We start from the raw sequence: 66,864 nt of genomic DNA, 5'->3' as shown, positions 1-66,864 counted from the left end.
TCTTGACCTATGGTTGATTTTCTTTAATCCTGTTTACAATATTCAAGCAGCAAAACACTTGGATTAAAGGTGTATGCTAGGGTTGAGTCACACCACAGCTAGAAGCATGTTTTTCCAGCAAATAATGCAATCTCGGGGTTCACAGTGTTATCCAATATCCTACAACAACTCTTAGCTTCTTTTAACCTCTGTAAACTGAGACAGAGTTGTATGTGCACATGTATGAGTACATGTGAGGGTCAGCCATAATAATCTAAGTCTGGGCAGAAAAGAAGTTCTTTACTTCCTCCAACCATTATCACTTGGGTCTCCGGCCATTGATAAATTTAAATGGAGCCTAGAGTCTCAACAGTTTACCCTGAGACAATGCCTGGCAGGCCGACCCCCAGCCAAGAGCAGATCATTCAAAGAAAATTCCTGGCATTCCAAGCACTGTAGATAGAAACACTTGCCAGCACTAAACCAGGACACCCCTAGACAAATGTCAGCCAATCAGGGTTCCTGAACTTCAGAGATCCCTTACCCCCACTTTTACTACTATAAAAACCCAATTCTAATTGAGCTCCGAGCTCTTTAGATATTCCAATACATTGGACATGCAGAGACCGAGTTTGCAAATTTGATTAAAATAAAGCCTCTTTGCTTTTACATATGGGTCTCCTTTGTTGACTTTTGTGGGGATCTATGGAATTGGGCACAACACATCATTGTGTGGGTATGGTTATGATGGTATACCTACACACATGTATACATTTTATTTGTATGTGCATGCGTGAGTATGTTTATTTGGGTCTGCCAATCAGGGAAACAGTGCAATCACTCCATTCCTCTAGAGTAATCCTAGAGTCTCATGTGTGTTTGTATGTGTGTGTATGTGTAGATAAATAGAGAGGTAGATAAATGTTAGAAGATAGATAGATTAGATATGAAATGGAGGAGAAAGAGCTCAATCCCAGCACTCGGGAGGCAGAGGCAGGCAGATCTCTGTGAGTTCGAGACCAGCCTGGTCTACAGAGCTAGTTCCAGGACAGGCTCCAAAGCCACAGAGAAACCCTGTCTCGAAAAACCAAAAAAAAAAAAAAAAAAAAAAGAAAAGAAAAGAAAGAGCTCAAGGTGAATAAATGCCTGGATGACCTAAAAAAGACAAATATAAGGCTGATGACTATGATGAAGACAATCCAAGACTTGAGAATGAAATTCAAATAGGAGAAAGAAAAACTGAAGAGGAATCAAGATGAAATGAAGGTGGGATTGAAAATCCCAATTGCCCAACTAGAAAATTCAAAGGAAAGCTTTTCAAGTAGAGAGAATCAAGTAGAAGACAGAAAGAATATCATGTCTCAGAGATTAAACAGAGTCTAGATCAAATAAAAGGAGAATGAAAAAAATTAGAAATACAGGAAAGAAATACACAGAAAATGTGGGACACTATAGAAAACTAAACCTTTGAATTCTAGGCATAGACAAGGGAGAAGAATCCCAAGTCAACGGCATAGGCCATATCTTCAACAAGATCATAGAAGAAATACGTGGAAGCTTTTCGAAAGTAGGCACATCTTGGGATATAAAACAAATCTTTAAAAATTCAAAAATATTGAATTTATTCCTGGTGCCTGATCTAATCACAATGTAATGAAACAAAACTTATAAATAAATAAATAAGTAAATATGAAAACTTGTGAAGATTAAACAGCCCATTACTGAATGATGAATGGGTCGAATGGGTCAAGGAAGAAATCAAGAAAAATTAAAAACTCCCTGGAACTGAATTAACAAGAAAGCACAACACGACAAAACTTCTGGGACACAATGAAAGCATTCCTATGAGAGAAATTCATAGCTCTAAGTACCTACATGGAAAAAATCAGAAAGAGCACAAATAAATGGTTTATGATGCAACTCAAAAAGTTTGAAAAAGCCGGGCAATGGTGGCTCATGCCTTTAATCCCAGCACTCGGGAGGCAGAGGCAGGCGGATCTCTGTGAGTTCGAGACCAGCCTGGTCTACAGAGCTAGTTCCAGGACAGGCTCCAAAGCCACAGAGAAACCCTGTCTCGAAAAAAAAAAAAGTTTGAAAAACAAAAACAAAACAAATCTAAAGCCAGTCAATGGCAAGAAATAATTACAATAAGAGCAGAAAGCAATGAAATAGAAACAAAGAAAACAATACCAAGATTCAGCAAATCTAAGAGCTGGTTCTGTGAGAAGATAAATAAAACTGGCAGGATGTTGGCCCAATTAACTAAAATAAAGAATATTCTTTACTTATACTACTAGAAATACCACAGGGAATGGCACTATGCCTGAGGAAGACAGATAGCACAGACATGAAGTCCTGTACCCTCTGTCCCTCACCTTGTGTCTCATGTCCCCAGTTTGACAAACTGAAGTGCTATGGCCCATCTTTAAACATTACTAAGAGTTCTTCCTCCCATGTTCATCATTTGCAACAAGAATTAAAAGCTTCTACATGGATAATGGAAGGACTGTGACCCTAATGGGCATCATGATACAACAGTTACAAGAACAACTAACCACCATTCAGTCCCAGGACTGAAACTTCATAAACAGCAAGTCCCAGTGTGGTATGTCATGACCACACATGACACCTCTTGACCACAGAGCTGCAGAATGATAATCTCTGACTGCATTGTCCCAGGAGTTGTAACTGAACATAGTGTGCTCACAATCTGAGTTTGCTGAATGCAAAGCCAAAGATCATAGCCAGTACACAAAAGAGCGAAGATCTGCACTGCCTCCAGGCAGGACCACACAGCTCTCAAAGATGATGTGCTCTCCCTGAACAAAGATAAGGAATTTAGTTGGGAGGTCTATACACATTCATATAGGGAAGGCGTTTGGGGTAAGTACATAGCTGAGTATGTTCAATTTAAGATACACACTTCTGAGCTGGACGGTGGTGTTGTGCACCTTTATTCCCAGCACTTGGGAGGCAGATACTGTCAGATCACTGGGAGCTCAAGGCCAGCCTGGTCTACAGAGGAGTTCCAGGACAGGTGCCAAAGCTACAAAGAAACCCTGTTTCAATAAACAAACCAACAACAGCAAACACCCCCCCCCCAAAAAAAAATACACACTTCTGGGCATGCTCAGGTACAGTCACAATTCAAGAAGAAAATGTGGCAGAGGTGAGTGTTCATACACCTTGTGGCAAAGTTGTAAAAATAAGGAAAGATAAGTACTCTGGGGGTAATCAGCCTGTACCCCAGATGTTTAACAGGAACAGGAACTAGCTGATTGCCTTCACTATGAGTCTCTGCAGCTAGAAAATCATAATAAAAGGCCATCGGAGACTAACCCCATTTCTCTAGACCCCTCCTATAGCCTCACAGTTTCCTAGAAACTGGAGGCTCCTTGATCTTCCCGTAAGCAAACAGTCCTTAAACTTAGATGTGATCAAAGAGAGAGCACTTTGAAGAAGAGTTAAAATCTGATTCACCCCCAGACCTTTTGTAGCTGCTAACAGCACAGTGGTCGGTAGCTTGCTTCCTTGGAGAGCCAAAACTAGCCCAGAATTCCCTGCTGAGGGGCTAGGGGGCTTAAGTGGCTGCTCTTCAGGAGGGCCTGAGTTCAATTCCCAGCAATCACACGGTGGCTCACAACCATCTGTAATGAGACGTGGTGCCCTCTTCTGACCTGCAGGGATACATGCAAGCAGAACACTATATACGTAATAAATAAATAAATAAATATGAAAAAAGAATTCCCTGCTAAGTCTAGCCCAACATCCAACCCTGAAAAATCACAAACTAGTAAACCATGTTTCTGTTATACTACTAGTCAGGTAAAAACCAGGAGTGAGGGTGCATGTATTCAATCTTAGCACACAGAAGGCAGAGACAGGATGATCTCTATGAGTTCAGGGCCAGCCTGGACTATATTGAGAGTTGCACACCAGCAAGAGCTACAAAGTAAGACCCTATTTCTAAAACTTGGTGGGGAGAGGGTTCAATTTCCTGTTTGCTGCCAAAATGTAGTGTTTCATTAAATAATCTTATAGGAAAGGTCACCATGCTTGGGATTGGACCTTCAAATGCTATAGAAAATATAAAGGCCAAGACTATGAATAAGAAAGGTGTTCTTCCTGCTCACCAAGGTTGATCTTTGCTGCTAAGTGTTGAGTCCGCAGGGGTTATACAGGATGGGGACATACCACCAAGTCTAATAAAACAGAAGCAAAATTTATTCCAGGAAAAAAATTAAAATGAAAAAAAGAAATATAATACCATGGGGCACAAAAAGCTTATCAGCTAGCTGAAACCACAGCCAGAGATGGATTTTGTAAGGCTTTTACAAAGGTCAGATTCTGAACCCACCTTCTTATAGCAAGGTGTACCAAGCATTAGGTCTGAACAAAGAACTTTTTACAATCCTGAGGTAAAACTCAGATACAGATTGCCTTACTTTACAATCTTCATTAACAGAGTTTTTCAGTTAAACTAGTGTTTGTACTTAATCTACTGTTTCCCTGGTATTTCCGAGTTGTGTTTACTGAAGCTCTGAGCTCTCCCCTTTGATTTTGCCAGTTTCATGTAGCAGGAACAATGCATAACCCAGTGTTGACTGAGGTTCCTGTCCCACCTGGTCCTTCAGTCATTCAGTCCCATAGAAACACACAGAGGTCTACTACATTAATTATAAACGGATTGGCCTATTAGCTCAGGCTTCTTATTAACTCTTATAACTTATATTAGCCCATAATTCCTGTCTGTGTTAGCCACGTAGCTTGGTACCTTTTTTGGTGAGGCAGTCACATCTTGCTTCTTCCTTGTCTGGATGACAACTGCAGACTGAAACTCCCCTCTTCCCAGAATTCTCATTGTCCTGCCTCTACTTCCTGCCTTGTTGCCCTGCCTCTACTTCATGCCTGAATACTGACCAATCAGCATTTTATTAAAATACAAGTGACAGGTCACAAACCGTTGCCCCATAGCACTCCCTCACTTTATTTTTTTTTTAAAAAAAGAACTCTGAATTGAATCTCCTTTGTTTAGCTTTTCTACTGACCATTATCCATAACAACTTTTAACCAACATTCTGAACAAAGGCAAGCATCCATAGTCCATTTTTGGGGAATGTGGGTGTAGTTTTCCAGACTACTTCCTGCTGGTTGGGAACACTGATAATCTTATGTAGACCTAAAGAAAATTTAGAATTCTGATCAAGTCTCGACTGGAGTATCCTATGAGGCTTGATCATCTCTGGCAGCAGGCTTTGAACTGTTCTGGATGTAGAACTCAGACATCTGGGCCATTCCTCCTATCAGAGATTTCTCAGGGGTCTTCCTTGGTCAAACCTGATTTTTCTTAACACAGAATGAGTCCATAGTCCCTCATTTCCTGTGGAAACAAAAGCAAAACCTCTTCTCCAAAGTAACATACCATTTGACTTAAATTTTTAAAGTCAAAGCATTTTCAATATATATATATATTTCAATAAATATATATATATGTTTAATCCAGCAGCATTTATAATCAAATGTCTTTTATCAGCTTTTGCTCCTTCCTCAGCCATCAAACAATTTAAAGACAACACAATAACATACAGTATCCAGACTCTCTGTGTATTTTTCATCTTTACGTGGCTTTATTTTAAACCCTATTTTATTTTAATTTTTATTTTTGGCTTTTTGAGACAGGGTTTTGATGTGGGAGTGTCATATAACAATCTGTTGATTTCATTGGTTAAGCAATAAAGAAACTGCTTGGCCCTGATAGGTTAAAACATAGGTGGGAGGAGTAAACAGAACAGAATGCTGGGAGGAAGAGGAAGTGAGCTCAGAGAGGCCATCCTCCCCTCTCCCGGGCAGATGCACACGATGAAGCAAGCCACCAGGTCAGACATGCTAAATCTTTCCCAGTAAAACTGATGCTACACAGATTATTAGAGATGGGTTGATCGGGATATGAGAATTAGCCTGTAAGGGCTAGAGCTAATGGGCCAAGCAGTGTTTAAAAGAATACAGTGTCCCTGTAATTATTTTGAGGCATAAGCTAGCAGGCGGCCGGGGTGCTGGGGACGCAGCCCCGCCGCTCGTATTACAACAGGGTTTCTCTGTGTATCTTTGGTTGTCCTGGAATTCACTCTGTAGACCAGGTTATCCTTGAACTCACAGACATCTGCCTGCCAAGTGTTGAAATTAAAGGTGTGTGCCACCACACCCAACTACTCTCTTTTTTTTATTTTAAGGACTTTATAATTTTTCTTTTTTTCTTTTGTTTTTTCAAGACATGGTTTCTCTGTAGCTTTGAAGCATGGCCTACAACTAGCTCTTGTAGTCCAGGCTGGCCTTGAACTCACAGAGATTTGCCTGCCTCTGCCTCCCGAGTACTGGGATAAAAGGCATGCACCACTGCCGCCCAGCTATCCTTTTTCTTTTCTACATATATTTTTTAAACACACTGTAAACTTGGTTTAGAGGAAACTGGGAACACCATGGTACCTCATGAATCAGGTATTTGCACCTGGTGCTGTATTGTTAGAAGCTTCTATCAGTTTGTTTTGAGATATGGAAATCTACTAGCTAAAGTATAAGTATGTAAGACTTTAAGACAATTCTGAAGCCATTTCTGACAATTCTGAATCCTCTCAGCCTCCGTGCCATAGTGCTTCCCCTCCTCCTCTGGGAACCAAGGACCTAACAGCTACACATGCATGTACTCAGTTCCTGAATATTTACCCATATACATATGTTTTAATTCAGTCCCCTGGGAAATGGGGTCAAAATGACCTCTTACCTCATCTGATCTGGCAACAGCTCTCCAGCCAATTATTCGTAATAGCCCTTTTGAATAAGTCAATCAGAATAGTCAAAGAACAACCTCCCTTGCTTCTATGGCCTTCTCCTTTAAAAGTAGCCTGTGTCAGCTATTTGAGGTCTCTCGGCTTCCCGAATGCTGAGGGACCCTGTCGTGACAGAATTAATTAAATCCTCATGCTTTTGCATCAGCTGTGGTGTGAGAGATGGTCTCTGGGGGCGACTCCTCCTCGGTGTTTGGATGCTAGAGTCCAACAAGTATAGGAAGAAATAAAGATGCAGAGAGGGACAGCACTTCAGTTCACTGGGATTGAGCTCCTTGCATCCTCAGAGGCTAAGGTCATTCTCTATGTGTCTCTGAGTCTTCATTTCACGAACTCCCGTGAAGTCACATACCTGCGCTGAAATATTTCTGACAAGGACAAGCTAGAAAAAATGAAAATCTTTTTTCTTCTATGTCCTTTCATGTGGGCAGCTAACAGAAGGTATGGTACAGATATGAAATTTATCTTCTGCAAGGCAGTGTTGGCACATGCTGTTGAAATAAGGGCGGCGGGGCTGCGTCCCCAGCACCCCGGCTGCCTGGCTAGCTTATGCCCGAAATAACAACACACAAACTGTATTCATTTAATCACTGCTTGGCCCATTTCTATCTAGCCTCTTCTAGGCTAATTCTCACATATTAATTTAGCCCATTTCTAATCATCTGTGTGTAGCACCCCAAGGTGCGCTTACCGGGGAGATTCTAGCCTATGTCCATCCTGGGTTGGAGCTTCATTGTGTGCGTCTGCCTGGGAGCTGGGAGCATGGCGTCTCTCTCTGACTCATCTGCTCCCGAGAGGAGAGCTGTGGAGTCTGAGCTCACTTCCTCTTCCTCCCAGCGTTCTGTTCTGTTTACTCCTCCCACCTATCTTCTAACCAATGAGGGACAAGCAGTTTCTTTTTATTTAACCAAAGACCTTCCTCCATCATTTCCCCTTTTTCGGTTTAAACAAAAAAAAAAAGGCTTTAACTTTAACATAGCAAAATTACATATAACAAAAGTTATCAAGTAAAAGTTACAATAATCTTTATCATAACTAAGGAAAACTATAACTAAAACTAACTATTCTTAACTCCATCAAAGACTCCAGAAAGATACAATACTACCTAAGCAAACAAGAAAAAAGCAACTTTAAAAACTCTAGAAATGACAGAGACATCTCGCTGCCTGGACAGTCACCCAAAGTTCCTCTGTACCATTGGGGCATCCATCTTCAGCCTTCAGGCCCATGGTATCCAGCAGACATTTCCATAAAGCAGGAAAATTCAAAGTCAGTTCAGTCACTATCTGTTGTGTCCTGCAGAATGTCTCGCAGACTCTTTCATGAATCAGGAACCCTGAAAGATCATCTCACCTTAGGCAAGTTCAGTAGTCCTCTCTCTGTGGGTTCTCTGTGTCCAGTTTATGCAATAGTCCAGGCAAGAGCAGTTTCTTGCCCAAATGGCTATCAAACTCCATAAGGATCCTCTTCGATGCCCATCTTCCTCTTGAAGTAGATTGGTGTTGTCAGGAGCAGAGTGTCTCATTGTCATGAAAAGTCCTAAGTTATTAAAACATTTAAAATGCCATATTCTATAATCTTTGAAAAATATGAAGAATGCCTATCTAAAATATATCTACACACATCTAGAAAATATTAACTAACATGACTACAAACTTGACTATTATTTATGATTATCCATCAACAACCTATATTTCCTAATTATACATTACATTTTAATAATGAACTACACAATCACAATACCTTAATCAATATCAGAAATACATATACATATAACAAAATTGACCGTAAATCTCTATCAATAAAGCAAAATCTATACTAATGCAAATTATTCATATCTATATCCTATCCCCCTTTAAATGTAAAAGAACATTTATAAACATTTTTTGGGAATATGGGCGCAGTTATTTCTTTCCAAACTGCTTCCTGCGGAATGGGGGCGTCGTTAATTAGGTCTTTCATGGTATAACCTGTATGCTAGTTTCATCTCAGTTGGCAGTTGAGCGAATCAATTTTCTGAAGGTGTTCACACCAACCCTTCAGGAGGGCGTGGTCCATCATACCAAATCGGAATAGAAGAAATGAACAGGGTCTCATCCTCTGTGAAAACAAAATAAGATTTTCCTTTCCAAAGCATCATGTCCTTAGATCCAAATTTCAAAGTCAAGGCATCAAAATATCTATGTTGGATTAGTTCAGCAGTATTTATAAATAAATATCTTTTAGCATCTGTTGCTCCTTCCTCAGCATTTAAATAATTTAAAGAGAGCATAATAGCATACAGTATCAACATTCTCTGTGTATTTTCCATCTTTGTGCGCTTTATTTTAACCTCTATTTCGTTTATTTTTACTTTTAACTTTTTGCTTTTTGAGACAGGTTCTCTGTATCTTTGACCTGAAGTAACTCTGCAGACCAGGCTGTCCTTGAACTCTTAGAGATCCGCCTGTCTCTGCCTCCCAGGCATTGGGATTAAAGGTGTACGCTACTACACCTTGAACTCACAGAGAACTGTCTGTCTCTGCCTTCTAGGCACTGGGATTAAAGGCATGTGCTACCACACCTTGAAGTCACAGAGGTCAATCTCCCTCTGCCTCCCAAGTGTTGGGATTAAAGGTGTGTACTACCACACACAACAACTCTCTTCCTTTTTTTGTTTTTTACTTTAAGAACTTCAACTTTTAGTCTGCATATATTTTTAACACGCTGTAAATCATTTAAAATGTTTCTTTGTCTTTGACCTCTTTTTACTGTATCTCTCTCTGTTTTTCTGACCACATGAGTCTTTAATTTACCAAGCAATCTCAGTAGGACTAAAGCCGTGGCTTTGATGGCTGGATCCAGCCCATTCCTTAGCTTTCCAGCCTCATGGCTGAGGTACTGGCTGTAGCCATGTTTACTGCCACAACTCTATGGCATTTCAAGGTCTCTGCCAGCAAGCGAGCTTCAGCAGCCTGTGCTTGCAAACCACACAAACCGCCTGCGTAAAAGAGTCAGAGTTTGCCCTGGCAGGACAGCCCAGAAAGCCGGCATTTTTAAACGGCGCAGCTTTTTTCCTGCCACTGCTGAAAACCGAAAAGCATGCGTTCAGCTTTTTGTCAACACCATTTAATTGTTTCGTGGCAGGACCTCTTAATGAGCTGCAGGGTTTGGCAGCTAAAGCTGAGTCAGGAAGCTTCTCTTAGACGAGAGCGCTTGCTTGCCTCTAGCAAGCAGAGTGCCACAAATGCTTTAAAGCCAGAGTTCACGCTGGCAGTACAGCCCCAAGAAGCTGCGCTTTAAAATGACACAGCGTTTTTTCTCCTGCTGTTGCCGAATCAGGAAATCTCTCTACAGCACGCCACCAACAAACAGCAAAAATCTGTGTTAAACTCTCTCTCCCTTATTTTTAAGCCTTCTCAGGTTTTTTAAGTGGGTTCAGTCCATCACGTCGGGCGCCATTTGTAGTAATAAGGGCGGCGGGGCTGCGTCCCCAGCACCCCAGCTGCCTGGCTAGCTTATGCCCGAAATAACAACACACAAACTGTATTCATTTAATCACTGCTTCGCCCATCTCTATCTAGCCTCTTCTAGGCTAATTCTCACATATTAATTTAGCCCATTTCTAATCATCTGTGTAGCACCCCTAGGTGCGCTTACCGGGAAGATTCTAGCCTATGTCCATCCTGGGTTGGAGCTTCATTGCGTGCGTCTGCCTGGGAGCTGGGAGCATGGCGTCTCTCTCTGACTCATCTGCTCCCGAGAGGAGAGCTGTGGAGTCTGAGCTCACTTCCTCTTCCTCCCAGCATTCTGTTCTGTTTACTCCTCCCACCTATCTTCTAACCAATGAGGGACAAGCAGTTTCTTTTTATTTAACCAATGACCTTCCTCCATCAACATGCCTTTAATCCCAGCACTCAGGAGGCAGAGGCAGGAGGATTGCTGAGTTGGAGGAGAGCCTGGTCTATGGAGCTAGTTCCAGGACAGCCAGTACTGTTACACAGGAAAACCCGTGTCGAGAAAAAAAAAAAAGACATAATTTATCTTACCCTAGTAACCACAGATGTACCATAAACCGACCCCCAGAGCTATCTGCTCTTAGAAATGTTCTTTTTCCATTGTTCCAGGACCCATTTTCCTTAACCGCCTGGTCCCGTTTTTGTAAACATGTTTACATGCAAAAGCCGCTCCCTATGATTTTGTCCTACAAAAAGGGCTTGAGAAATTGGCTCGGGGCTGGTCTCAGGAACCCTGCCTTAGGGGGAGACAGCAGCTGAACTGATTACAGAAGCAAGATCAGGTGGTTAAGGAAAGTGGGTACATAGAGAAAAAGACTCTCCAAGCGGGGCAGGGGAAGAAATGGGTCAGGACGGGGTCAGACACACCTTGGGAAGCCAAAAAATCCAGACTCCCCCACCCCCACCCCCACCCCCACCACAAAGAGTTTCCTCCCCTAATTTGGAGAAGGCTGACTGGAAGAAAGGCAAGGTTGGTTAGTCCACAGTTGTCTGATCCGGCATACTTGCCGAGCCAGCCCATCAGGGAGCCACAAGCAGGAGAAAAAAAAGCCAACAAGGCCTTTGGTAGAAGCTGCCAGACTTTTGTCTCAGGTAAGGAGGGTCAAGCTGACTATCTTGGAAGTTTGATCCCTTTATGGTCTACCTGTGGTCTCTTTCCCTTTCTATCTGTCTGTCTACCAGGGAGTCCATCTACCCTGTAGCCCCTCAGCATTCTAAGATACCACCTTTTTGAGACAGGGGCTCACTGTATAGCTCTGGCTGCCCTGGAACTCACTCTGCTGACTAGGCTGGCCTTGAACTCAGATATCCACCTGCCTCTGCCCTGCCTCCTGAGTGCAGCCCATCCAGCTTTAATCTTTACACACAAACTTTATGACTCTGAGCCGAGCATGCCTCCACTCCTCAACCCTGACCAAATGTATCTACCTTTTCTTTTTAAATTTTATTTTGTGTGGATGGGTGTTTTGTCTGCCTGCATGTCTGTATATTACCTGTGTGCCTGGTGCTCAAGAAGGCCAGAAGAGGGTGCTGAATCTTCTGGAACAAGAGTCCGAGGTTGTGAGCCACCATTTAGGTTCTGGGAAATAAACCTGGATTCTCTGAAGAACAACCAGCCAGGCAGTGGTGGTGGTGCACACCTTTAATCCCAGCATTTGAGAAGCAGAGGCAGGCGGATGTCTAAGTTCAATGCCAGTCTGGTCTACAGAGTGAGGTCTAGGACAGCCAGGGCTACACAGAAACCCTGTCTCAAAAGCAAAACAAAAAGCAACAACAAAAACAAACAATAGGCAGTGTTAACTGCTGAACCATCTCTTCAGCCCCTAGCCTTTTTTTTTTTTAAATAAAGAAAACAACCTTAGGGCAGGGTATGATGGACCATGCCTTTAATCTTGACATTCAGGAGGAAGAGTTAGTGAGTCTGGGGCCTATAATCCCCTACAGTTCCAGACCAGCCGTGGCTAATAAAAATATTTAAAATTTCTTTCTGTAGTTGTAGCTATGAGTAATATGTCCTGTGTTTAGCTTCTATAACCTCACATGAGCTGAATACCCTCTCTTGGTAAAAAAAAAACAGACCATTACAAAATAATTGTAATGTCATAGTTTCTGCTTGTGTATCATGTTCATTCATGGGCTTAGTCATGTAGGCTAAAATTCAAACCCCTTGATCTCATCCATTGTCTGTAGTCACAGGTTAAACCCACCAGTAACAGAAAAGGTAGGAAATGATGCTGGGCAAACTATAAACGTGAACGTGCAATCTGGGTGAGACGCTCAGGGCAGATCCGTTGTATCTATCAGGAGGCCTGCAGGCGTAATAAAGATGAATTCTCCACAGCGTGAAAGACCCATGCAACAGGGCTCACGTGGAGGGGCAGAATTTAGGGGAAAGGAAATGGGAAAAGGGGAAGGGGGAGACAGGCTTCTGATGACAGGAGTGGCAGAATGGGGGGGGGGGGAGTCAGACACTCTGGGAGTGGGGGAGAAAGGGAGGGAGAGAGATGAGAGGTGGGAAAGGCCCACCTCTTAAAAGGGAACTAGTGAATGTGCACAGCAGGTGTTCTTAGCAGCTGCAGCTGAGGATGCAGCCTGTCAGGACCCCAAGGGCAGACCAGTACAGATGCCTGAATACTAACACTCACCCTGTGGTTTGGTTTCAAAGGTCTGATAAGCAACAAATGGAAATGCTGTCTCTGAAAGAAAAAGGAGTATGAAGGAGGAGGAGAAGAAATAAAATTACCTTAAATTGAGCAAGACCAGGAGTGTACTTTTTTTAAAATTTTATTTTATATGCATTAGTTGTTTTGACCTTGGTGTTGGGTTCCCTGCAACTGGTGGTACGGACAGTTGTGAGCTGCTGGGAAATGAACCCGGGTGCTCTGGAAGAACAACCAGTGCTCTTAACCACTGAGCCATCTCTCCAGCCCCCCAGGAGTATACTCTTAACAGCATGTTTAGAAACGAGCTGACCCCTCTATGAACATATTTGTCACTCCAGTGCTCTCGCTGTCTGCTGAAATTAATCTTTCTCCACTCTTCTTGGCTGAGCTTAATTTGGCTCTGCATATACCAAGATGGGAACCCACCGCATTCGGTCACATTACTAATGTTGACACGAAACTACAGCTTTCACCTCAAATGGGGTTAAAATTGGTTCTGGACGCTGGGTGGTGGTAGCACACCCCTTTAATCCCAGCACCCAAGAGACAGAGATAAGAGATAGGCGGAGCTCTGTCAGTTCGAGGCCAGCCTGGTCTACAGAGCGAGTTCCAAGACAGACTCTAACGCTACAAGCAAATGAAATGAAAATGAAAAACAAAAAGTTTATTCTGCAGCTAAATTTGAGTGATCATAGCTCGGGAACAAACATTCAGGTCTTCTCAAGTACAATGTTCCAAGGTAGAAGCAGTTTCGTGGAGCTTTTACAGTAACAGAATAAAGAAAATTTAAAATCAAGGTATTCTAAAAATATACTGGTGGAGACATTAGTCAGTCACAGGCAGAGAAGTCTCACCTACAGGCCCAGAGCTATCCGAACGCATTCTTAGCCTTTTGATTGGTGGAGAATAGCATTTTGTTAATCGTCTTTACCTATTTTTCAGGATGTTAGGTCTGACACAAAGGTTGGGCAATAAGGACTCTTTAAGGGGCAAAAGATAACCTAAAAGAAATAGTATCAGCAACATTCTAAACTTAATCTTTAAAGGCAAAAAAACCATTTTGTTAGTTGACCAGGCTATGAAAGCAGCTTACTTCTAGGAATTCTGGTTTACACCAGCTAATATCACACTTTTTTTTTTGTCTTTCCATTTCCCAGGGATCCTGTCTAAATCCAAGACACAGGACAGTGCGTATGGGAGCACCCAACGGTGTGAAGCATTTCCATAAATTTGTTTCTAATGCTTATTCTCAACTGCATCCGTTAATCTTTCTCTTCCACAGAGTTCTGAACATCCTTTAACCGCGAGAGGGCAAGTTTCAAGGCTCTGTGTTTGTTTGCCCCAATGTCAATTCTCCCGCAGGACAGCGGAACATCCCTTGGGAAGAAAGGAGGAAAGCAGCAAACTCTAACATTAATTATGATTAACAACCTTACTTAGGATGTATACGTTACATGAAAATAAGAAAACGATAAGAAACTGTCTCGGACATGATACAACAGAATAGAACCAAACTACTGATCCCTGCCTTGGGAAGCCTGCTTGCCCCTCGCTCCTCTGAGGAGGAAATACACATCTGTTCTCCTCCGGGAAACGACACCACCAATATCCACTTAGACAAGTTTTGTTTGCTAAAGACAAAACCGTCCTAAGAGAAACCTGCAAATTTTCAACGTAAAAACTACAGTATCTCCTTTATATTCAAGCGCTGAGAATCCCACCCGTCTCAACAGCCTTAGTATCTCGAATTAACACCTTAAACTCAGAGGTCCCAAAAACCCTGAAAAAGCGTCCGATCTCCGCGCCCCCGGAAGTAGAGACCTGCACCGGAAGGCTGCGGTTGGCCCCGCCCTCCAGCCTCCTGCGTTCATTTCCGCCTCCTGTCGCTCTTCCGGTGCGGAGACCACACACCCCGACCCCTCCGGGACCCCATGGCTGCTCCCGGGCCGGTGGAGCTGGGCTTCGCCGAGGAGGCAGCGGCCTGGAGACTGCGCAGCGAGCAGTTCCCGAGCAAAGTGGGCGGGCGGCCCGCCTGGCTCGGCCTGACGGGGCTGCCGGGGCCCGGGGCGCTGGCGTGCGCGCGCTGTGGCCGCCCGCTCGCCTTCCTACTGCAGGTGTACGCGCCGCTGCCCGGCCGGGACGACGCCTTCCACCGCAGCCTCTTCCTCTTCTGCTGTCGCGAGCCGCCGTGCTGCGCCGGGCTGCGAGGTGAGCGGCCCGCCCGGGGGCAGGGCCGAAGCTGTGGGTGCCTCGGGTCAGACCTCGGAGTGGGATGAGCCGGTTGATGTGGGCAGTTGGAGTCGGGTAATAGAAACTGTCTCTTAGAAACGTGCTCCTACCTACAGATTTTCATAACTCTAATTGTTAGGCACGAATTCTTCCCGGTTTTATCCCTCTCCTGTAAGAATTCCTCCCTGAAAGAAAAGACTCTACTTTTCCTTTTTATGCGGAAGTGAAGAAGAAGGTTCAAATGTTTGGATTTTGTTTCACTGAAAACCTTTATACTTTCCATAACTCTTCGTTTCAGTTTTTCGTAATCAGCTACCGAGGAAAAATGTGTTTTACTCATACGAGCCACCTTCTGAGACGGGAGGTTCAGACAGTGGAGAATGTGCGTGCCTCCAGCTTAAGACAGGAGCCCGTCTCTGTAGGGTTTGTGGCTGCCTGGGCCCTAAAGCCTGCTCTAGGTGCAAGCAGGCACATTACTGCAGTAAGGAGCATCAGACACTGGACTGGCGGCTGGGACACAAGCAGGCTTGTGAACAGTCAGGTAAGATATCCGTTTCTAGCAGTTTCGGTGCCTCAGTCAACCCAGACACTTTAGTTTCTGATTAAAGTTTAAATTAGAAAACAAAATACTTTAGAAAGTTTTAGAACTGGTAACATGAATACTTTAATAATGAAAGTGGTGTTGAAATCATATGGACATCTTGAGTATTGGCTTTTAGACTCCCTAGTCAAAAATAGAACCAGCTAAACACAGTAGTTAACAGCAGTCATGTATAGTGTCACTGTCTTTTGGTCGATGGCACATGCACCCCTGATCTGATAAGATAATGAATTCTTTAGTGACTTGGTAGACTGTGATCTCATCACTGTTTATGCTTGGGCTAGTCTCATGAGTTGTGTATAACATCCAGTACATTGGTAACAAGTGACTGTATTAACAGTTGGTATATTTATTGTACCATTTAATCTTACTTTAGCCTAATATGTATTTTAAAAATAATGAGCCAGTGGTGGTGACACCTGTCTGTAATCCTAGCTCTCAAGATGCAGGAGGAGTTTGAGGCCCATCTGGGCTACACAGTGAGATCCTGACTCAGAACTGAGCTTGCTGTGTTATACAGGCAGCAGCTTTATACGTTTAATGCCCAATACTTCACCGGATGCCTGGCGTCCGGCTCCACAGTGATTGTCCTATGCCATAGTGACTGATGTTCAGACTGATGAAATGCTTTAGAAATGGGAAAATTTTAGATCATCTTAAAACTAAATGTTTATTAATGATGCTAATAACTTTCTTGTAGATCCTTTAAACCAGACAATTCCAGATCACAACTTCCTGTTTCCAGAATTTGAAATTGTAACAGAAGCAGAAAATGAGATTATACCTGAGGCTGTAGAAATGGAAGATTATTCTGATGTCACAGAAAGCATGGGTAAGGACATGGCATATAAGTTTTACAGTACTATGACCAAATACACTTTAGGAAAAACACTTCAGGGAGGAGAGCCTCCATCAGTATGTCAGTGGTGAAACAGAAGATCGTGGTGGGAGATTGGAGATGAGAACAGTAACTGCAGAATGGATGACAAGGGCCCTTTGTGACAGTCTTTTAATTCTGCTTTTAGATCCATACTTTGGTTACTGTCTCTAGAGTTCATGTGCTAGGGCTGTGTCGAGGCAGAAGTAGTGACCAACACACTTGTGATCATGATGAGTCCAGCTTTCACACTCTAAGGTCGCTCATGGGGGGGCTCACTGAACACACTTGGCCTGTGCTTCCAGGGTGGAAACCAAGTTCTGGGTATCATGTGTTTGAACAAAGAACTTAAGTTTTATAGTTTGATTCTAGATCTTGCTGACAGTAGGATTTCAATTTCTAAACCGCAAGGTCAGGCTTATAGAAACCAAATTAGGCTCTCAGTTATTGGTTCATGCTCGGGAACAGGAACACACAGTGGGAAGAAGGCACCCAGGAGTCAGGAACCCAAAGAAGTGAATGTCTTGTGACTGATAGAAAGGTGAGATGCGGAGCTGGAGAGATGGCTCGGAGCTTAAGAACCTAGGAGTGGATGCACATAAACTACCTGATGTAAGTAGGATGTGTGAGTGAGCCTTAGATAAGAAGCAATCATAAAAGTAAACAGTTGAATTATATATCTACATAATTCTACTTGACTTCAAACCAGTGATTTGACAGATGTGTATCTAGTAAAATATATTTCAAGAGTGGGAAAAAAGCGATGGGCATGTTTTTCTTTGGAAGTAGGTCCTCATATAAGGCCAGGTTGGCCTTGAACTCTGCCTCCTAATTGCAAATATTACAGGTGTTACACATTTTATATCTAACCGCTGTTATTTTTATTAAGTAAATTGATATATTAGGTCTGAGGAAATAGTACAGATTTGCAGAAAGTAGGTCTGAATTTTTTTATTGGAAGATGGTAGCAACTCATAAGTACTTTATCTATAACAAAGATTTAAAAATCTTTAGATTTTTAAAAATTGTTAGATTGTGAAATTTTAGAAATTGTTAGATCATCTCATTTATAGTTGGTACTCCAGATCTATAAAATGATCTATTTAGAGAGATAGCTGATTCCAGAACTACTGAGAAAATAATGAAAGAAAGTGGTTATCATCGGAAATTGAAGAAGTTAATAGTTAAGAATCCAGTTATTACACCTTTAATCCCAGCACTTTGGAGGCAGAAGCAGGTGGATCTCTGTGAGTTCAAGGACAGCAAAGGCTTTTATACAGAGAAACCCCATCTCAAACACAACACACACACACCCCACCCCTCAGTTATCAGTGGATCCTAGTGGTACAGACCTACAATCTCAGCTACTCAGTATGCTTAAGATGAGATGATTTTAAGTCCAAGGCCTTCTAGGGCTACCAATTGGGGTCAAGGCAAGCCTGAACAAATTCATGAGGCCCTAACCAGACCAATAAAAACAGGATGGGCTTTGGAACTCATTTTGCCTAGCATGTATCAGGCTCTAGATTCAATTCCTGATTCAGAAAAGCAGGAATTTCATTAATCATGAGTTATTATCTGGAAGTGACTGGGGGAATCTTGAAATTTGATTTGAAGCTGGTTCGTCATAACAACTTCAGCACTTCTACTTTTGTGGACGTTCAACATTCACAAGATAAACATTTTCAGAATGCTTCCCTGAAGTGACTGTCCTAGCTGCAAGGAGAAAGAGATTGGGAGGGAGGGTAGGGACAGGGACACCTGTGGAGTAGCTTAAGGCTTTGCTTCTTCCCTTGAGAATATCAGTGTGAGGGAGTGTACATTCTCCATGCATCCTGGCTATTTATGGCAGGAAGTGCCATTAATTAACGCCTCCCCCAATTTATCAAAATGGTGATATTGAATTTCAGCATATCCGACTCAAGATATTAAGGTTGTATTTTGATACATGTTACCACACTTTGTGTTGGCAGCCACTGGTCTGCTGGAAAACTGGCTGTGGAACAGGAAATGGCACTGATGGGTGAGATGGAAGGAAGCTTGAAGGAAGAATCCAGATGGTTAGAGCACGGCAGTGATGAGGACCCCATCGCAGGGAGCCCCAAGACGCACTGCTAGAGTTTTTAATTTGAAGCCTTAAAGACTAGATCTATAATGATTACCTGTTACCTACAAATAGGTACTAAAATTACTTGAACAGAGAATCTAATTATGTTAACTAGGTTCTCCATACATTTGAATGGCTAAATTGTGGGGATTATCCCAGTATTCCATAATTATTGTGTTTGTTTTCCCCCCAGGGAGAATACCTGAGGAAGAACTAGAGTCCATGGCAAAGCATGAATCCAAGGAAGATCACATTTTTCAAAAGTTTAAATCCAAAATAGCCCTTGAACCAGAACAGGTAAAATGGGATTTATACCTCTTCACTGTGTTCTCAAAACTTATAAAACCAGTATGATTCACGTGCCCATACACTGTGTACATTATATATGTACAGAATTCAAAAAAAAGAAAAAAGCATAAACAAAAATCCCTAAAGGCAACTTCCCAAACACACTGGAGCAAGTGAACAACCGGGGTAACAGGAAGCTTTGGTCTGCCTGTAACACTAGGTGGTTTTAGCAATGGTGATACAAGTTAAACAAAAGAGAGGAAAAACACTCTGAAGCTGATTATAGTGAATTTACCCGTTTTTAAACAATTTAACCAAACACTATGTCTGACTACATACATATCCCTTTTTTAAGTATTTAAGGATCTTGGCTATTCATGAAGCCAAGTACTGACTGCTATGGCTACATTTTGTATGTAGACTCACATAGTTGTATGGTAATGAGTTATTCTTAACTGAGATTCTAACACTGGGGCCAGTGCCTGCTGCTGAGCCAGGTGACTGAGTCTGGTCCCGGGGGCCCACATAGTAGCAGCAGTTGACTCTCACAGGTTACCCTCTGACCTCCACGAGTGCTCGGGGGCCCACATAAGTAGAAGCAGTTAACTCTCACAGGTTACCCTCTGACCTCCATGAGTGCTCGGGGGCCCACATAGTAGAAGCAGTTGACTCTCACAGGTTACCCTCTGACCTCCATGAGTGCTGCCATGTGTACACACATGTTTTAATTGTTTAAAAAGGCCCTGACAAGTTAGGGAAGAAATGAGCTGAAATAATGGCTTTGAGGTTTAGGTGTTGGTAATGCACAGAGGCAGCATATGGGGATCCTCTTAACTGATCCGTGGGGAATTCTCAGAGGAGATGTACTCCTTGTTACCTTCTAGATTCTCAGGTACGGAAGAGGTATTAAACCCATCTGGATTTCTGGTGAAAATATCCCTCATGAAAAAGATATTCCAGATTGCCCCTGTGGTGCCAAGAGGATATTTGAATTCCAGGTATGACCTTAAAAAATGACTTAAGAAAACTGGACCAAAATATAGGTATTAAAATATTATTGTCTTCTCCCTAGGTCATGCCCCAGCTGCTAAACTACCTCAAGGCAGACAGACTGGGCAGAAGTGTGGACTGGGGCATCCTGGCAGTCTTCACCTGTGCTGAGAGCTGTGACCTGGGCATTGGTTACACAGAGGAGTTTGTGTGGAAACAGGATGTGACAGATACACCTGAACAAGGGTTAAATCCTTAAAAATGTTCCTTATGCCTCAGGACCCCACAATTCCATCTCTAGGACTTTATCCTAAGAAAGTAGTTACCAAAGACTTATATAAGTATAAAAATGTTGCTTGATACATTATTTACAATGTCTCTGTATTACTAAAACAAGTGTCCAATGATGGGAATTTCATTTTTGTATGTCCATAATGAAGGGTGATACTGTTGGTGCTACGAACATACATGGATGCCCAGAGGGGTACAGGGTATAAATACCAGGATGCCATACTGATGTTGATGGTATGTTACTTTTGTAGGAATAGACATTCATATATGTGTGCATAGAAATAATCTGGAGAGATGGCTCAGTTGATTGTAATTACTATTATTTTTTTGTCTGTGTGTTATGTGCACCACATACATGCCTGGTGCCTTCAGAGGCCAGAAGACAATGCTGAGTTCCCCTAGAACTGGACTTAGACACTTGGGAGATGCTATGGGTGCTGGGAATCAAGCCTGGGTCCCTGCAGGAGCAGCCAGAGCCAGCTCTCCAGCTATTAAGAGGGCTTGCTACTCTTCAAAGGAGCCAAGTTCAGTTCCTAGCACCCAAATCAGGAAGCTCACAGCTGCCTGTGTCACAGATCCAGAGAATCTGATGACCCGGGGGCACCCAGTACACGTGGGCACCCAGTACATGTGGCATAGCTCATACAGGTGCATAAAACATACAAATAAGCAAAAACTAAAAAGAGTATCTGGGAAGGAGCCCTGTGTTTTCCCTCTGTAACCTGCCACATGGCAGCATGCCCCACCTCCATGTGGGTTAAAGAGGGAGGGAAACTGGAGCAGTCCATACTGTCCAGTTCCAGAGCAAGGAAAAACTGAACTTGTTAGTCTGAGAGGATGAAGGAGCCAGTAAAGAAGTCATGGGCTTTGTCTTTCTTTCCTTTACAAATACTCTGCACAGACTGCTCTCACATGACTGGGGAAGGTGAACAGAAAAGGAACTGTCCCTGGAAGCAACAACCTGACTGAAGGGAGGCCCTGGGGCCATCTTTCAGGTACGGGATGTTCCATATGGTTCACTGCCAAGCCACGTGGCCAAATCTTAAGATGTGAGCAGGGCTTCCAGTCTTCATCCATTCACAAGTGAATTCCCGTCAGACACCACACAGAGACAGACCTGAGAAAGCTGCTGTGTCGTTTAGCATCCTTGTTCATCCTGGTTTGTTTTCGAGACGGGGTTTCTCAGTGTATCTCTGGCTGTCCTTGAAATACAGAGATCCATCCGCCTGCCTCTGCTTCCCAAGTGCTGCCACCCTGAATCTTAATCTAGCAATCTTCTAAATTTTAAGAGGTTACATGACATTCTACTACCATTGACTATCTGGTCTATATATGACTATAGCATATTACACAAAGTCCTGGCTTATGAGTTCATACCATGTATGTGTACATTAAAATACACATACAACCATTTAGAGATTCCTACAAGGGTCATTTATTATTTATCAAGCTACTTTTAAGGAAAGATGCTGTTCATTTTTACTTGAGGTATTAGAGCACACAGCCATGGAAGGCATTGGCATCAACTTGTGGCAAACGTGTAGAAACACACCTTAGGAAAAGACCAGGACAAAGAGATGCCAAGTCTGACTTCACATCCCAAATTATCAGTAATCCTGTCCACTCAAAATGTATTACAGAAGGGTCTGAATGCTGAGACTTTTAGAAGTCAATATACTAAAGTATTTATAAACAGCAAGGGCTGTTATTTGGGAACATCCCCAGGTGGTATCGACATGAACTTACCCAGCCAGGTGCACTTAGGAGTACGACCTTGGAGGCCCAAGGATTCAAGGCCACCTCAGGCCACAAACAGTGCCTGATCAGTCTGGGCTAGATACAGCAAGATCCCTTCTTACTACACTATCTTGGTTGGTTTTTGTTAGTTTGACACAAACCTAGACCTATCTGGGAAGAAGGAATCTTGAGAAAATAGTTCCGTAAGATTGACCTATAGGCCAGTCTGTGGGGTACACTCTTGATCAATATGGGAGAGCCCAGCTCAATGTGGGTGGTGCCACCCCAGGGCAGGCTGAGTGAGTCAGTGGCAGCGTTCTTTCACAGCCCTTCCTTCTTTAGCTCCTACCCCGTCTTCCCTTCATGAAGGACTACAACTAGAAGCTGAAATAAGCCCTTTTGTCCCAAGCTGCTGTTGGTCACAGTATTTTATCACAGCAGTAGAAAACCTAACTAAGACAGTCTTTCTCAGAAAGAATGCTGCATGTGTACTCTAGGGACAGCACACTTTAGTGCATGCTAATCTGCAATCCGCTTATGGCCTTCAGAATTAAAGGGTTCTACTCTGGGGGTAGGTCAGTCACAGAGGTTATTCCCTGCAGGCACAAATCCTGTGTTCTAGCCCCAGTATGTCAAAAATAAGGATAAAAAATATGCATACTACAGAAATGGTTAAATGAAAACCTTGGCAAGACACAGTGGCTCATGAGACTACCATCCCAGCTATTTGAGAGAGTAAGGCAGAATCACTGAGTTCACGGCCACCTGGGCTGTAGGAGTCTAACCGTGTCACCCTGTCTCAAACAGAACAGGAAAGAAGGAAAAAAAACAAGGCACTTTAAAGTCCCAGCCACTTAAATATTAAAAATAAATACCAGAAAGAAGAAACAAGATTACTACTTTTCAAAATTACCACGTGCCTAGAACTTAGGGTTCCAATGCATTAAACTATTAACAGCAGTAACGGGAGCTCAATAAATAGATTGGAAAAAGTTAAATATAAATTAGTATTTTTCCTTAAAGTGTTATGAAAAAATAAGAAACCATGTTGAAATAATTAACTTTTATGACATGAAAATGCTCCATATAAAAAGAATTATAAAACCTAAAAAAAAAAAAAAAAAAACATCTTGAAGAAACGTACTAGAATGATGTCCTTCCCAAACATCAGTAACACCTGGGAGGTGCAGGAAGGGGTACTTTATATACTTCTGGGGAGCTGGGCTCTAGTACTGATTTGTCAAAACTTGGAATACATAAATGGTTTATATCAATTCCCCTTGTAAAAGTATATTATAGAAATTTATGTATTCAAAATACACATATGAGAATACCTGGGCCATACTGCATAATAGTGTGCACTAGAGGTAACAAGGACCATCATTAAGGGAATGGTTCAAATCAAGGTATTTAGGACATTGCTGTTCTTGGAAGTATAACTGACACACTGACTGTAAGGGCTAAAAACAAGTCACCAAAGTTTTGAACCAAAAACAAGATAAAAAGTAGCTCCAAAGGACGGAATTGCACATTAAAAATTTAAAGAGCAACACACCTTAACACCCTAGTCCACAGTTCTTTCCTACCCTTGGTCCTGAGTGGCACGGTAACTTGTGAGCACTGAGGACTGAAGCCTTACTCTCCCAACTGCTGGTGTTCAGTGGCACTCCTCTCAGCCTTGTTACCTCAGAATGGTACCTAGTAACCCCAAGTTCCAGGGGCTAATGCCACTGAAAACAGTCACTCATTAGTGTCCCCTCTGCCTGCTGCCATATCAGGTATACGGGAGAGCTCAGGCATAATCTAGGTGAGGGTGAGAAGACACTAATCTGGAAGTTACCTGGGGAAAGAACAGCTAAGGATGGAAAGACTTCTTTCTGATTGCACATACTCTGAGCTGTGCACAATGTACTTTTACAATTAAAAAACAGGACATAAAATGCTCCCAAATAACCGAAGGCTTCATAAGTGTCCATCTTGTATTCAAGAGAAAATAGCCATGACAAAAATGCTACATCAGAGAAGCTAGCTATCTGTGGACAGGACGCCAACTTCCACGTCGGAAGTACTCAAGAGCCCTCCCATGTCCCGTACCAGCTAGGAGGCCCCGGTGAAGGCTGAAAAAGGAACAGAACATAACTAGTTGGGTGAAGATCCAGACACTATAGAGTATCGAAGGAGTAAGAGGGTGTTCAGTGTGGATCATAAAATCAGTGGCGTGTCCATTTTCACTGCAACAAACAAAAACAAAACAAATGACAAGCAAACAAAACAGTGGTCTCAGGCATTATATCTAAAATAAATCTCTTTGACAGTATGATCACATGACTCTTACAAGGTTTCGTTTATAACAAAAATCTAACAATTTACAAGCTGCATGTTTCTGTGCAGAGCCCTCTGGAGAAAGAAAGTATGTACATTTATTTTGATTAATACAACTATTCAGTTCTGCAATACTGGGAAGGAGGAATGTATCTGGCACAAAAATAACTCCTTAGAGTTACAAACTAGAAAACAACACTTTTAAAAAAAGATTTTTTACTTTTCTGGTAGAAATATAAAAACTGGCTTATGTGGGAAAAGTTAAAATAAAAAGTCCAATTGTACAGGTGGCTTGAATACTTAAAAGTTCTGTCCCTTAAACCAGCAAATTCATCAACAGCAGTGTTTAAAATCTAAATATAAATAAGTAGGCAGAGCTGCCCGAATAGCAGCACAGAGCAAGCGGCTCACAGTGATGCTGCAGGGCGATCTCAGTGCAGAGGAGGTAACCTGTCCAGTGTCCGCAGTAGGACACAGTGTCACTTCATGCTGCCACCTGTAGCCGAGTGTCCTTCTCACAACTGTACCATCAGCGGCACCAGAACTGACGCATTTAAAAACAAGTGGTGGGGGCAGTAATGCATGGCAGCCACTATGTGGTCTTCCTGAATCCCTTTAAGATGGGGTAGATGTTTTCAAATGCTTCATAAATTTCTGCTCTAACTTTAGCACCTACAAAGACACATTGGAATAGAAATGAGATGATTAAGTAACATTTCTTAAAATAGAAAGTAACATCGCTGCCTTAAAATAAAGTCACAAGTACAGTTCTCTCCATACCCAGTTAAGACAAACTTGCTGTGTACACCAGGCTGGCCATGCCATGCTCTCCAGCTCTTGTTTTTAAAACCATTTATTTATTTATTTATTTATTTATTTATTTTTGGCAGTTTTAAAAAAAATGAGATTGGTAGAGGTGGTGGTGCACACCTTTAATCCCAGAACTCAGGAGGCAGAGGCAGGAGGATGTCTGTGAGTTTGAGGCTAGCCCAGTCTACAGAGTGAGTTCCAGGATAGGCCTCCAAAGCTACTGAGAAACCCTATCTTAAAAACCATTAATATACATATAATAAAAATAAACCTGGTGACTTTTAACACCCCAGACCACCATTCCTCACCACAGTTGGTCCTGGCCAGGATCCACAAGTCAGCAAGGCAATACCCACCCCCTAGCCCACAGTTCTTTCCCACACTTGGTCCTGGGTGGCATGGTAACTTGCAAGCACTGAGGACTGAAGCCTTACTCTCCCAACTGCTGGTGTTCAGTGGCACTCCTCTCAGCCTTGTTACCTCAGAATGGTACCTAGTAACCCCAAGTTCTAGGGGCTAATGCCACTGAAAACAGTCACTTACTCATGTCCCCTCTCTGCCTGCTGCCATGACGCATACTCTAGCTGAAGACTACAACTGTAGCAGGACTCTGCAGTTCTCACTCTTCCCCCTTCTCATGGGGGTCAGGATGGAAGGAAAATGTAAACAGAAACATCCTTACAAGAGGCTAGACAACTGTCCCAACACAGAAATGCTATCCCAAAATTCTCTGCAATTTTGTTACACTACTTTCCTTTTAACTTACCTGTTAATACAACTTTTCCAGAAACAAAAATAAGGAGAACAATTCTTGGTTTGATCATTCTATAGATTAATCCAGGAAATAATTCTGGCTCATAGCTAGAAAGGAAATGGGAAGTCATCAGTTTTTGTATAAACACAACAAGGCCTTGTGAAGTACTGGAAATACTGAGTGAACAAGCCAGATGTCTACAAACAGGACAAGAGATGAAAACACTTTAACCAAGCAAGAGCCGCATGTCATGGGTATGACGACCAACTACATGCTGTCCTATCACGTAATGCTGTCTTCACAGAATCCACATTTTCTGATAAAGACAAGAGGGTATACTCGTTCTCTGATCCTCATTAGATTCACTCTGGGCAAGTCTAGGGATAATAGTTTATAAAAAAATCTCACCACTCATCCTAAAAGCTGAGAGTGACAGTCAGTCAGCCTGGTAATCATATCTTCCCTCCCTGAATAGGAATGTTCTAGAGCTGTCAGTTTTTCTAACAGGGTGACTTAACCAGAGTGATAAACCAAACATGAGCTCAAAGATGAGCCTACACCCTGAACTGACATTAATCGATGAAATTCTATCCTAGTGATTTTGGGTTTATTAGTTCAATCTGATGAAAGGACCTGTCTGTTTTATGTGTGACCTGGAAATAAATGAAGGGCAGGCCTCCAGGAGGAAGAGCAACATTGAATGGATATCTAAAGCTCAAACAGGAGTTCTATGTTGAAAATTGAACCTAATGTGCCAGGTAAAAAATTGCCCTGGGCAAAGGCCCTGAAGCAAGAGAAGTATGCTGAGTGTGGGGAGGTGGTGCAGCTGCAAGCAGGAAACAGATACTGAGACGAGGCTGTGAGCAGGGATGCTGAGGAAGTGCTCACCAGAGAATGACAAGCAATCATAACAGACAGCTCATCCCTGCTGCCATCTTATCCTCTGCTAGTAATGTTGACAAAGAAGATTCAAACTGGGAGAAAAGTGGTAGAAGAAACTACAAATTCATGTATTTAAATGTCTTTACTGACTACAGAAGTGAACGTAAGTCACTCCAGTGAAGGGGCGTATGGGTGTCACTAAGTGACTAGGGGAATAGGAGCTGTGAGGGCAGCAGAAAGTTCAGTATAATTGCTTACCAGTAGCACATTCAACTTGCAACTACATCATAGACTTAGAAACTGAACGTCATGAATGTGCTTCTTCCTGTATGATGCCTGAGGAGACTCTAGATGGATTCCTCTCAGACCTACCTACTGAACTGCTGGTGGGTCAGCACAAGGCCTTCCAGCCTTATGGGGAACTTCACATCACAGCTTCCCACCATGTTTTGGATCTTGAAGTCTAAGAACTTAGCTGGGAATCCCAACTTCTGCACAACTCTAGCATATTTTCTCGCTGCTAATCTGGATTGTTCTTCACTGCAGGAAGGATAAACAGTGAGTTATGAGCAGAACCCTAATGGAATAATTAAGAATAACTTAAACAGAGTCTAAGTTAGAAAACGAATTAAACTATCATTGTGTCTTTAACAGAAACCATATTCTACCAAAACATCAGCCATGAACTTACGACATTACTGACAAGTCCTAGATTTAAAGGACGTGATATAGCATATGATTCAGTTATGATCACTGTTAATACATTCTGACCCACAAATTTCTACTGAGATGAAAACTTCATTTTCATAAAAAAAAAAAAATTACTAAGGTCGGATGGTCATGGCTCATACCGTTAATCCCAGCACTTGGGAGGCAGAGGCAGATGGATCTCTGAGTTCGAGGTCAGCATGGTCTACAGAGTGAGTTCCAAGACAGTCAGGGCTACACTGAGAAACCCTGACTCAAAAAACAAAACAAAACACCAAAAGCAAAACTAAAAATTAAAAAAAATGTATACTAGTAAAATTTACTATTGACAAATATACAAATTCTGTTCCCTTACATCAAATTTCTGTCCATTCTTAGGACACCATTATTGGGTGAAACTGTGACTTTCCAACTTACAGAGCTTTCATCTGAAAAGCAGGGTGCAAATACAATGCTACAACCAAAGTATCAGGGTAACAGTAAGAAGATGCTATTCAAAGTGATTAGGATAGTCCAGCTAGCCGGTGGTGGCGCACGCCTTTAATTCCAGCAATTGGGAGGCAGAGGCAGGCAGATTTTTGTGAGTTTGAAGCCAGCCTGGTCTACAGAGCGAGTTCCAGGACAGTCAGGACTACACAGAGAAACCCTGTCCCGAAACAAACAAAACAAAAGCGCTAGCCTGATAACCGCACCCCTCAGAAACAAAGAAACCCTTAAGGTACCTCTTGGCTCCAGTGCACACCATTTTTCCAGAGCTGAAAATCAGGGCAGTTGTTCGTGGCTCTCTTATTCTCATGATGACAGCAGCAAACCGCTAAAATGGTCAGAAAGAAGCATTAAAGCTGCACTTCTGATTAGTTTCTGTGAGCGAAGAAAGCTCAAGTATTGTAGATCCTGGGTGAAACTCTCCTGGGTACACCAGATATTCCTGTCAATGTATTTAAAAAGTATCTTTGCGCACACCTTTAATCCCAGCACCCAGGAGGCAGAGGCAGGCGGGATCTCTGTGAGTTCAGGATCAGTCTGGTCTATAAAGTGAGTTCCAGGACAGGCTCCAAAAACTACACAGAGAAACCCTGCCTTGAAAAACCAAAACCAACCAAACAAAAGTGTCTTTTAAAATGTTTTTGTTTCTTATTCCTTTCCTCACACTTATCTACGTTTTTTGGGTATTTCTTTATTGGGCAGTTTTTAAAAATCTCCTGATCTTTTCTCCTTTCTGTTCTTTTGAACTTTCCAAGTTTGTCCAAATAAAGCAATCCATTAGTACCAAAGTAAGCACTACAGAAAATACCGACGGAATGCGACACACAAAGTAAAAGACAGACAGAGAGCTCTTATGAGGAACAGATGGATAAATGAGAACCAAGAAAGAATCAACCATGCAGATTCAGTAAACTAACTCCTAGCGATGACAGCTGAGAAAGCCAAGAAAAACAATCAACAAAATTCTAGAAATCAGATAGTATTTTTTAGTAAGCGCTCCAAATGTAAATGGTCTTACCTATCCAATTAAAAGACAAAGACTAGTTGTTTTTCTAATCCCACCATTTGCTGACTGCAAGAAACACACCTCAATGGCAAGGACACTTGCAAACTGAAAGTAAAAGCAAGGAAAATGATACACAAAGCAAATGGAAACCGAAAACAAACAGAGGTAGGCTTCAAGCCAAAAATAGACGAGATGAGGCTACCATCTTAATATGGTGACTGGTTCATCAAGTAGATATAAGAGCTGCATATACTAAAAATAACAAAAACTTAGTTAACTAAAAGTGAACAGTGGCCAATCTGAGTCTTTGTAGTTAATTTTCTGGTTAGCCTTATACGCAACTAAAAACCTGGCCATGAAATAGGGCTCACGTGTTTCCTACATTTAAGACAGTTCTTTCCCTCGATCTAGATGCTGTCACATTGCCAGTTTCAATAAGACACACAACTGATGAAATCACAGTACAAAGCTGGGCACAGTAAAACGCACTTTTAATTCCAGCATTCAGGAGGTGGAGACAAAAGGGTCTGAGTTTGAGCCATAAAAATGAAATCATAGTATAAAGTAGCAACCCTGTTACAGATAGAAACACAAGGCAGGCAAACATCTAGAACAGTTGTGAAACCTGGGACCTCTCTTGGTTTGGCTATGCACCTGGCAGCCCGAGACCCTTACCTGCATGAAAAATACATATACAGCCCTCTCCAAACCTAGAAAGACTCCCAGCTACGCAGATACACACACACACCACTTCAAACAACGGACTAGGTTTCTCCTTCCCTTGATGATCATCACACACAGTCTACGCAGATACACACACACACCACTTCAAACAGTGGACTAGGTTTCTCCTTCCCTTGATGATCATCACACACAGTCTACGCAGATACACACACACACCACTTCAAACAGTGGACTAGGTTTCTCCTTCCCTTGATGATCATCACACACAGTCTACGCAGATACACACACACACCACTTCAAACAGTGGACTAGGTTTCTCCTTCCCTTGATGATCATCACACACAGTCTACGCAGATACACACACACACCACTTCAAACAGTGGACTAGGTTTCTCCTTCCCTTGATGATCATCACACACAGTCTACGCAGATACACACACACACCACTTCAAACAGCGGACTAGGTCTCTCCTTCCCTTGATGATCATCACACACAGTCTACGCAGATACACACACACACCACTTCAAACAGCGGACTAGGTCTCTCCTTCCCTTGATGATCATCACACACAGTCTACGCAGATACACACACACACCACTTCAAACAATGGACTAGGTTTCTCCTCCCCTTGATGATCATCACACACAGTCTACGCAGATACACACACACACCACTTCAAACAACGGACTAGGTTTCTCCTTCCCTTGATGATCATCACACACAGTCTACGCAGATACACACACACACCACTTCAAACAACGGACTAGGTTTCTCCTTCCCTTGATGATCATCACACACAGTCTACGCAGATACACACACACACCACTTCAAACAACGGACTAGGTTTCTCCTTCCCTTGATGATCATCACACACAGTCTACGCAGATACACACACACACCACTTCAAACAACGGACTAGGTTTCTCCTTCCCTTGATGATCATCAAACACAGTCTACGCAGATACACACACACACCACTTCAAACAACGGACTAGGTTTCTCCTTCCCTTGATGATCATCAAACACAGTCTACGCAGATACACACACACACCACTTCAAACAATGGACTAGGTTTCTCCTTCCCTTGATGATCATCACACACAGTCTACGCAGATACACACACACACCACTTCAAACAATGGACTAGGTTTCTCCTTCCCTTGATGATCATCAAACACAGTCTACGCAGATACACACACACACCACTTCAAACAACGGACTAGGTTTCTCCTTCCCTTGATGATCATCAAACACAGTCTACGCAGATACACACACACACCACTTCAAACAACGGACTAGGTTTCTCCTTCCCTTGATGATCATCACACACAGTCTACGCAGATACACACACACACCACTTCAAACAATGGACTAGGTTTCTCCTCCCCTTGATGATCATCAAACACAGTCTACGCAGATACACACACACACCACTTCAAACAACGGACTAGGTTTCTCCTCCCCTTGATGATCATCACACACAGTCTACGCAGATACACACACACACCACTTCAAACAACGGACTAGGTTTCTCCTTCCCTTGATGATCATCACACACAGTCTACGCAGATACACACACACACCACTTCAAACAACGCACTAGGTTTCTCCTTCCCTTGATGATCATCAAACACAGTCTACGCAGATACACACACACACCACTTCAAACAACGCACTAGGTTTCTCCTTCCCTTGATGATCATCACACACAGTCTACGCAGATACACACACACACCACTTCAAACAACGGACTAGGTTTCTCCTTCCCTTGATGATCATCACACACAGTCTACGCAGATACACACACACACCACTTCAAACAACGGACTAGGTTTCTCCTTCCCTTGATGATCATCACACACAGTCTACGCAGATACACACACACACCACTTCAAACAATGGACTAGGTTTCTCCTCCCCTTGATGATCATCAAACACAGTCTACGCAGATACACACACACACCACTTCAAACAACGGACTAGGTTTCTCCTCCCCTTGATGATCATCACACACAGTCTACGCAGATACACACACACACCACTTCAAACAACGGACTAGGTTTCTCCTTCCCTTGATGATCATCACACACAGTCTACGCAGATACACACACACACCACTTCAAACAACGCACTAGGTTTCTCCTTCCCTTGATGATCATCAAACACAGTCTACGCAGATACACACACACACCACTTCAAACAACGCACTAGGTTTCTCCTTCCCTTGATGATCATCACACACAGTCTACGCAGATACACACACACACCACTTCAAACAACGGACTAGGTTTCTCCTTCCCTTGATGATCATCACACACAGTCTACGCAGATACACACACACACTTCAAACAACGGACTAGGTTTCTCCTTCCCTTGATGATCATCACACACAGTCTACGCAGATACACACACACACCACTTCAAACAACGGACTAGGTTTCTCCTTCCCTTGATGATCATCACACACAGTCTACGCAGATACACACACACACCACTTCAAACAACGGACTAGGTTTCTCCTTCCCTTGATGATCATCACACACAGTCTACGCAGATACACACACACACCACTTCAAACAACGGACTAGGTTTCTCCTTCCCTTGATGATCATCACACACAGTCTACGCAGATACACACACACACCACTTCAAACAACGGACTAGGTTTCTCCTTCCCTTGATGATCATCACACACAGTCTACGCAGATACACACACACACCACTTCAAACAACGGACTAGGTTTCTCCTTCCCTTGATGATCATCACACACAGTCTACTCGATCATTCTCCAGTTGTGTCCAAGGACAAGGCACGGAGTGGGTGGGGCTGACTGATTCAGTCTCAATGCTTTTGATGCAATAAGGCAAACTGTGTCCTCTGAGTAACCTTTTAAGGGAAATCCCCTACTGCCACCTTCTGCCCACGTAAAACTGGGCATGCATGCCATTAATACCAGTTGTATCATGGGAGGAGACAACAGGTAAGTTACATAACTTGAATCTGTTTGTCAAATAGAAAATCACACCCCTAACAACCTATAAAATAGTGCCCCAGAAAGTAATCTGGGACTCGAGTCCTTTCACACTCATGTGGCTGATCTGTACTAATGCCTATAAATGAATTTCACCAGGATCAGAAGTGTGAGGCTCTTCATAAGAGGTCACCTAAGGAGCTGTGACAGGAGCAGCGGGAGGAGCTCCCAGGAGGATGCACAAGATACTCCCACAGGAAGAAGTCAGAGACTCTATGCAACCTCAACTTACAGGATACAACAAGGGGGAGAACCGAGACTCACAGGTGAAGACAATGGACAAAAGTAAAGCCGGGGTACGGAGACCAACAGCCAGGTTAAGGCCTCGGAAACCGTAAGGCTCCCAGGGACTTTACTAGAACTGTGTGTTTCTCAATGACTTACCACAATGTAAAAGGACAAAAAGCCTGATTACAATCACAAGTCTTTGGCCTTGCTAGACCAGTGTTCTATCACTAAGCCAGACTCTTAAATTCCTGCAATTTCTCTATCAGAAAAGCTATTTGTGTCCATACCACCACATGTAATTTTGTCTATCAGCAAACCTTCAAAGTTACACAAAGGTGGGAAAATGTGTAATAAACTTGTACTTCCAGCCAACAATTATTAATCACTGACCAACCTTTCTCCACCCATGCAAACCATCCCCAGCTCTCCCACGGGATTATGGACTGGGTACCACAGATATGTCATCAGATAGGCTTCAGGATATAAATGGGATATTCTGTTTTCCAACTTCTTGTGGTACCCTCCACAACATAAGTGTATGTATGTAAACTTAGTTTATTATATGGATTTCTACAAATGGAGAGGGATATACATAGTAGGTATTCAATAAAACACAAGTTGAAGAACTGAGAATGCAGCCAGGCAGTGGTGGTGCACACCTTTAATCCCAGCACTTGGGAGGCAGAGACAGGTGGAACTCTGCGAGTTCAAGGCCAGTGTGGTCTACAGAGCGAGTTCCAGGACAAACAGGGCTACAAGAGAAATCCTGCCTTGAAGAACAAAACAACAGTTTGGTTTAGTGGGCAGCACTGCCCTCGTATGGTTGAGGTCCTAGTTAAAATCACAATACTGCAAAAACAGGAAAACAGAACAAAATGAAAAGTCCCAGAGGGGCTGGAGAGATGGCTCAGTGGTTAAGAGCATTGCCTGCTCTTCCAAAGGTCCTGAGTTCAATTCCCAGCAACCACATGGTGGCTCACAACCATCTGTAAAGAGGTCTGGCGCCCTCTTCTGGCCTTCAGGCATACAGACAGAATATTGTATACATAATAAATAAATAAATATATATATAAAAAAAAAAGTCCCAGAATGAACTTTTCCTAGACACTAATCATAAACATAAAACTACTCATTTTGCTTGAATCAAGAAACAAGCACAAGGGGCTGGAGAGATGGCTCAGCGGTTAAGAGCATTGCCTGCTCTTCCAAAGGTCCTGAGTTCAATTCCCGGCAACCACATGGTGGCTCACAACCATTTGTAATGAGGTCTGGTGCTCTCTTCTGGCCTGCAGGCATACAGGCAGACAGAACACTGTATACATAATGAGTAAATAAATAAATATTTAAAAAAAAAAAAAAGAAACAAGCACAATACAAACTTTCTCACCTACAGATTTAGGAAGAATTTTCTGTTTATCTTATATAGTCTCAAACACATGAAAATGGGTCTGACCTTGGGATTATATTCAGCATTTCGGGCACGAAGTGCAATGGTCTTTAGGTCAAGTTTACATCCAAGATTCACCGTGGATACAATATTTCTATAAGAAATTTAAAAACATAATTACTTAAAATATTTAACTTTTAAACAAAGAGGGCAATGGTCTTTAGGTCAGGTTTACAACCAAGGTTTGCTATGAATATAATATTTCTGCAAGAAATTTGGAAACAAAACATGATTTAGATTGATGATCCATTATTTTTCACCAGGCTTTAGTAGTAATAATAATAAAAATAACAAAACCAAACGAAAAACTCTGCTGACTCTAAATGTTTTAAAAAGTGCCACATACCAGATATTCCCACTTAATACCCAAAACGTACTATCAAGTGGTAACTGTTATTCCCACAATCAGACAAAGCCACTGAGCCTCCATGGAATGCACTGCATTTGGCTTGGGATGCACATGACTGCCAAGTGGAGGAGCCAGAACTTGTGTGTCTCAGGAGCCATGCTTTCCTGAGCTCTCAAATACTACCAACATTAGCTCACTAGTAAGTCAATATGGTAAAACAGGAAGATGTGCATTTTCTCAATCTTCCCAAAATGGAATTCAATGTCTTTAGCAAGGGAAGAAAATACCTGTACTCTGTTCTGTAGTTACCACTGTAAGTCATGTTAAATCACTAGCAGGCTAGGGAGACAGCTCCATTTGTAAAGAGCTTGTGGAGTTCAATCCCCAGAACCCGTGAGAGTGATAATGTGCACCTGTAATCCTAGTGCCAAGGAGACAGAGACAGGCAGATTTCTGAGGCTCACTGGCTAGTCAGCTTAGCCCAACCAGCAGTGACCAGGGTGGAGATATGATTCTTGAGGTTCTCCTCCAGCATACATAGGGAAGTTGCATGCACACATGCACAGAATTCATCATTCCCCACCTGGGTCTAAAAGACTGTTTCATGCCACTGTATCCCAGTCTCAAAGCATTCTATGCAGTAACAGTGGTTCTCTGTGTAGCCCTGGCAGTGCTGGAACTCACTCTGTAAACCAGGCTGGCTCTGAACTCACAGAGATCTTCCAGCCTCTGGCTCCCAAGTACATGCTCTGTGGCTATGGAGATAAGTGTATGTCCTAGGCTGGTTCTAACAGATGATTTTAATCAGAATACAAAGCACAATGCCTATGGGAGTCAAATAGGAATGAAAAATTAGTGTGGAGCAGTACAGACTTTGTCTAAAGGAGAGCTAACAGGGCTTATCTCTCTAAAATTATAAAAATCAAAAGTAATCTTAAAATTGTATACAGGCAATGTGTAATAGTCAAGATTCATGATTATATACCATGTAACTTAAAAATGATCTGGCATGGCTTACAAATGACAATTATGTATGTAAAAAGAAAGTTGATCTCAAAGTAGGAGGGAAGATCAGCTAACACAAACTGAACAGTGTTGTCTGCAAAGAACCTTTAGTCAGGCTATCAGCTTCCTTAAGTGGAATCTACACACTTGTTACTGAGGAGTATCTAGATTTGGGTTGTTTCAGGAAGAAATAAAAAAAGCCCATGCCTCCTACCCCTTAACATGTGTGAACTACTTCACTTAAGCAGAAACATATTTCAAGACAAGAACTGCCATGCTCACAAATCTCCAAAGATTGGACAAGCCTGTGATACAACTGGCTGTAACTCAGACAATTAGCTACAGAGAAATGTCCACAGTATTGATGAAACTCAACTTCATTTCAGTGGCCCCAACACATAAACACAACTCCATGTCTAAGGAAAGGCTCTGCTGAGAACACTGCCTCATTCTGTGGTTTCAATTCCTTGCCAGGAGCAGATGAAGCCGCACTATAACAGAATTACCTTAAGTAAATCCACGGTCTGAAAGCAAACAGTGTAATACCATTGAGAGCCTCCTCTGGTGCAGGGGACAGAGGACATAAAAAAACATGTGTGCGCATGCATGCATGCACACACACTGGAAGAGGGAAAGCGAGAGCACACACGCTAAGAGGTACTCACTGCAACTGTGGTACGATCCCAGAGCTCTCAGAGGCTGGTGTGGCAGGAGTGATCGGGGTCATAGGGGTCATTGGTGAAGGATACAAGGGGGTGGTGCCTGGCAAGGGTGCAGTGGTCAGAGTCTGGGAATGGAAGATCTGTGGAGTCTGGCCTGAGGCACCCTGTGTGGGCTGCTGAGATGCTGATTGCTGAACTGAGGCTGCTGCAGTTGCTACTGCCTGCTGCTGCTGCTGCTGTTGTTGCTGCTGTTGCTGCTGCTGTCTTTGTTGCTCTTCCAAAATAGACAGACTATTGGTGTTCTGAATAGGCTGCGGAGTAAGTCCTGTGCCATAAGGCATCATTGGACTAAAGATAGGGATTCCAGGAGTCATGGCTCCCTGTGGAAAACAGAGAGAATAATTAAGACATTAATGTTTAGTAGTATAGGCTCTTTCTACTGGAATCCAGGGAAAATGTAAAACCTGATGCTTTCTGAATAGGTCTTGAATTACTAGGAATTACTCTGAGATGCATCACTTTTCTTTTGTGGCACTAAACACAGCAGATGAGTACTTAGCATATGGAGTCTGTTATTTATAATATACAAGACAGATGCTTAGCCACCCAAGCATATCTAGATAGTAAGGACAAGGCAAAGGTGCATGTCCCTATGTAAAATGCAACCCAGGCTATGAGGATTAGCTACCAAAGCCTGTTAAATACTGTTAACTGCCTTTTCTATAATGCTTCTGTCTTACAAGCATTGCTAGATTTAGTAACTATTTATGTGGAAGTAGGAAGAAAAAGGACGGCAAAATTAATACTGAATTAGTAACAAATAATCTAGGTCTAATTCTATTGCAACCACACACACATTTTATATAAAAATTAATGTTTAACTTTGTAAGCAGATTTTGTTGTCATCTTGGGCTAGGGAGGTGACTGCAACAGAGTCAAGAAGGAATCTTCTTGAGTAAATGAAATAAATGTTCTACAGCTCACACAGATAGAAGTCTTCTAAATTAGGTTCCAAATAAACTCCCCAAGCAGAAACGCATCATGCCTACCCAAAGCAGAAACTTCCACAAAGTAAAACAAGCTTGAGAAACATACAAATCCATGTTTAAATCTGGGTGGCTAACGTGTACCTTCTTCTGCTTTCTCTTAATGGGACTATGTCAGCCCTCCTTGCCCCCACTTCTTGCTCTTTTACCTGTGGGGAGGCCAAGCCCTGAGCATAAGGAGGAAGGCTGTTGTTCTGGTCCATGATTTTCACTTCCTTCAGTGTTCAGATTTTTCCTAGAGCATCCTCTGCAAATTCTCCTTAGAAACGTCCTTAACTTTCCGGGTTATCTCCACACACCATGAAACAGTGATGCTGTGCTTGAAAAAAAAAATGTTTTAAGTTTAAACAAGTTTCATGTTCATACAAAACACACACACATGCTGAGTGGTGGTGGTGTAAGCCTTTAATTCCAGCACTCCAGGAGGCAGAAGCAGGCAGATCTCTGAGTTAGAGATCAGTCTGAATACAGAACAAGTTCTAGGACAGGTACCAAAGCTACAGAGAAATCTTATCTCAAAAAACTTGAAAAACAAACAACAAAAACAAAACACATATACAAGCTATCTTGGAGAAATCTATATCCTTTAATTCCAAAAGCCTAGTCCATGTTTCCTGTGACTCATATAAAACTGCCAACAAAACTATGTTACTATGTAGTTAAATATTCTAATAGTACTTAACAATAAGGTGTTAAGGTCAGTAATAAAAACTTTTGGAAAAAGGGCTACCAAGAAATGGCTCAGGAAGTACAGGCTGTCAATTCTGACACTCAGAATTTACCCATATGGTGAAAGGAGAGAACAGATTCTCACAGGCTGACTGTTGACATAAATGTAATTCACTTTATATTTTATATGTGTGGGTATTTTGCCTGCATGTATGCTTGTGTACCACTTGCATGCCTGGTACCAGCAGAGGCCCAGAAGAGAGGGTCAGATGCCCTGTGACTCATATAAAACTGCCAACAAAACTATGTTACTATGTATTAACAGATGGCTGTGAGCCACCATGGTCATATATATACTTAAAATAAATATGGGTCTTTGGATATACAACTTGTAACTTTGAAACCTGTATGCTATAAATGTTTAGATTAAGATCAAATTGTAGGGCAGGAGAGATGGCTCCAACCTGGGTTCTCTGGACGAGTAGGCAGTGCTTTAACCTCCGAGCCATCTTTTTTTAAGAGTCAGAATCAGGGACCAGCCCTTTGCAACAACCCCTCACCCCACCCCCAGCAAAAGATCTTTTGCAGGGTATGGGGGAACACCTAGGGAAAACAAATTCCTAAGTGAACTGTACTATCAGAGAACACTTATTAAGTACTGTTTCTACAGCACTATTAGATCAATGCTGGTTTTTAAATATGCTGCTCTGTTTTATACTCTTCGCAATGTCTCAAGCATAAAGTGGCATAAATATTAAACTGGATATAATATGCTTTAGGTAATCATTTTTTTGTGTTCCAATTTTAATTAAAGACAGATTAAACAATTAATTTTATAAATGCAATGTTCTTAACTCCTTAGAACACATTAATAAAAACTATGCCTGGAACTGGGCTTCTTAAATCATCATCTCTTTGGTGATCATGGATATGCAGTATGATTAAGAGACTATGAAGAGCTTTTTTTAAAATTTGTAGTGGCAGCGACAGAACCAAGAGCCTCATAAATACCAGGCAAACGAAAGATCAGTTCAGTTCATGCAGATCGATAACTTGCTCAGAGATGCCATAAGGACTGTATGAACGAACAATGAATGAACAAATTGAATTAGCTATCAAATCAAGATGAGTCTAACTGCTGGGCGGTGGTGGCATTCACCTTTAAAACCAGCACTTGGGAGGCAGAGGTTCAAGGACAGCCTGGTCTATAGAGTAAGTTCCAGGATAGCCAGGCTACACAGAGAAACTGTGTGTTGGGGGTTGGGGAGGAGATAAGTCTAACTATAGACACATAGTAAGCACAGAACAGACATTAGTTATTGCACTTAAATCTTTATAAAAGGACTTTTGTCTTACGTGTATGAGTGTTTTGTAAGCATGTATGTATGTGCATCACACATGTGGTGCCTGCAGATGTCAGGAAGATGGTATTGGATTCCCTACAACTGGATTTTCAGATATTTGTGAGTCACGATATAGGTGCTGGGCACCAAAGTCAGGTCCTCTACAAAGGCAGCAAATACTCTTAACCATTGAGTTATCTCCCCAGCCTGACAATCGATCTTATTCTAAACGTTTATCATCAACTAACATCACACAAGACATACAGGCTTCAAGTTACAAGTTGTATATTCAAAGGTCCGCAGTCATGTTAAGTACATGCTGGTACAGGCCTTCTGAGGTCCAATGAAAGAATGTCACAGTCACTACGAGAGGACAAAGGACCCAAACGATGTTCATACAAACTCACTATTGAAAAAATGAAGAGATGGGCTGGAGAGAAGGCTCAGAGGTTAAAGTACTGTGTGCTCTTCTGGAGGTCCTGAGTTCAATTCTCAGCGACCACATACATAGTGGCTCATAACCATCTGTAATGAGATCTGGTGCCCTCTTCTGACTTGCAGGGATATATGCAGGCAGAACACTGTATATATAATAGGTAAATTTAAAAAAAAAAAAAAGAAAAGAAAAAAGAAAAAAAATGAAGAAATGCCCATTTCTGAGAGATACTAGATATACGAGAGATACTAAGGTTACAAGAAAATTACACTTTTTCTGATATTACCAGAAAAATGTATTTATTATTCTCTAACAAAAATGTTCCAGATACAAAGATAAAGAAGATACAGTCTTTAGCAATATAAAAAGATACATATAACTGTAAAAAAAATAGCAACACTAAAATCGCAGGTATTTACTAAGACACAAGAAAGCTGCAATCAGCACACATGTCTTCAGATCTGTGCCTGGTGTGCAGTACATAATCATCACACATGTCTAATCAGGACACACGTCTTCAGATCTGTGCACATAGAACTGGGCCTGGTGTGCAGTACATAATCATCAGTGAATGCTATGAAAGGAAGAACACAACTAAAGTCAGGGGTTGGAGAGATGTTCAGCAGTTAAGAGCACTGTTTCTCCCCAGAAGGCCTAGCACCACATGGCTGTTCAAACTAGCTGTAATCCAGTCCTAGGGAATCTAGTGCCCCCTTATGTCTTCCATGGGCCCCAGGCATGCATGTGGTACACATACAGGCAAAAACATTCACAAACATAAACTTTTTTTTTTTTGTTTATTTTTTCCGAGACAGGAGACAGGGTTTCTCTCTGTGTAGCTTTAGAACTAGCTCTTGTAAACCAGACTGGTCCCAAACTCAGAGATCCACCTGCCTCTGCCTTCCCAGTGTTGGGATTAAAGGTGTGTGCCACCACCGCCTGGCTCACATACGTAAGTCTTCTTAAAAATTAAGAAAAACACTAAAGTCACATACCCTTTTGAGAGGCCAGATCTTTCACAAAGCAGGAGCAATTTAACACGGATCTAGCAAGAGGAACAAAAAAAATACAAATCAGCATATATACCAAAGTGAAAGGCAGACAAAGACTACGAGAGCATGCAGTATGTGACAGACTTAGTATGGAAAGCCACTACAGGAGGTGACACAGCAGCTATAGGTGGGTTATGTAACTTGGAGTGTTATTACACAGGCAATGGGATTAAGTTATAGGATTTGGAAGTGTAGGTGGGGAGCTCCTTTGTCAAGAGAAGATAAATCTGAGAAAACTGGAGACTGAAAATTCAATTTCTGAGGTCACTGCTTTAGTTGAGCCAAAAAGATAATGAAGGTTGGGTTTAATGTCCAAAGTATAATCAGGGATTTATCGAGATCACTTTGTGCAAATGAAGTTCACCGAACCGGTTGGTTATTATTATTATTTATTATTATTACTTGAGGCAGGTTTTCTCTGCAGCTTTGGAGCCTGTTCTGGAACTAGCTCTGTAGACCAGGCTGGCCCCGAACTCAAGAGATCCACCTGCCTCTGCCTCCCGAGTGCTGGGATTAAAGGCCTGCACCACCACCGCCTTGCTGAACCGGTTGATTATTCAAGACGAATATTTGTCGTATGCTATGCAGAGGTCATCTCACACTTGCAGACGATATAAATCATCTTTCCTCAACGTATCATAAAATAGGGATAATCACTACACTAACTTATTTTTAGGCTCTTTTCCAGAGTTTTCATCTTTTGGAAACTAAGCCATCAAATTGAATATTTGAGAAACCTATTCTGCAGTCTTCCAAGTGTCTGCCTAACCCTGTCACGCGTCCTTTCCCAGAAAAGCCTACCTAGAGTTCTGGAAAACCACGCTAACCTGAGCCTAGAGACGGTGAGCACAGTGTAAATAAAGTAGCGCGTGTTTATACGTTGATTTCAAGTGAACTTGAATCTCAGGCTTCTGACCAGACGGTCCTTAATGAGGGAAAAAACGCGGGGCCGCATGCCTGGGTAAAACGGTCTCCTAGCGGGGGCAGCAGCGGAGGCGTGCGGCGCCGCCCGGTGCCAGCCCCCCGGAAACTCTCACGCTTGGCACAGGGTTTCCAGACCGCGCCGGAGCGGTGGCCCAGTGACTGGTACTCGCCGATCAGCCACAGCACGCGCGGAGCGCCGCTCCCCGCTCGGCCGCGCCCCCATGCCAAGTCCCCTCCGGCTGTCCCGGGGACCCCCTCAAAGCGGAGAAAAGGCTGACCGACCGTTACCTGGACCGCACAGACCTAGCCAAACCGCCAGCAGGGACCCGCCACCGCTACCGGACTCGACCCCGCTGGAGCCCGACGCAATCTGATGCCGTCACTTCCGCCCGCTGTGCTCTGGCCTGGGACGCTTGTGTGTGTGTGTGGGGGGGGGGCCTTTCCGAAAGGAAACGAGGGGGCGGGGCTCCCAGCAGTTCCGGGGCGGGGCCCCGTGACCATTCCGAACTGGGCGGGGCCCCGTGATCATTTTGAGCAGGTTGTTGTCAAAGGCTGGAGACGTGCGGAGTGTTTAGAGCTAACAGTTGGAGATGTGGCTTTAGGGATCAAACTCAAGCAAGCATTCTATCACTGAGCTACAGCCTCAGTCTTCCATGCTTTGTTTTTAGAAAGGGTTTCTCTGGGTAGCCCTGGCTGTCATGGGATTCCCTCTGTAGAAAAGGCTGGCCTCAAACTCAGAGATCCTCCTGCTTCTGCCTCCGGAGTGCTGGGATCAAAGGCGTGGGCTAACATGCCCTGCTAGTGTACCATGGTTTTTAAGCTCACAGTGTTACCAAGGGTACTTGGAAGCTCACCATCTCCTTTACTTAGTACCATAAAGCTGAGATCGAAACGTGAATAGCAAGCAGATACTCTTTATCACGTTTTCAGTGAAAGTTAACTTGTGTCTAAAGAAAGAGAACAAAACATGCGTCTTTGTAACCACACATTCATTTACATTTTAGTTCTGTACCTATCAGCTCTCTTCCCGGCTGTTCCAAGAAAACATTTTGTGTTGTTGTTGTTTTTGTTTTTCTAGACAGGGTTTCTTTGTAGCTTTGGAACCTGTCTGGAACTTATTCTGTAGACTAGGCTGGCCTCAAACTCACAGAGATCCTCCTTCCTGCCTCTGCCTCTCTAGTGCTGGGATTAAAGGCTTATGCCACAACCTCCTAGCTAGGTTGCTTCCTGATGCTTGATTGAATTTCAATATATCTTGATTCCTTTTTTCTGTGCTTCATCTAGGCATATGCAGGTCTTGTTTTGCTTATGTTATTTCTGTTATGGTTTTGGTCCCTTTAAGAGACAAGCCACACCCATTCCCCTCCCCATCCGCTGAGGCAGGCTGATCTTCAACTTCCGGCCTGAGCTCGTTCTCTTTTCCATCTTCCTCTCGGAGAGGCATCTTAGCTTCTGCCTCTCTCCCCACTTCTCTGCTTCCCCCCTTCTCTGTCTCTTTCTCCTCTTCTCTTCTCTTCTCTTCTCTCTCTCTCTCTCTCTCTCTCTCTCTCTCTCTCTCTCTCTCTTTGTCCCCCCCTTCACCCTTCCTCCTCCATAACCCCCTGAATAAACATTCAACCTCACCCTGCATGTCATGTCTATCCATGTTTCTGTCTTCTGCCCGCCTGCCATGTATCTCCCTGCCTGGAACCAGCCATTGCTCGGGGACCAGCGGCCGTCTCTGCCTGGGGCCCACTGCCTGCTGCCACATGACCCGCCACCACTGCTCTGGGACGGGCAGCCATTTCTGCCTGGGACTGGCTGCTCCCAGAGCCCGCTGCCTGCCACCACATGGCCTGCCGCCACCATTTGGGACCTAGAGCATTTCTGCTGCCTACTGCAACGGGGATCTTGGAGCATTTTTTAAAAAAGAACAACAATTTCCCTTGTGTTTTGCACTATCAACAAGTTAATGAACTACTTTAGTCTCTCCCTCTGTGTGTGTGTGTGTGTGTATGTGTGAGATGGACAGTATCTGTGTGTTATGTGTATGGGGTGTTGATCTATATATGGACTCTAATAAGTACAGTAGCATTATGTAGCTATTGTCTCCTTAATGAAACATTTTCTCCTGGAGGGACAGGGAACCCCGTAAGACTTAGGAAATTAAGAAAACTTAACAACGGCCTGACAGGAGGCAACTTAAGGGAAGGAGGGTTCATTTTGACTTACAGCTTAAGGGGATACAGTCCATCACGCAGAAGCATGACACCTGGAGAAGGGGAAGCCACATTGCTTCTGAAGACCGGAATCCCAGTCATGTTGCGTCCACAGACTGGAAGCTTAGAGAGGCGAATGTTAGTTTGCTTCTTTTTTCTTTCTTTTTTTTTTTTTTTTTTTAGTCCAGAAAGCTAGGCCATGGGATGGTGCCACCTATATTTAGGTTGGGTCTTCCCTCCTCAGCTCAACCATCCTGAAATAACCTGCATAAACATGCCCATGGGTTTTTACCAGGTGATTCTGGATTCCGTCAAGTTAACAATATTAACCATTAGATTCTGGCTAGGGAAACTTAAGTCTTGCCACTTGGGTCGCATGGCTGCGTATAGCACACAGCCTTCAACCCAGCAGGAGCTGCTAATTCTTCTCAAACACCAATGTGACCGTTCGAGTTACCGTTCTCTGTAATTGGGTTAACTTTTTGGTATGGCCATACTTTTAACTTTGGATTCCCCACGAGTGAACCCAAATGTTTTCTCGGGGTTGGACAACAGATCCCCTGGAGTCGGTGGATCCAGGATGCGCCGCGGGACGCAGGCGGAGACCTCCAAGAGCAACGACGAGCGCAGGCTAGAGGAGCCCGGTGGGCGGGGCCTGACGGGGCCGGAAGTGGACCTGCGCCGGCGGCCATCTTGCCGTGAGACAGCAGGAGTCGGAACGATGCTCACCATGGCTGCTTACCGGGGCTTCGACCGAGAGCAGGCAATGAGGGCTCAGGGCTCCGCCGGCCCTGCGCACCTGCGGTTCTCGCCTTACGCCTTCAATGGAGGGTAAAAGCTCGGTCTGCTGCGCTCACCTTGGTCGAGCCGGGGTCGCGGCGAGCGGGTGTGGGGTGGCGGGGATGCAGCTTGCAGCCCGGACCCGGACGGTGCACGACGCCCTCGGTGCAGCCAGCTTTAACCCTCTGCTCCGTTGGCGGCTGTGTCGTGGGGCCTGCGGGCAAGGGGCGATGTTCCTGTTAGCATTGGTTCGTCCTGGTTAATAGACGGCGTCGGTGGTTCCGTTGCTGAGCCGTCGGATTCGCTATTATTTCAAATAGAAAATGTCATTGGTTAATTAGACTTAATTTGTGGGCCACTGATTTTTTTTCTTTTAATGCTTGTTTGGCTTAAGTTCAAGGGTGAAATATAGAGGTTTTTTGTTATACTGTGAGACGTGGCCTGCTGGGCAGGTTCTACTGAGCTATGTCCCCGGCCTTCCCCGTGTGTGTGTGTGTATTCTTACTCTCAGATTGCTGTGCATTATAAATATTCGCTGTATTCGAAGGGATGTTTTTCCTTCGAATTTAGGACCCTTGGCAATACAAGGATATATTTCATCAAAGTCTGTTCATTGAAACAACCATTTTTTTTTAAGTGTCTTGTTAAGAAAAGCGAGACAGCCCGGAGGTGGTGGCGCACACCTTTAATCCCAGCACTCGGGAGGCAAAGGCCAGTGCAGCGAGTTTCAGGACAGCCAGGGCTACAAGGAGAAACCTTGTCTCAAAAAAGAAAAAACATTAGCTGTCTTTGTGAATGTTATCCGTTCACTGTGTAGGGAGTGAAATATTGACTGTAGCCTTGACTGTGCCCTCTGAAGAATAAATGTGGAAGTGTGCTCTGCGGCTCCTTTCGGTTTCTTGAATGGTGACATTTTTGTAAACTGCGAGCAGTTAAGTGACTGCTTCATAATCTTCGTCCTTGGCACATTTAAACAGCCCTTTCCAAGAACTGGTGAGAATTAGAACTGGTTTTAAATTCATAGCTTTCGTTTTCCAGTGTGCTGCTTCATTCTGCCGGCTAACGCTAAGTACTTGGGTTGTGAGACATGTTAACTTCAAGGTATTCTGAATGCAGGACTCATAATTAACTTTTTAACTGCTTGCAGTTCCTCTTAATCCATTGCTCTCCTCATAGTTACTTACAGCTCTCTAGTAACTCACCTTTTTTTTTTGTTTCCTATTAGCATTTATTGCATTGATTGCAACTGGCCTGCCAAGTAGCCTCTGGTTCTGCAAAATGATACTAGTTTCTTTGTGGCTTCCAGATTTTGTTACTTAAGACTTTTACATTCTTTATCCCTGGGAATATAATTCCCAAGTCTATTTCTGTAACTTTATTTCTCCAAAGTCCCCTCAATTCTGGCGTCTTTGGGGAAAGGTTTCTAAGTGCACTCTTGTTTTTCACCATAACTCATGTTAGTAAGCAAGACAAGCGGGGTGATGATTCCTTCAGAATACTCTGATTATGTCATAACTCTGCTTATGTCAGTGTAAAGTCGGGGATGCTGTAGTTATTTTTCCCACTAAACACGCTTAGGAAGTCATGAAAACTTGGTTGCATACAGTGGTGATGTATTGTCCTTTTTGTCCCCTTCATCCTACTTCCTTGCTGTTACATCTCTTATTGGAACAGGATTTATATTCCCGTTTCACACACTGTATTGTTGCCGTAATTGTCTTACAACCTCGCTTTGCAAGTGGAGCTTTTCTCATTCTTGTTTGTCTAGCCTTCAGGACACCGTGCTGAGATTGAAAATCTAGCTTGGGATCTGCAACAGTTCATAGCAGTGTGTCTGTCCCTAGGTACATAAAAAGGACCGACCGCCTTAAGTTGCTTGAGCGGACTGCTGTGATATTTTTTTCTTTCTGTTTCTATTCATGATTTGTGGAATACCATGCCTCTCTGCTTTGGGGTTTTAGTGCAGAACTTGTTTTGGTAAAAATATTAGGTAATGTTTTTTGGGTTTATTTCCTAGAAGGACCTATGTTATGTGAATTACGTTGGCTAGTTCTTACACTCTGTAACACATCAGGTACTGTTACCATCAGTTTGAACATTAAAAATTTATCCAAAGTCACACAAATAATAAGTGGCATGAGTGGGCCTCTCCCTCAAGTAATTGCAGTGCCCGGGTGCTTAGTCATCACAGGCTGCTGTCTACTGCATAGCACAGTGACGTCGTTCGCTCCCTAGGAGACCAGTCCTATAGCAGGCGGACATCAACTATTGAATCCTTACAGCATGCTAATGTGAGATGGTTACTGTTATTTAATTATTTATTTTAAAGAAATCCAGTAACTTGATTGGGGAAACACCATTAGGATCTAGATTCTACTTTTATGGTTTTTCTCTGGGATTCTTCAGTAAGTGAAACTATACAGCAGGAAAAAAGATAATCACCTTGCTCTTTGAATGTGGTGTGACACACTGTTTCTGGAAAGACGTCACACACACACAGACACACACACAACTGCTCCATGACTGACTGAAGTTTAGCTTGGAGAATCAATACACTTTTATTGGGGTTTCTATAACAGGAGTATGGGCTAGGAGGTACTTCAAAAAGCAAGGATGATCTAAAATCAACTGTATCTTCGAAAAGTCGACCCCAACACAGTCGATGGCTTAGAAAAGCTGTAATTTTAGATCTCTGTATGATTTGTAGGTAGCTCACAAGACAGAAAATCTCTTACCGCTTGGCTGGTCAGAGCCTCCTCCCACAACAGTTAAGACAGGATCTCACATGTAGCCCTAACTGGCCTGGAACTCACAGAGCCTGCCTTTCCCTCTCAAATGCTGGAATTCAAGGTGCACAAATCAGGGGTGAGGAAGGTCCAAGAATTCTCAGGTTTTCACGGGATGTAACTTCGTTTGCCTCAGATATTCTCCTTATGACTCTTAATAGCACCCTCCCCCCACACCACCATAAAGGATGTTTCCATGTGGAGGAATTGACATTGCCTAACAGCTCTCCTACAAAGAAATAGATGTGGTCCTGAATTCAGCTTGCTTATAGGATTACTATCTATCCAGACCTGGTCTCCAAGAGACAAATGTGTTGCTTTGTAATACCAGTGCTTTTTATACATGAATATTTTTGATCTTTAGTGATGAAGGTTGATTTAGTGTCTTCCCTGTTACCACTTCCCAAGGAGATACTAGAACAGTTCCATTTTGTATTCTGTGTTGTATATTTTGAGAAAATTGAGGCCTTCAGTAGTTAAGTTGCCCTCGGACTTATAGCTGCTGAATCCAGGTCACCATTAGAATCTAGGTTAGGAATTTTCCAAGATGACATGGAGCCAGGGATCCTTTTCTCCAGTCTTTCATTTGAATTCTATTCTTGTATCTAGTAGATTTACCGAGATAGGTCCTGTGGAGCACACTCCTACTTGAAGAGAGAGAGTTGCCATGCTGAAGAATTAATTTTTTTTCTATTTTTTTTTTTAATCAGTACTGTATTGGCAATTGCTGGAGAAGATTTTTCCATTGTTGCTTCAGACACTCGGTTGAGTGAAGGGTTTTCAATTCATACCCGAGATAGCCCCAAATGTTATAAACTGTAAGTAAATCAGCCTTTCTAGATTTATTTTATTTGTATGTTTTGTCTGTATATATGTCTGCGCTTCATGTATGTGCAGTGTCGACAGAGGCCAGAAGAGGGCATCGGATTCCCTGGAACTGGAGTTGTAGTTGGTTGTTAGCTGCTGTGAATTAAGCCTGCCCAGGTTCTGTGGAAGAACAGCCAGTGCTCTTAGCCATCCACAGAGCCTTCTCTAGCCCATAAGTAAATATTTCTAAAGACACTCCACTTGCCTTTGTGGTGGCAGTTGGAAAGGTGCATGGCTAGTTACAAAACTCGGTTAAACTTGCAGTAGAAATGGACCCAACAAGGCTTAGATTCTTTGCACAGCAGTTTAAGATAACGTGGAGTAGAAAATAAAGAAGGCAGCATTGGCATATTTCAGTCCTAGGCATGGCTCACATCTTACCATAAGAAGCAGTGAAGTTTGTCTTACCTTTCCAGTTCCCAGCTACCCAATTTTTCTATCTCATTGGCTGTTTTTCCATAAGGAGATTAGAATTAGACTTTAGTCGTATGTTCATATATTTTTAACTTCTTTTTTTCTGTAGAAGTAGTCAGATTTATGAAACTTCTATATGACCCATGGGCTACATCATGCTTCTCATTTCCCAGCCCTAGATTGTAAAGTAGTAGTCATCCTTATTTTCTTTAGCCTGTTAATGGCTTATCTTTGACTTACCGAAAATTCATTTGGTGTAAGACCAAATGGTATTGGTATGTAGACTCCCATGCTGCAAAAGGACTGACTAGCTGTTGGTTTGTGTGCCTTGTTTTTTTGTTTTAAAATATTTATTTATTTATTATGTATACAATATTCTGTCTGTGTGCATGTCTGCAGGCCAGAAGAGGGCATCAGACCTCTTTACGGATGGTTGTGAGCCACCATGTGGTTGCCGGGAATTGAACTCAGGACCTTTGGAAGAGCAGGCAATGCTCTTAACCACTGAGCCATCTCTCCAGCCCCTTTTTGTTTTGTTTTATTTATAGTCAAATAATTATCCTGAAATTGGCTTTTTACAGAACAGACAAAACAGTCATTGGCTGCAGTGGTTTTCATGGAGATTGTCTTACTCTGACGAAGATTATTGAAGCGAGATTAAAGGTAGGTGCTACCCTATTGAAACAATTCATAAGATTCTTTTGAGCCTCGATATAACTGCTGCATTGGAGAGAGAGCAAGTTAGCAGGCGGAGCTAGCGTATCCTAGAAATAAAGCAGTACCACCACTGGCGGTTGGGATCACACAGATAACAAGGGACCGCAGCACATGTCTGTTTACACCCTTGTGCTTTGTCGTGTTGTCTGTTTTCTGGAGGTGGCCCGAGGACTCTTCTGAGGCTTCTCCTTCTGAAATATCAAGTCTGCTCTGGCAGAGAATGGCCTAGGCAGCCATAGACCAGAGCATAATGTAGAAGTGTCTACCGACCTTTCCTTCCTCACACCTTCACACACTGGTAGACTGCACACAAAAAAAGAAGAAATAATCTCTGGAGCATTGATGAAGGGAGGCAGCTTCAATAGAAATCACCAAGGCATGATGTAATAGGAACACGTTAGGAGGGGTGACCACATTCTCTATGCCTGCTTGGGTCACTTAAGGAGATCCCTCACATAGTCATGAGACAAGTTACTTAACTCACATTTGCTGTGTGTAGCTGTGTAGAAATATTCCATTGTGTATTTTAGAATATCTAGTATTGAAAGCTTCAGAATTTACATTTATTAGCAGACACACCATGCCTTCTATTCCATCCTATATGATAACTTATCTTAGATATTCGTCTTTATTTGTTATACAGCTTACCTGTGATTGTTCAGGGTTTTGACCTTGATCTACAGCACTTAGGCTTAGCTTTAGAAATGCTTGCTGTGTGACTAACAAAAAATGGTAAACTCAGCCAGGCATGGTAGCACAGGCCTTTAATCCCAGCACTCTGAAGACAGGGGCAGGCGAGTCTCTTTTGAGGCCAGCCTGGTCTGCAAAGTGAGTTCCAGGACAGCCAAAGCTGTCATAGAGAAACCATGTGAAAAACAACAAAAATGATGAACTTAAACCTATTTCATGTTTATAATTTTTGTGGATAATTTAAAGTTTTTAAGAATATAGTATATCAGGATTACGAGGTTCCTGTATTGGCATCCTAGTTTTTTTGTTGTTGTTGTTGTTGTTTGTTTGTTTGTTTGTTTTAGTTTTTCGAGACAGGGTTTCTCTGTAGCTTTGGTGCCGGTCCCAGAACCAGCTCTTGTAGACCAGGCTGGCCTCAAACTCCCAGAGATCCGCCTGCCTCTGCCTCCTGATTGCTGGGATTAAAGGCATGCACCACCACCACCCAGCTCCCTAAGATCTTTTTTAACCTGATTATTTAATTTCATTTATTTATTTTATGTGTATGGGTGTTTGGTCTACACATATGTATGTTGACTATGGACATGCCTGGTACTCAAGGAGGTCAAAATGGTGCCTGAGTCCTTGAAAATGTCTGTCAGTAGTTGTAAGCTGCAGTGTAGGTGTTGGGACCCAAACCCAGGTCTTCGCAGGAGCAACAAGTGCTTGTAACTCTGTTGAGCTATCTTTCCACTCTATGATCATGTTTTTGATACTGTTTTCCTTGGTAGACTTGAGAAGCAAGACTATTGCCCTTCAATGATGTGTTTGTCTAGCAGTTTACGAAGAGTGGGACCCCAAATAATACAGTCCGGTGATTCTGTTTGTTTTTGTAAGAGACCTGTTCATAAATATTTTAAGTCTCAGGGGCCATTGCATTTCTGTCACAGCTACTCTGTTTTGCTGTTGGATGGAGAAGGCAGCATAAACAGCATGGCTGTGTTCCAGGAAATTTTTACTTAAAAGAATCGGGTAGTGGGTCAGGTTTGATTCCTCCTGCTGATACCATTTGGGGTGCACAGTGCAGGGATGAGATGCATTTGGAACATCTTCCTCAGGCTCACCTTACATGCTCTGCTTATTACAATGTTGTTGAATTAGTAGTGTAGGAAATGAAGAGGGCAGGGTAAGTAGACTCTTTAGTATTCTTCACATCCTTCCCCTTAAAAATCTTTTTGTTTGGGGCTGGAGAGATGGCTCAGAAGTTAAGAGCACTGGGTGTTCTTCCTGAGGTCTTGTGTTCAATTCCCAGCACCCACATGGTGGCTCACAGCCGTCTATAATGAGATCTGGTGCCCTCTTCTGGGCTACAGGCATACTTGCCATCAGAACACTGTATACATAATAAATAAATAAATTTTTTTATTATTATTAATTTTTTTGTTTGTTTTGAGACAGGGTCTCTGTGTAGTCCAGGCTGTCCTGGAGCTTGATGTGTAGTAGACCAGGCTGGCCTCAAACTCACAGAGGTTGTTCTGCCTCTGTCTCCATGAGTGCTGGGACAACCATTTATTCACTTAGTATAGGGAACCAAGTACAGACCAGAATAACAGTTCTACTAGAGTCTTACCGTATAGAGCAGTGAGCTTATTGGGGTTCTTTAGATGACTACGGATGTGGGGTTACTTAGAGGAACATGGGCAACTAAAAGGCAGCTGAATCACCAACAAGCCCACCGAAGCTTGGGTAGCAGCTCAGAAGGCTGCGTAACTCTCCCATCACCACACAGGCAGCTGAGTGATGCAGAGCTGTCTTCCCAGCAGTTGTTTCCTGTCTGTGTAACCTTGAGAACGGTCCTCTTGAATCGTGATTTCAACTGTCCTGGGATTTGTCAGGTTTATTCATTTTCTGAGTCTTAAGAGTCTGTTCTTTTTTCCAGGGAATGTTTCTGTTCTGAAAGACTCGTTACATGATAACCACCTCAAATATATGTAATTAAACTATCATTTTATGTTAGTAATATTATGTTATTTGGTCATGAAAGAAGTAAACTTTTGCCAGACAGTGGGGGTGCACACCTTTAATCCCAGTACTTGGAAGGCAGAGGCAGGTGGATGTCTGTGAGTTTGAGGCCAACCTGGTCTACAGAGTAAGTTCTAGGACAGCCAGGACTGTTTCACAGATTAACCCTGTCTCAAAAACAAAACAAAACCAACCAACAAACAAATAAGTAAGCAAATGAGTAATAAGGGAATGAATGAATGAAAGAGCTTTTGTGTTGCACTAAGGAATGCCTGTATTATGCACTGGTTCTCATTGAAGTTTGACAGATTCTGACTCTGCTCTCCTGTTTTTTTTTTTTTTCCAAACCATGAAGATGTACAAGCACTCCAATAACAAGGCCATGACCACCGGGGCAATTGCTGCAATGCTTTCTACCATCCTTTACTCACGGCGCTTCTTCCCGTACTATGTCTACAACATCATCGGTGGACTCGATGAAGAAGGTAGCATCTTGCTTTCTGGCAAATGCAGAAGTGTTGTTTCATAAATGTGTATGCTTCCGCCTGGAGTTGAGCCATCTAGCGCAGCAGCTGTGTACTCTGATCATGAAAGTGTAAGAAACTAAAGCTGAAAGGGATAAATTACATCCAGAGGCATACAAGTACTATAAGGTACCTAGTGAAGGCGCCAGTTACATTTTCTCAGGATCTGGAATGTGTTGGTAGTTATTAGCTTTTATCTTACAGATTTGACCTACATAATTTGACTACAGACATGTTTAGTTCAAACAGTTTTTGATAAGGAATTTCTGGAACTGGAAGAACTTGTGGTTAAGCGCAGTTACTGCTTCTGCACAAGACCTGAGTTTGGTTCCCAGCCCTGACATGGTGGCTCACAGCTGTAACCATTTGTAACTCCAGTTCAGGGAACCTGGTGCCATCTTCTGACCTCTGAGGGTCTCAGGCACCTCATCCTGTTGTGTAGCAGGCTTTTCCTGGGGAGACGTAATACATACACACTGCTCACCTAGATATGTAGCCAACAGCAGACCAGTGTGGATACCATCATAGTCCAGAGTGGTGAACTACTGAGTTTTGCTGGGGTTCCTTACTGTAGCAGAAGTGACTCAAGGAAACCTGGAGCACACTGTACAGCCTGCAGGTTGTTTGATAGGTTGGAGAGTGTCACTTCTAGGTAGTTGAACAATACGTTTTCAGGCAGCTCAGCCAATCTTTTTTTTTTTTTTTTTTTTGCAGCTTGGCTTGTCTGGAAGTGACTTCTCAGCATTATTTATTATTTTCTCTTGGGAGAGAAAGGGGTCTTGTAAATCTGATTAGTTCCAGCTCCTTCCTGAAGCCATTTTGAGTTGTTTATCTTCTGTCTTAGCTTTCTTATAGGATGGAATGTTTTAATCAGGGAGGAAACTGCTATACAATATAGTCATACATGCAGGCAAAAGACCTAGACACATAAAATACAAATAAATCTTATTTTTTTTAAAGTATTTTTGGAGCTGGACATGGTAATACATGCCCATAACCCCAGCACTTTGCAGCTGAAGCAGAAGAATTGTATCCTTCATGTTCAAGACCTTGTCTCCAAAAGCAAGGGTGATTTGGGTTAATTAATACCTGTACATCTCACAGTGTTCTCAGAATAGGCATCTTTAGATTTTTCTGTCAGAGTAAGATAGGATATATTTTTTAAGACTTTTCTTAGGCGGGATATGGTAGCACATGCAATGCCAGCACTCTGGCAGAAGGATCTGTAGACGGAGTCCCAGAGATTTTTTTTAATATTTATTTATTTATTTATTTATTTATTTATTTAATATACAATATTCTGTGTTCATGTATGAACTGCAGGCCAGAAGAGGGCACCAGACCTCATTACAGATGGTTGTGAGCCACCATGTGGTTGCTGGGATTTGAACTCAGGACCTCTGGAAGAGCAGGAAATGCTCTTAACCGCTGAGCCATCTCTCCAGCCCCAGTCCCAGAGATTTTTGTCCCAACTGCCTGGTCCCCTTCCTGGCAGCTGCTTATTTATAAATGCTCAGCTGATAACTCAGGCTTGTTTTAAATTAACCCTGATTCTTTTCTGTGCTAAGCCATGTAGCTTGGTGTTCTCATCTTGTTCCCTCTGTGTCTGCTGCTAACTCCTGACTCTGCCCTTCTTCTTCCCAGAATTCTTAGTTTGGTTGCCCCGCCTATGCTTTCTGCGTAGCTCCAATCAGTGTTTTATTAGACCAGTTCAAGTGGCAAGTCTTTACAGTGCATGAGAGGATTATTCCACAGTAAGGGTCTCTGAATTTGAGGCTAGTTCTGTCTACATAGCAGGTACCAGGACAGCTAGGACTTCATAGAGATCCTGTCTCAAAAAACAAAACAACATAAAAAGGTGTGTGCGTATGTGTTTGTATTTATTCCCCCTCCTCACTGTCGTTAGTTCTTGGAGAACTTTGTATAGTATATTTTGAACATAGTCACCCATCTCCCCCGTTCCTCCCCGGTATACCATTCCCTAATCTTCTGCCCACCCAACTTTGGGGCCTCTTTGTCTTTCTTTCTTTCTTTCTTTCTTTCTTTCTTTCTTTCTTTCCTTTTTTTTTTTTAAGCGTCACAAGTGCAGTTTTTGTTACTCATACTCTTGGCTTCCACTAGGATGTGGTCAGCCTGCCAGGGGACATACCCTTAAAACCAGCTCTCCCCCTATAAACAGCTGTCAGTTGACAAAAACTCCTTTGCTAGAGGTGGAGCTAATGTCCACATCCCTTCTCTGTGTTGCTTTGATTAATCACACTGCTGTGAGTGCTGATGCCCGGGTGTCTGTCCTTCAGTGTCCAGAAAAGGGTCACCGTAGTTGGCACACCATCTTTTCACCCACACAGGTACACATAATGGAAACTCTTATTCTTTGATTGTGTGTGGGGTGTGATAGGCATGTTTGTGCAGATGCCTTCAGAGATGTTGGGAGCTCCCCGCAGGTGCTAAAGGATCTTCAACTTGGGTCCTTTGCAAGAGCAGTAAGTATAATCTTAACCACTGAGCCATTTTTCCAGCCCAGACTTTTGTTGTTTTAAGATAACGATGTCTTAAGAAAAATCAGTCTGTGGGGGCTGGAGAGATGGGTCAGCGGTTAAGAGCACTGACTGCTCTTCTAGAACACCTGAGTTCAGTTCCCAGCAACCACATGTTGGCTCACAACCCTCTGTAATGAAACCTGATGCCCCCTTTTGGCTTAGCCTGCAGGTGTACATGCAGGCAGAACACTATATACATAATAAATAAATCATTAAAAGGAAAGAAAAGAAAAATCAGTCTGTGTATGTATGTGTGTAAAAGTGTATACATATATGTATGTATAAAATTGTCAAAAAACAAACTTAATTTTAAAAAATTATATGACTAATAGCTACAATAATTTTTAAAAAGTAGCAACTTTAAAAAGAAGTAAGTCTCTGTTACTGATGTGTCCCTCAGCCGGATTCTGGCAAGGGGCTCTGGAGATGGAATGTAGGTGAGACATTTACCTCCGGGTTACTGCATTTGACCCCCGGCCTTCTCCACTCCCCAGGGGGACCCACTCCCCCACTACGGAGAGGAGCCCTGTGCCTTGCCCCTTGCTCGTCTGTTTTTCATGCCTGTTTTTCCTCGGCTCGTGTTGATATTTTACAGTGCCTCTCTGACTTCGATTTCTTCTTTCTCCTCTTCCTCATTCTCCTCGTCTTTCACTCCCTATTCTTTCCATAACCACAGCTTAGTTATTGCCCGTCCTTATTTTTTTTGCCTTGTGAATAGTTCATATTTTTTCTTGCCCTGCTTTTTGGAAATTCCCTCAAGGATTTTTTTGTTTTGTTTTTTTAATTCTGTTATTGCTTTTATTTCTGGTGTCTTTTAATTTTTAAGGACTAAGGGTTTTTTTTATTATACTAGTTTTGTTACTTTTTGTACTTTATTAGAAGTTTTGTTTTCTCTTTATGTTTTTTCCCCTGTATTTCATAATGGAGCCCATAATTATAATGGCTTATTAATTCAGGACTGTTTCTTCATCATGAAGAGTGATGTATTGTCTCTAATTAGCAGTCCTTAGCAGTATCGTAGTATACTACTGCTATACCACTGTAGTTAAACTATCATAATTATTACTACTATAATTTTTAAAATTTAGTTCTTTGATAATTTCATACATGCATATAATAGGTTGCAGGTTCCATGTACCTTCTCAGCTGACAGCTGGAGCCTTTTGTTGAGGGTCAGTTTTCTGTTCTTTCCTGCCCACTCAGCCTAAAGCCCCAAGTCCGCTAAGTCTCCGAAGACTTGCTGTGCTGTCTTGTGCGCTAGGATGGGAGCCTGGGGCCCAGTGTCAGGACCTCCAGGGTCTAGATGGTGTTTCCCTGATAGGTCCGTCTTTGTCTGTGACTTTATGTTTCTCTTCTCTACTCTGTCAGTGTGCTCACTTTGATCTGTATAGTGGGTTTTTTGTTTGTTTGTTTTGTGTTTTGTTTGTTTGTTTTTTTGCAACAGGGTTTCTTTGTGTAGCCTTGGATTTCCCTAGACCTCACTCTGTAGACCAGACTGGCCACGAACTTAGAGATCCTCCTGCCTCTGCCTCCTGAGTGCTGGGGTTTTGTGTGTGCCACCACCGCCCAGCCTTGATGTCTCTTCTTAATTCTGGGAATTTTTCTGTTTGGATTCTTTTTTTTTTTTGTTTTGTTTTGTTTTGTTTTTCGAGACAGGGTTTCTCTGTGGGTTTGGAGCCTGTCCTGGAACTAGCTCTGTAGACCAGGCTGGTCTCAAACTCACAGAGATCCACCTGCCTTGCCTCCTGAGTGCTGGGATTAAAGGCGTGCGCCACCATCGCCCGGCTCTCTTTTTTTTTTATTATTAAAATTTTTTTTAATTAAAAATTTCTGCCTCCTCCCCGCCTCCCTTTTCCCTCCCCCTCCCTGGATTCTTTTAAAAATGTTTTCTTTGCTACTAAAACAAGTTCTTCTGTGTCTCTAGCCAGTGTCTTCAGATATCCTGGGAATCCCCCTGGTACCTTCTTAATATCTTATCTCTGTTCGTGGGGGATTGTCGCAGTTTTCCCATCTTGTCTTCAGCTCAGGTGATCTGTGATCTCCATGGTCCATTCTGTTGCTGAGACGTTACAGTTTTATTATTAACGTCTGTGTTTTATTTCTGGCATTCCACATTGCTTTTTCTTCAGTGTTTCTATCCATTTGTAATTCCTCTTTCATATAGGCACCACTGCCTACTTGAGTTCTTTGTTAAGATTTATTTTATATGTGTGATTATCTGCATATATTTATATGTACCACATGTATGTCTGGAGCCTGCAGAGGCCATAAGAGACCATGAAATCCCCTGAAACTAATTACAGAGTGTGAGCCACCATGTGGGTTCTGGAAACCAAACTTGGGGCAGCAAGTGCCACGCTGTCTCCGGCCAGAACCCTTCCTTACTTCATCCAACTCTTTGTTCCTTTGAACATGCTTATTATTTTGAATTTTCTCTTTGGGATTGCATTTAACTCACTGTGATTAGATGTAAATGCTATTGGGTTAATTTTTTTTTTTTTTTGAAGTTGTGTTGGTTTTCTAGTTTCTGCTTACTGCATTGTGAATTGCATGACTGTATGTTTTGGTGATTTTTGTTTATTAGCTATATTCTTTCAGTTGGAATAATTGCAGTGTTTAGGTGGTACTTGGGTTTGGTAGTTTATAATTTAGAAATAGTTCCTTCAGGAGCTCTGGGTTCTTCATTTAAGCTCCATCTCATGTCCTGAGTGGATACTGTATTACTACTGTGCAGTTTCCTGAGTGGGATACTGTGTTATTACTGTGCAGTTGTCCTATTAGCCACTTAATAATGGTGTCCTTTTAGACTTCAATAACTGTTGGAGATAAATCACCAAGGGTAGTATACAGTATACTTTTTTGGATTTTAGTTAATAAGATTAGGAGTGGGAGGGAAGTAGGGTAGGTAAGAATAAGGATTAAGTATTAGGTCAGCTTTGGAAAGACATAATTCAAGGTGGGTGAAGCAGCTAGAAAGGGAAAGCATAATACTGTTAACTCTGCAGATTTTAGAGATTGTCTAAGTTATGGAATTTGAGGATTAAGTGATAAAAGGTCAAGGGTGAGAAGATGTAGGAGTAAGAGGAGGGGGTATGAGAGGTGGCTGAAGAGTGAAAAATTGCCTTTGTAAACTGGGTTACCAAAACCAAGTCTTATGAGCTAATTTACACCCAGGCAGTGGTGGCACATGCCCTTAATCCCAGATCTTGGGGAGGCAGAATCTCTGAGTTCGAGGCCAGCCTGGTCTACTGAGGGAGTTCTAAGACAGCCAGGGCAGCGTGGAGAGGAGGGAGCCTAATTTATGTACAAACGAAAGCAAAACCATGGGGGGGGGGTAACTTATGTACAAGCGAAAGCAAAACCACTATGAAACATGCTAGAGTAGAGTTTAACTAAAAAGATAAAATTATACTTGTAAAATGAATTGCTGGCACAGATACTGAGTTGAAAGATGAGATTCTTAAATCCCCCTGGCTACAATAGGTTCCTTGCTGTGGTGCTGTGTGGTGTGAGGGAGAATGGGAGTTATTCCCGCAGCCTGGGGTTCTTGGGGACCTGGGGCTGTTGAGGCTGGAGGCCTGCTTCTGTGGTGGTCTCTGATTTTACCAGGGATCTGGTCCCCAGTATTACCATGTGAAGTCAGACCCTGTGAATGTCCATGATTTGTTGGAATTTGGGGGTTTTGTTTGTTTTTTAAGATGGTTCCTCTCAGTCTGTAGCTCAGGTTGACAAAGTTTGTTTTGCTCCTCCTATCTCAACTTCTCAGCTGATGGGGTTACAGTCAGGAGCCACCACACTTGGCTCTACAGTTTTTAAAAGATGTCTTCTAGGGGCCTGAGAGACGGCTTAGCAGGTAAGAGCACTTGGCTACTCTTTCCGAGGACCCAGCTTCAGTTTCTAACCCATATGACAGCTCACAAAGGTCTGTAATGTCAGTTCCAAGGGATTTCATGCCCTCTTGTGGCCTGTTCGGGCATGCACACATGTCGTGTACTTCCAGGGGTGCAGACAGACACTTGTACATGCACACATGTCGTGTACTTCCAGGGGTGCAGACAGACACTTGTACATGCACACGTGTTGTGTACTTCCAGGGGTGCAGACAGACACTTGTACATGCACACGTGTTGTGTACTTCCAGGGGTGCAGACAGACACTTGTATATGCACACATGTCGTGTACTTCCAGGGGTGCGGACAGACACTGTACATGCACACATGTCATGTACTTCCAGGCGTACAGACAGACGCTCATACTTGTACACATTTTTTTTAAGATCTTTTCTAAAATTGTCGTGATGTTTTCTTTCATAAAACTCAAGTGATGCATAAGCATATAGTACCTTCCAGTTTTCCTCAAAGGTAGCCGGCTACAAGTAAGGTTATATACATTGAACATGCAAGGAACACATGCATTTACTAAGAATGACCTGTTTGTTTTAAAATTACTTGTTTCAGCAGGGAGTGTTGGACATGGTGCAGATGGGAAAGTCAGAGGACAGTTTTCCAGAGTTGGTTCTTGGCTACCACCAAGTGGGTTCTGGAGATCAAGTTCAAGTCACCCAACTTTGCAGCAAGTGCCATTACCTTCTGATCCGACTTTCTGGCACTGACCCCAGTCTTAGCAATATGTTAGCTCACTCTGAGCACTCTGACCAGGTTGAGTCTATAACTGAAACCAAAAGCCTGACCAGACAGTTACAACAGGTGGAAACAGTCTGGTTCCAAGAATTAGGTGCTTTCTTTAGTGTTTTTTTTTTGGGGGGGGGGTGTTGTTGTTGTTATTATCTTAGGTTTTTGGGACAGGATTTCCCTGTGTAACAGTTCTGGCTGTCCTGGAACTCCCTCTGTAGACAAGGCTGGCCTTGAACTCACAGAGATCCATCTGCCTCTGCCTCCATGTTTAACTTTTTTTTCTCCCTCCCTTCCCCCTTCCTTCTTTCATCTCGTTTTTAAACAATGTTGTGCTTCTATTGTGAGTGAATGCCACTTTTCTAATAACTTAAGATTTCTGTAATTTTTTTGCCATTTTGAACATTGCAAAAATATCTGCCTGACTTATTTTAGAAACAAACAATGGATAATTCATTCAGTGTTTCACAAAGAAACACACAAAGTCAGAGTATCTTGGCAAGGCAATTCTGCTTGCAAAAGATGCACTGGAACCCAAATGAGCCTAGCAGCACAGCAGGGCCAGCTGGGCCCATTTTGTCCCTGTGACTGCACCTCATCTCCTTGGTGGGAGCTCAGCCTCATTATCTGACATAGTTGGATAGTGGATGTGAGAGTCAGGAAAATGAGTCCTTATCAGCTGCCTGTAATTTAATTTTTTTATTATACACTTGTAAAAAAATTTGTATTTACAGTTTTTTTTTAGGTAAGTCCTGTTCTGCAAATGAAGTTATTTTTGTGTCAGGGGTATGGTCTTTTTTACATTGGACAGATACTGATGTCAAATTGCTTTTCCAAAAGACATAATTTGATTTCAGTGGAATCTGTAAGATTTTTTATGTTTCTGTCTCTCTCTTTTTCTTTTTAAAAAGTTACTTGGGCTGGAGAGATGGTTTAGCATTTAGAATACTTGCTGTCCTTCCAGAGGACCTGAGTTTGGAGCTCATCACACACATTGTCCTGTGTTGTACAGTTGCCTATGACTCCAGCCTTAAGGAATCTCTTGGCCTCCATAAACATTTATACATATGATGTGAACATTCATGTGTGAATATATTAAATATATATAATATATTAAAATAATATATTTTTAAGTTACTCATTCTAGTAGTTCAAAACAAGCTGTAACATTTTGGGAAAAATAAAACTCTTACTGATAGCATTTGTGTTTTGCCAAAACCCTTCCTTTATTGAATATTAAGTAAATGATTAAATGTTACCATTAAGTTGGGTTTGCTGATGTTTGGCAGTGGGTGGTTCTCACCTGTACCAGAGTCTGGTCATGAATTCACTGTCCTCCTGCTTCAGCCTAAAATGCGGTATTTTAGGGTTTCTGTTGCTGAAGTGAATCACCATGAGCAAAAAGCAAGTTGGGTAAGAAAGGGCTTATTTGGCCTACACTTCCATCATTGCCGGAAGTCAGGACAGAACTCAGCGGGGGCAGGAATCTGGAGGCCATGAGGAGATGCTGCTCACTGACTTGTTTATCAGAATTTACTCAACCTGTTTTCTTATAGAACTCAGGACCGCCAGACTAGGATGACTCTGCCCACAGTGGACTGGGTTGTCCTGTGTCAATCAATTAAGAAAATGCCCTACAGGATTGCCTATAGCCCAATCTTATGAGGCATTTCCTCAGTTGAGTTTTCTCCTCTTTGATGACATAAAACGAGCTGGTACACATGAATTGTACAGTATATTGGTAAAGAGTATGTTTACTTAATAGTAAAAAGATAAACACAGTAAGTTTTTGGTATTTTTATTTACATTCAGCTCTAAGAAAATTTTTAACTATCGGGTCTGTGCTGAAACTACACAAGCTTATTTGTTAGTAATAGAATGCAGATTTTGATTAGAACTTCAAATAAAGGCGTGTGATCATCACCTAATGTGTCCGAATGGCCTGCTTGCTCCGGGCCATGAGATGGTTGTCAGTGACATTAGTTCTAGGCAAGTTGGCCACAGTGTTGGGGCATCAAGATGTGAACCTCTTATCTCTGACCCCACTTTATAAATAGTCTGCTGGGGTCCACTGCACAACAGTAAAGTAAATGTATTCTGACCTTTGCCAAAAGTTTGGCCAAATTCGTAACACTCTGTATCATATTCTGACTATTTCTCATGGTGTAATGTTTACTTTTTATTCTTTAAGGAAAGGGAGCTGTGTATAGCTTTGACCCAGTGGGCTCCTACCAGAGAGACTCCTACAAGGCTGGGGGCTCAGCAAGTGCCATGCTGCAGCCTCTGCTTGACAACCAGGTAATGTCATGTGTGGACCTCTGCCAGTGGCAGCTAAAGCAGCTGTGGTGCCCTCCAGCTTTTTCATTTTGCTGGGATGCTGCTAAGGTCTTCTTGATTGGTTTTGCTACCAAATCGTTTTTTCTCTGTTCTTCTGGTGCCTTTTTTTATCTGCCCTGTGGCTTCCCAGACTCTTTCTCTGCAGTTGTTGGTCATGGCTCCGGTCTTGTCCATGCTGTCTTTACCTGAAATCACATAAATGCCTCCCTCATTACCCTTACTGTTTCAGTTTATCCCTATTTTATATTCCACCTCAATTCAGACCTGCATTTGTTGGGTTTTCTAATAATTCTTTCATCCTCCAAGCTGATTTCTAATTGGTGCTGCTCATGATTCTTGTCCCCTGCCCTCTGCTGTTTGCCCATATCATGTCTCCTGTACCACACCCAGCCTTTGTTTTCGCCTGAGATGTCTTCTTCCTGACCCACACTTTGGTCAGGAATAGCTCATGATCTTCAATTTCAATGTCTTCTCCTAGTTTGTTTTCTGTGCCATTAAAAAAGTACCACGACCAAAAGCAACTTGGTGAGGAAAGGGTTTATTTCAGCTTAGCGACTTGTACTCTTTGGAGGGAAGTTGGGACAGGAACCTAGAGGCAGGAACTGAAGCAGAGGCCATGGAGGAATGTTGCTTACTGGCTTGTTCCCCATGACTTGCTCAACCTGCTTCCTTATGCAGCCTAGGACCACCTGCCCGCGGTGGGCTGGATCCTCCCACATCAATCGCTATCTAGAAAATGTCCCACCAGACTCATCAATATAGGCCAGTCTGATGGAATTGTTTTCTCAGCTAACCCTCTCCCCCACACACACACCTTCCCAAGTAACCTGCACAAGTCTTTCTGATAAAGCTGCCTTTTACCAGACTTACTTAATGGCCATTCTGGGCGGTCTTGGCTCCCCCTCCCCACTTACTATGATTTTTTTTTTCACAGTGTCTGTGTCTCAGTGTTTGTGCTCTTGAGAAGTTGGGAGCTTGTCAGATTCCTGTGTGTTTAAACTGGGACTAGAATATTCTTAGTTTGAAAGACTGGAGAGATGACTCAGCGGTTAAGAGCACTGACTGCTCTTCTAGGTTCGATTCCCAGCTCCCATATGGCCGCTCACAGCTGTCTGTAACTCCAGGATCCAGCTCCCTCACACATTGATACATATAGGCTAAAACTGCAATAAAATAAATAATTAAAAAAAAAGACATCCTAATGTAACCTGTTACATCCAGTACAAATCCTGGGACACAGGGAGTGTGCTGTGGATGTTGGGATGCTTCATACGAGTTTCTGTCTTTCCAGGTTGGTTTCAAAAATATGCAAAATGTGGACCACGTGCCCCTGTCTCTGGACAAAGCTATGCGGCTGGTGAAGGATGTCTTTATTTCTGCAGCTGAGAGGGACGTGTACACTGGCGATGCCCTCAGGATCTGCATTGTGACCAAGGAGGGCATCAGGGAGGAGACTGTTCCCCTGCGGAAAGACTGATTGTGAGCCGTGTATTGGAGCTGTGGCACAAGCTTGTTATTATTAAAAAGAAGCATGAAAAGTACTCATTTTCTTACAGTGTCTTCTCTAGGTGTGACAAATTGGGAAGAATTTCTTTTTTTGTGGCTGAAGTGATGACTCATCAGTTCAGAAAGTGTGGCTCTTGCAGAAGACCTAAGTTTGATTCCCAGCACCCACCTGTAACTCCAGTTCCAAGGGATACGATGCCCTCCTCTCTCCTCAGTAGGCACATACACATAATTATATATAATGAAAAATAAAATCTTTAGTAAAAGAATTTTTCTTTATTTGGGTTTGCTTACTTATTTTAAGATTTACTTTACATTTTGTATGTGCTTATGTGAATATATGCTACATGTGTGCAGATACCTGTGGAAGCCAGAAGTGGGTGTCAGTTCTGGAGCTGGGTTTCAGGTGGTCAGGAGCTGTCAGATGGTGCCATCCAAACTTGGATCATCTGGAAGAGCCATATGCTCATCTCTCCAGCTCTGAAGAATGTCAAAAATAAGACTAGGGAGATGGTGGTTTGGTTTGGTTTAGTTTTTTGGTTTTTCAAGACAGGCTCTCTGTAACCTTCTATCCTTGGCTGTCCTGGAACTCACTCTGTAGACCAGGCTGGCCTCAAACTCTGCCTTCCAAAGGTTGGGATTAAAGGTGTGTGCCACCACCTTCTGGCTAAAGACTTTTCTTGTTGACTAAAATTGTTGGCATCTGTGTGTGTTGGAGGACAGAAGACAACATGAAGAAGTCAGCTCTCCTCCACCCGGCGGGTCCTGGGTTATTGTCAGAGACTGCTCCTTCATTTCCCAGCCCAAAAATAATAGCACAGAAACTATATTAATTGCAAGATTGTTTGGCCAAAAACTTAAGCGTATTTCTAGCTAGCTCTTAAATAAACCCATTTCTACTAATCTGTATCTCCTCGTGGTTATGGCCTACCTGTAAAGTTCCTTCCGGAGTCTGTCTCCTGCTGCAGGTATCTTTTCTAGCCTAGCTATATTCTGTTAAGCTATTGGCCGAAAGCAGCTTTATTAACCAATTGCAATCGAACATAATCATAGCATACAGAGGGAAGTCCCACATCACTGAGGGTCATATGTGGGTTACCAGGCTTGGCAGCAAGCACCTGTTAAGCAAAACTGCATTTTAACTGTTAATAACACTTGAATAAGCTGAATTGTAAATGTTAGGACTCACCCAGCTACAGAACTACCTCAAGTGTGGCAGCATTTACTGTTAATTGGTAATGTTTAAAGAGTTCAGTTGTTTAAAAAAAGGGGAGATCGTATGGAGTGTTTTTGACAGTTAAATGTTGTATATGCAGGTGTTTTAAGAATGATAAAAAGCCAGACAAATTTCCTTACATTTATCCCTTCCAAAAAAAAATTTACCCCAACTGGTAAACATGTCAAGAATCCATAAATACATTTATTTACCCTGTGTCTTCCAGGCTTCAGAACACAACAGATGTTGGTGTTTATGTGTGTTAGGCTCTTAAATGGACCAAACAAGAAGGGATTTATTAGGGGAGTTGATACAGAACATTCTCCAGAGTTAGAGTGTAAGCATAGCTAGTTGAAGCTCAGCTGAATAGGACTTCCAGAGTACTGGTCTTCACAGACAGCTTTATACTGTAACCCAGGCTAACGTTAAACAGTCATCTCTGCCTTTGCCTTCCAAAGTGCTGTAATTATAAGTGTGAGCCAAGATGCCTGGCTGAGAACCTGTGTTCTGATGGCCAGGGGAGGAGGAGAATCTGTTCTGCCTCTGGAGAGATGACAAATTGCCCCTATTCTTGCTTCTTTTTATTCTGTCTTTCTGTCTACCTATTTATTTTGAGGCAAGATCTCATGTATACCATATTGGCATCAACCTTGCTATGTAGTTGAGGACCTCTGTTCCTACTTCTACCTTTAACTGCTGGAATTAAAAGTGTTCACCACCACACTGTTTATGCTATGACTATACCCAAGGTTTTGTGCCTCCTGAGTGTAATAACTAATCTCGGTTGTCAAGTTGAGTGCATTTGGGATAAACTAAAAACCCAGGTTGCTGGGTACTAGGTGACCCACCAAGCTGCAAAGTTGGACGTGCAAAGCAGCAATCTTATCAAATGGAAGTGGTTTGTATCTGATCAGGTCCAAATAGATGAAAAACAAGCAAGTTACATGAAGTTGCCCAAGTACTTTTTCTTCTATTCCTGTTACATTGTCTTCTCTTCTCAAGCATGTTCTTATGGCTTCATGGAGTGTGCTTTATGATTGGCTGAAGAAAAGATAACTGGGGCCTGATTTTCTGGTTATTTGGCATGCTGGGCAGGCACCACCTAGAAGTGGGCAGCTGCGTCATTACAATCATGACAGATACTGGTGAACCTCAGCCAAAGCACATGGTCGTACATTTTGCTTGGATTGAGAAATGGTCAGTTGTATAGTTGTATTCCTGGGCTGAAACGTGGCTTGGCTGGATAGTCAGGGATTGGAAGTGAGGCATTTGGGGAAGAATTTTTGACTAACTGTTCTTGGTAACTGAGGTATGTCAATCTAGGGTATTTTGTGTATGTGCTTTTAAGTAAGCTTATCCTGAGAAAGGCTTAGGTCCCGGACATCCAATGCATGCATTGTAGTCACTTGCTGGCTAATAAAGACTTTCTTGGCTTGAACCTGTGTCTGAATGGTCTTCTGTAGTGGGTACCTCACAACAACAGATCGTATAAAGATTGTGTTTGTCAGTGTCTTTTAATTCTCTTTAGCTACAGATTATTTTAACACAATTTCTGAAGCCTTTTGGCATGGCCTTGTTGCTGAGGTTCAGAATGTGTTGTCATGTAATTCCTAGAACTCACTCAATTATCGGGGTGGCTTTTAATGAAGATTGTAAACACACTTTAATCAACCTCCAAGGTGTTGTTTGAAAAGCTACCTGATGGAGGAA

At 42.6% G+C, this 66,864-nt stretch overlaps 3 protein-coding genes across 7 annotated transcripts; 2 read left to right on the top strand and 1 right to left on the bottom strand.

Annotated features, from left to right (window-relative positions):
- Positions 1-14,847: 14,847 nt before the first annotated feature.
- Positions 14,848-20,590, top strand: Pdcd2 (programmed cell death 2). Its single transcript, XM_041680274.1, has 6 exons — positions 14,848-15,189; positions 15,509-15,751; positions 16,512-16,643; positions 18,989-19,092; positions 19,968-20,081; positions 20,156-20,590. Exons 1-6 carry the CDS (start codon positions 14,913-14,915, stop codon positions 20,330-20,332), a joined length of 1,047 nt encoding a protein of 348 aa, XP_041536208.1. The 5' UTR covers positions 14,848-14,912; the 3' UTR covers positions 20,333-20,590.
- Positions 20,591-23,827: 3,237 nt separating this feature from the next.
- On the bottom strand, positions 23,828-42,325 carry LOC121466523 (TATA-box binding protein). Of its 5 annotated transcripts, none has more exons than XM_041680278.1 (9): positions 42,251-42,325; positions 40,967-41,016; positions 37,673-37,842; positions 36,481-36,857; positions 34,468-34,555; positions 28,300-28,391; positions 27,242-27,409; positions 26,000-26,094; positions 23,828-25,095 (listed from the first exon to the last, which is right to left on the bottom strand). In XM_041680278.1, the coding sequence occupies exons 3-9, from the start codon at positions 37,724-37,726 to the stop codon at positions 25,016-25,018; spliced, it is 954 nt and encodes a 317-aa protein (XP_041536212.1). In that variant the 5' UTR covers positions 37,727-37,842; positions 40,967-41,016; positions 42,251-42,325; the 3' UTR covers positions 23,828-25,015. The 5 variants fall into 5 exon arrangements, with proteins under 5 accessions (XP_041536212.1, XP_041536211.1, XP_041536209.1 ...); XM_041680277.1 differs by having other exon boundaries at positions 37,673-37,837; positions 42,251-42,312; XM_041680275.1 differs by having other exon boundaries at positions 37,673-37,837; positions 42,236-42,310.
- A 1,905-nt stretch (positions 42,326-44,230) lies between these two features.
- On the top strand, positions 44,231-63,973 carry Psmb1 (proteasome 20S subunit beta 1). The gene is made up of 7 exons (XM_041680280.1): positions 44,231-44,283; positions 44,701-44,976; positions 48,422-48,529; positions 49,574-49,655; positions 52,756-52,885; positions 62,287-62,393; positions 63,724-63,973. Exons 1-7 carry the CDS (start codon positions 44,246-44,248, stop codon positions 63,907-63,909), a joined length of 927 nt encoding a protein of 308 aa, XP_041536214.1. The 5' UTR covers positions 44,231-44,245; the 3' UTR covers positions 63,910-63,973.
- The last annotated feature ends 2,891 nt before the right edge of the window (positions 63,974-66,864 follow it).

This window comes from Microtus oregoni, unplaced genomic scaffold (assembly GCF_018167655.1).
Source record: "Microtus oregoni isolate MIOR12 unplaced genomic scaffold, Mior012 000033F_ref0000390, whole genome shotgun sequence".
NCBI lineage: Eukaryota > Metazoa > Chordata > Mammalia > Rodentia > Cricetidae > Microtus > Microtus oregoni.
This window is presented reverse-complemented; position numbering and strand designations above follow the sequence as displayed.

What these genes read in the sequence shown, in the direction of transcription:
- Pdcd2 (XM_041680274.1), top strand. Translation starts at nt 14,913, where the DNA reads ATGGCTGCTCCCGGGCCGGTGGAGCTGGGCTTCGCCGAGGAGGCAGCG. An exon ending in GTGCTGCGCCGGGCTGCGAG is followed by an intron (nt 15,190 to 15,508) that starts GTGAGCGGCCCG and finishes TCTTCGTTTCAG; the next exon opens with TTTTTCGTAATCAGCTACCG. An exon ending in AGAGGATATTTGAATTCCAG is followed by an intron (nt 20,082 to 20,155) that starts GTATGACCTTAA and finishes TCTTCTCCCTAG; the next exon opens with GTCATGCCCCAGCTGCTAAA.
- Psmb1 (XM_041680280.1), top strand. Translation starts at nt 44,246, where the DNA reads ATGTTGCGTCCACAGACTGGAAGCTTAGAGAGGCGAAT. An exon ending in CCTTACGCCTTCAATGGAGG is followed by an intron (nt 44,977 to 48,421) that starts GTAAAAGCTCGG and finishes TTTTTTAATCAG; the next exon opens with TACTGTATTGGCAATTGCTG. An exon ending in AGCCCCAAATGTTATAAACT is followed by an intron (nt 48,530 to 49,573) that starts GTAAGTAAATCA and finishes GGCTTTTTACAG; the next exon opens with AACAGACAAAACAGTCATTG.
- LOC121466523 (XM_041680278.1), bottom strand. Translation starts at nt 37,726, where the DNA reads ATGGACCAGAACAACAGCCTTCCTCCTTATGCTCAGGGCTTGGCCTCC. An exon ending in ATGCTGAATATAATCCCAAG is followed by an intron (nt 28,392 to 34,467) that starts GTCAGACCCATT and finishes TGACCATTTTAG; the next exon opens with CGGTTTGCTGCTGTCATCAT. An exon ending in ACCCACCAGCAGTTCAGTAG is followed by an intron (nt 26,095 to 27,241) that starts GTAGGTCTGAGA and finishes TTTCCTTTCTAG; the next exon opens with CTATGAGCCAGAATTATTTC.